A 72,089-nucleotide genomic window follows, 5' to 3' on the forward strand; every position below is an offset into this window, starting at 1 on the left:
TCACCGAGCCTCAGATTGGACTATATGATCTTTACATTGCTGTAAAAAAAGCATGTTGTTTAGCTTTAAGGTTGACCTCATCTGTTCCAGGCAACATGGTGACCCCACAATTCTGTTCTCAGTATTAAGAAAACACATTCAAAGGTGACATTTTAATATTTTAGTGGCTCTTCCACTAATTGAATTTGACTGTCTCATAACTGAAGACTTACTTATGTATTTATTTTAATAATAAGAGATTTAGTAGGTAGCAAGTCTTAAAGATGAGTGTGTTAGACTAAATGGGTAATAGTAAGTAGTTGTTATGTGTGTGGATGTTGCAATAATTCATCTGAATTTAGTTTACTATCCTAGACATCTTACTATCCAACAATATATTTTTTCTTATTTAAAAATTCTGATAAAAAGCAGTATTAAACATCTTAGTCTTTTTAGGTTGCATTCCAGGAACAGTGGTAGGATTAAATAGGTGATACACTGGTATACTTTTAAAATTCATAGAAATATTTTTAATTTTTAAGCTATAAAAGCATTCTGATAGGATTGATGGGGTATATAGTTCCTTTACAATTCATGTTTGGGTATTGAAGTTTTTCAATTCTCACATGGTAAGCTAAAAATCTTATGAGATAAAGAAGCATAAAAATATATTTGGAGATGTTTTGTAGATCTCTGCTTTGAGGTGCCACGTAAGTGTAGTGGAAACTGAGTCCAATTTGAGATGCTACTCATTGATGCTCAGGATCTTGTGTTTGAGGGTAAGAGAGGAATCAATGGAGAAATCAAGACTTTTGAGCTAAGCAACTGTATGTAAGGTAGTCCCAGTGAAGGAGATTAAGAACAAGGTGTGCTAGAAAATGTGGGAAAGTAAAAAATTTCTGTACTAAAGACAACTCAGAATTTTTCATATATTTTATGAGAAAATCTTTATCAATGTTATGAATATAAATATAATGTCAATTACATAATTTTGTATTATACAGTCTGTATGGTTGGGCTGGTAGATGTAACTTGAAAACAATATCAGGGTTGATGTGGTCCATGCCTTAGTACTAATACAAAAAAGACATGGAGAGACATCACTTGAGATTTACAAGAGCAAGTTTTATAAAGACATTCAAAATTGAAGAACCACATATAATTTGATAGGATTTCAGACTGCTGATTTATGCAGGGCAGACATTCAGGGGAAAGTAATTATTTCAGAAAAAAAGTTAGGAATAAGTAAAGCAAAGACAATAATAGTGCTGTTTGATTGGAGCAGGAAGCTCGAGATAAACCCAGAAAAATGAGCAGAGATCATTATGTAAATGACTCCAAATGCCCATAGAAATAACGAAGTCAATCTTTAAAGAATGGTTTTGAAAAGTAAGTGGCAGCATTGAAATATTTATTATATGACATTGCATAAAAATTTAAAAGTTATTTATATGCATATACATGTATGTGAGTGTGTGTCATGATCTCACCTGCATAGACATAAAATAAGTAAATGGAGGGATGGTTTTAGAAATGTTGTGTTAGGATGGTATTACATGCTTGTTTTTCATTTATCTATGTTATATGCATTCTGTGCCATTACCCTCAACTGATAAAATATGATTCAAACATTGGGACTGAAAAAGAAGCCGGGTGCCAGTGGGTTATCCCTGTAATCCTAGATACTAAGAGGCAGAGATCAGGAGAATTGTGGTTTGAAGCAATCTGGGCAAATAGTTTGTGAGACTCTGTCTTGAAAAAAAAAAATCACAGAAAAGGGTTAGTGGAGTGGTTAAAGGTGTAGTTCAAACCCCAGTACCACAAAAAAAAAAAGAAGAAGAAAGAAAGAAAAAGAAAGTTAAGGAAGAATAATTAAGGTTAAGAATGACTAAGCAGAACTTTCTTCAAGTGACTAGTGTGTAGCAGAAATTGTTCTAGATACTCATAATATTAAAATCAATTGCATATCTCGTTAGGTGACTCAGTGTCTAATGAGGGGGACACCCAACTAAACCAATGTTTTATTTTCCCTATGATAACAGATGGTTTTATAGGAAAATCAATTTGCTTTGCAATCACACAGTAATAGTCAGAAAAAAAATAGGTCAGAGTTTTTCAAAATAGATCAATGTCCTCAAATTGTTGGTGAGCATGAGAATCTTCCAGGTGTACTTTTAAAGGCGTATTCTGATTCATTACATGGGAGAGTCTTTTTACATTTCCAGTAAGCTCTTTTTGACGGCATTGCTACCATCTATGGAACACACTTCAGTAGCATTAGGGTAAAGGAAAACATTCTAGAAATTACAACATTTCAGATGAATTTAGAAATTACCAGATGAAGAATAGGGATGAATGGAGTTATCTACTGTAATCAATTCAGAATATAAAATTGTCTATGAAATCTAAACTAGTGAAACACAGACAATGTTTTCTGTAATAGAAACATTTAGATGATGTCAATAAACAGGTGATTGAAGAGTTTATAAGCTTTTAATTTAGAATCAAGACAATTTATGTATAATCCAGGAATCTCAAGAATGGCAGGCAATTTTAATTTGATAGGTGAATTGTAAATAGTGGTGAACATGGGAAGGCAATTATCTCTTGGGCAGACTGTTTTCACTTTCTCTGGGTATACACCCAGTAGTGAAATTGTTGGATTATATGATAGTTCTGTTTTTAATTTTTTGAGGAAGTTCCATACTGTTTTCTATAATGACTGAACTACTATATATCCCCATGAGCACTTTTTAATGGTCTCCTTTGCATCACATCCCTGGCAGCATTTGTTATCTATAGTCTTTTCGATGATGGTCATTTTTACTGTGGTGAGGCCAAATCTCATTGTGATTTTAAATTGCATTTCCCTGATAATTGGTGATGGTTTTTTCATATATCTCTTTGCCATGTATATGTATTCTTTTGAGGAATGCCTATTTATATCTCTTGCCCATTTTTATTTTTATTTTTCATTTTTCTTTTATTATTCATATGTGCATACAAGGCTTGGTTCATTTCTCCCCCCTGCCCCCACCCCCTCCCTTACCACCCATTCCGCCCCCTCCCTCTCCCTCCCTCCAATACCCAGCAGAAACTATTTTGCCCTTATTTCTAATTTTGTTGTAGAGAGAGTATAAGCAATAAGAAGGAACAAGGGTTTTTGCTGGTTGAGATAAGGATAGCTATACAGGGCACTGACTCACATTGATTTCCTGTGCGTGGGTGTTACCTTCTAGGTTAATTCTTTTTGATCTAACCTTTTCTCGAGTACCTGTTCCCCTTTTCCTATTGGCCTCAGTTGCTTTAAGGTATCTGCTTTAGTTTCTCTGCGTTAAGTCTTGCCCATTTTTAAATTGGGTTATTTTTTACTATTGAGTTCTTTGTGTTCCTAATCTGTTCTAGAGATTGACCCTTTGTCAGATGTTTAGTTTGCAAATATTTTCTCCAATTCTCTAAATTTTCTTCTCTTCAGTCTGTGAATTTGTTTCCTTTGCTGTATAGAAGCAACCACATTTGTCCATTTTTTGCTTTTTTTTCTGTGCTTCTGGGTTCTTGTCCAAAAAAACTTTCAGTCATTCATCAGTATTCCTAAACATGCTTTTAAATGAGTCTACCAACATTGAGAAGCATTGTGATAGAGGATAAAAATGAGTAGAGGTTCATTGCATTGAATAAAAACAGTAGTCAAGGGAAGGGGTGGCCTCCACACATGAGCTGCGTGGATCAAGCTCTCAGTGATATAAAAGAAAACAGCAGAGAAATGGGTTAATTTAGCAAGAAAGATCTTTTTGAATCTTTTTGAAAGTGGAAGTTCACTTCCACTGAAACAAAAGCTAGCAAGTTTTTAAGTACCTGAGCAAGTTAGTGAAAAAGCACAGGAAGATTTTAATGGAGGAGATGGTCAGTGCATTAGGGCCTCAGTGCTTGCTGATGCCATTTATTAAAGTTAGGCTCCTACCCTCCATATATGCATATGGATAAATATGCATATTTTCTTCCTTCATGGCTATGTTTCAAAGAGATGGTTCCTAAGTCTCTGAGAGAAATATTCCTAATTGTAGAAGAATTACATCTCAAAAGATCAGAGAAAGAATGTACAATTACAAATTATCTAAAGTAATGCTTCAGAAAAGGAAGGCCAGGAGCTTGCAGGGGAAGATTTCTTTCCTCATTCAACACAAAGTTATGTCTGAGACACCAGTAATGAAAGAAAGACAGATTAACAAGAGAAAAACATATATGTTTATTTAATGTAAATTTTATGTAACACAACAGCCTTTAGAAATTAGGACTCAAAGACTCAAGGAAAATTGTATTTTATAGATATCCATAACAGAATCATGAATATAGCACAAAAGGGAATGAATGACCTAAGGAGAATAAACTGCAGAGAACTTAGCACATTCTGTTTGTTCACATTTTCCTTGACCTTTGAGGAAAGGGAAGATTCTTTTGATTGAAGATTTTCTTACTCATCTTCAGAGCAGGTAGGTCATAGAATTCTTTTCAGGACAAAATTTCTGGGGAAGGTGAGACAGTGGTTTTCTTGCTTTTGCAGTTTTCTCATTTCTTTACAACACTCAGTGTGCGAAAGTGCAATATTTTTGAGATATGATTTGAGCCCCAACAGGCCCATGGTTGGGGAAAAGCCTGGGTAGAGCTTAGTCAAGTTGAGTTGAACATGGTCAACCCGGTCAGCTCTCATACATTAGAATCAGAAATTCTCCCATGCTGTTCCAGTCCTATGATCATCAAACTACTGGAAATTGGGCTTCTTGTGGCCATGTGATGAGTAGAAAAAGACTTTTAGGTCAACTGGACCATGTTAAAATTCCATGCCCCATGTCAATGTTATTTTCTGAATAAACCTGATCATTTTATTTTCCTTAAAAAGACTGTCTAATCTCATGAAGTTCATAGATTGCTCAGTGTCTAGAGCTCTATCAATGCTTCAGCCTATCAGTATGAGATTTTCAGATTCGTATTCTTTCTACTATGAGAGAACACCAGAGTATGATTAAAACATAAGTTACAAACTAGCATGAACTATATTAACTTATATATGAGACTGGACTATTTGCAGACATATGAGACAATAGAGAGATAGGGTTCCAGTAGTGAACACTAGCTATAATTTTCTGTATGTCTATAAGTTTTATTTCAGTCAACATTAAAAAATATTGAGAAATACCTTTATTATCATTTTTATTTGATAAATGAGAAAAATGAGATGAAGTGATATTAAAAAAAAAAAACCTTACCCATAGCATAAGGACTCAGTCGAAGTTAGTTGCTTTAACTCTATTATTTTTAATAGCTTTGAGATTTTGTTTTAGGGAACTTATTCTCTATTTCCATCTGCTTCTCTCCTAGGCAGCTTTAAAATAATTTGTCTTCCAGAACCAGAGAAGCATTTGCATCCAGTTTATCTGTCAAAACTCTTCCTTCTCAATATTATTGCCTGTTTCCAAGTTATAATCCCTCCTTTATTGTGATTTTGCCTTATAATTTTGTTAATTGTGATTCTATCCCACACTTCCTTTTCTGCTTCTCCCTTTGAGTCCTTTCTTTGTTATGTTTTATAGAATAGCTGTCATTTTATCTCTTTATCTGTTACTTCATTTTGAAGCCTGGATTTCCATATGTATCGTGGCTGTCAACTATGGATAACCACATTTATCTCTCCTGGATGAAAATAAAGGAAGGATATTACCTGTAACATAAGGTAGTCCCTGAGTAATGAGTATTAACTCTCCTTAAAATTCTCTTCCTTTAGTGTCCAGCTGCAATTTTTCCATTTTTGCCTTCATTATGAACACATCCCCAACATACTTTGACTGTCAGATAATGTCAGCAACTTATTCAGTATTCTTCTTCAGATTCTCACATTCCTACTTCCAATTCAAAATAGATTTTTGATACGACTGGGGAAAGATTCATCGCAAGAAGTTTATGTCCCCCCTTCCTTCCCAAGTGCTAGACTGTGAACTCTTGGGAAGAAAAGTGGCTCAACTATTAGAAATGAACACATTGAAACAAACTCTAATAGCTAGTCCTTCCTGTTCTTGGTTTGAATTGGGTATTAGGAACAAGGGAGTATATTTACCATTTCTTTAAGAGTAACTTCTAGTTCCTGTTGACATTAGGACTGTTTACAGTGGTTAGACTTCAAGAGGATCCCAATTGCAAAGCCTGCAGTAACAACTGAATGCTGACAGATTCTGTTGCTGTTGGTGTTTGTGGAATGGGTTTATAAGAAAAATTGCTGTCTTTAACATACAGAATAAGTGAAGAAAGGGTGATAAGAAAAATATATTTTAGAGTTAAAGCAAATGAATAAAAGTGACTAGAAATTTATTTGGCAATATTTATTTACAAGTTTAAATGTGGTACCATTTTTATTTCACAGTTATGTGACTGACCTGCCTTGAGCAAGACATGTCATTGGAGATTTCTAGGATTGAGGATGAGTTGGTTAAACTGGTCATGTTTGGACTCAGAGTCTCTTTTAACACATAAGAATCTGCAAGTAGTCATTCCTGTGCCTTGGGCTCTTGTCACTGGATGTGATATGGGCAGCAAACTTATGAATATTTGAAAGGCAAGGAGAACTGTAAATGATAGAGTGAAATATTGGAAGGAATTAGAATGAGGAGGAGACTATTTCACATTAAAAGTGAGTAATTAGGTCAATAGACAACAATAAAAAGTAAGAAGAGTCCTCCCAGTGTATTCAGTGCACATCTTTGTAAATCAACTCCTGTTAAAACATAATGTAGCATCCAGTGAGAAGAGGTCAGGATCATGATCAGTGGATGACCCATGACCATTTTGTTTTATTCACAAAACACAGGAAAGGTTTTTTGTTTGGTATTTTGTTAATTAACACTACAATATACTCTGTAAGTGTTAGGTATCCTATATGTATGCCTTTTTTCAGTGCTAAGTAAAATCTATGCTGGTCTTTGAAATAAGTTGTAACTAGAATTTAAGTGCTAGTATGTCTTATCATTAAGTGTCTTGGTATTGTTATGTATCTTACGAACATTAAATGATATATTGTATGATGAGCCATTCCTGTGACATGTAGCAGAAAAAACCTGAAGACACAAGAAAGAGAATTACACTGTTTTGGACAGTGTTACTGAGTGAGTTAGATTCAGGTAAGAAGAAAGGGTCTAGTCTGAAAGTGATCAGGAGTGATGAGGATTACGAGTGAAGCTACCTGTAGTGTAAGTGAAAATTACTTGATTAGAACACATACTGAATATTTTCTCATAAATGACATGCTGCTTCCAAATTTAAATCTGAATAAGTTTATTTCATTCACTCATTGTGGGTGACCTCTGATAGATATACAAAATTCAAAAGATTTCACCTGTGAATATAACTGTTTGCATAACATGCCAATGTGACTTGGCTGTTAGTAAAATAAACAGAAATAATTTTTAACTTCTTGCAATTGTTTTCTCACAGCAATGCTTTTGGAAGGAAGAGAAAAGGAATTAATCAGAATTTCAAACTGGGAATAGCTGGAAGAGGCAAACTGATCCAAGAATTTGGGCAGCAGGGATTAGAATCAGAGACAGAGCTAAGAGGATCAGAGTGGCCACGTGAACTGCTTCATGGAAGAGCAAAAGCCTGCAACTGCCAGAGGGCAAGACAGCTGGTAACTGGGAGAACATGGGAGGAGAGTCACATGGATAATCAAAGAACAGACATATGAATAATCTTTGGTTTCGGCAAATCTGTATGTAGCTAAAGACTGTGAGGGGTGGAGGTGCACACAACTAGGCTTGTGTGTGTATATGAAAGAGTGTATGCATATATGTACCATAAGCACAAAAGTCAGCAGCATTCCTGTCATTTCCTTTGCTTAACTGTCACACGTCAAGCTAACTAATAAGAAACTAAAAACCTTAAGCTTTACACCAATAGAAGATGCTAGAAAGTGATTCTCCAACAATAGACATTTCTTAGTGGAATTCTAAAAACAAATAAATAAATAAGTCTAGTTGCTAGTCATAGATTTAAAAGACTCAGCTGACTAAGAATAGTTGTCAGACACCTTAAACTGAGCTACACTGAAATTATGCATAGAAACCTAGATCACATCCGAAGTGAGAGCTTTGGCAGAAGCACAGATCTCGGCTAGAGAGAGGAGGAGAGTACACTAGACTGGAGGGGAGTAAGGAGGAGAAAGCAGATACAAGCATGGCTAACACATCATTTTTCTGCATTTGTTTTTTGCTGAATATAGATTTAGAGTGAAGAAAAAGAAAATGATACCAGATTCATTTTTAGCTCAAAAATTTCATTGATAGCTCAATATTAAAACCAGACAATGGACAGTACTATCTTAAAAGTTGGTGACTGTTAAAAACTGCAAAAGAGAGATGGTATGAAAACAAGCAGTATTCTTGGCGGATTGATTCCTTGACATTTTGCTTTTCCTCTCTACTTTCCAAAACCATCTTGATAGTACATGTCTTATCATGTCAAAGAATTTTTAAGTTAGTATTATATAATACAAAGGGCTCTATAGTGTTTTATGAAAGGAAAACTTATGACAAAACTGAAAAATTCAAGCAGAGCTGTGATGACACTGGTATACCATATCTCCAAATTCTCATCTATGAAATAGTGGTAACTCAGATTTCATAGGCAACATGAGAATTAGATGAGGATGTATATATCTGTTTATATATACTACTAATATGCATATATGTATGCATATTTATGAATGTATTTATATCTTTGCACATAGGTATTTGAATAATGTCTACTGTATACATTTTAACAATAAAGAATATGATTATCTCATTAAATAATAAGTTCTGATGAAGGAAACAATACCCATATGGTTGACTATTTTCTTCCAATTGACAAAAAGTACTTAATGTGTAGTGAATTCTCAATAAATATTTGTTAAATAAATGAGTAATATAAAAGAGGACAGGTTGACAATATGTGATAGAATTTACAAACATTTTATTGTATTTAGTTAATGTATTTTAATAAGAAAAATATCAAATATTAAAGTTCTTAGAAATACTCTAATGATCATTTTAAATTTTTTTTTCATTTTTGAACTAGCATACATTACTAATACCAAGAAGTTTCATTGTGATAATTCTATATATGTATACAGTACTCCTTGAACAAGTTCACCCCCTCCATTATATTCCTATTCTCCTTCTTTTCACCTGGTGAGTTTTGTTTTGCTGATTCTCTTTACTCCTTAGTATCATTCCTTCCACCCTTATCCCTCTCACTGATCCCAACCCTGGACTGTTCCCCTTTTACATTGTTTTACCTAATAAAAAAGTCTTACTATTATTAGTATCATCATCATTTTAAATCTAGGCTCCACAAAAGAGCAAAAACATGCAATATTTGTCTTTTTGAGCTTGGCTTTTCTCGCTCAGCATTATGATCTCCAGTTCCGTCCATTGCTGCAAATGACATAATTTCATTTTTTTCTTTTATTACCCATTTTTTGTTAGCATACATTAGTTATACAGGGAGTTTCACTGTGACATTTTCAAACCACCAACAATGCACATTAATCAGGTTAATTCCTACTATCATTCTCCTTCATTTCCTGCACTCTCCTTAGAATGATTTCAACACGTTTCAACGTTCTGTTTTCCTACAGGTATGTAAAGTACATCAACATTCTTTAGCCTCCTTTACCCTCTCCATTACCACCCCAACTACTAGTACTCTCCCCCAACAGGACCTGTTTTGCACTCTTGTCCTTCATTATTTAACTTTGAATTCATTTTTCAAAAGCATTTTACCATGATATTTTACCTGTGAATGTGAAGTACTTTAGTCAGTCTAAGCCCCTCTATTAATCTTCCTTTCCATAGTGATTGTATTAATTTACATTCTCACCAACAGTGTGTAAGGATTCCTTTTTCCCCACATCCTCACCAACATTTAGTGTTGTTTGTGTTCTTATGATAGCAATTCTCATTGGAATGAGATGAAATCTTAATGTGGTTGTGGTTTTCATTTTCTTTATGGCCAGGGATATTGACCATTTCTTTATGTATTTATTGGAGATTTTTATTTCTTCCTTTGAAGAATTTCTGTTCAGTTTATTTGTACCTGTTCTCATTGAGTGATTGATTCTTTGAGAGTTTAATTTTTTTGTATTCTCTGTAAATTCTGGTTATTAATCCCTTGTCAGATGTATAACTGGCAAAGATTTTCTCCCATTCTGTGTACTGTCTCTTCAGTCTGATGACTGTTTCTACATAGAAAAATGTAGAAGTTTTAAATCTGAGGTAGTCCCATTTGTCAAACCTTTCTTTTAATTGCTGAGCTGCTTGAATTCTATTTAGGACATTATTGCCTTTGTCTAAATGTTCCTGTGTTTTCTCAATTCTTTCCTGTACTAGTTTCAAAGTTTGAGGTCTTACATTAAAATCTTTGATCCACTTTGAATTGATATTAGTACAGGGTGAAAAACCTGGGTCTAATTTCATTCTTCTCTATGTAGATATCCAGTTTTACCAGCACAATTTGCTGAAGAGGTTCTCTATTACCCAACATATGTTTTTGACTCCTTTGTCAAAAATGGGATGACTGTAACTGCATAGATTTATGTCCGCATTGTCTGTTTTGTTCCATCAGTCTTTGTTTTGTTTTCATGCCAGTACCCTGCTTTTTATTTTTTTGCTATGAAATTTAGTATTAGTTTTTCTGTAGTTGTGAAGAATGTCTTTGGAATATTGATGAGGATTACATTGAACATAGAGATTGCTTTTGATAGTATAGCAATTTCCACAGTATTAATTCTGCAATCCATGAGCATGGGCAATCTTTCCATTTTTTGATGTCTTCTTTGTGTTCTTTCTTCAGTGACGCATAGTTTTCTTTGTAGAGGTTTTTCTCTTAATTTGTTAAATTTATTCATAGACTATGAAGAAAATGACATCTCATCATTTGCAAGTAAATGGATGGGACTGAAGAACATCATTCTGAGTGAGGTTAGCCAGACTCAGAAGACCAAAAATCATATGTTCTCCCTCATATGCAGTCTTTAGATCTAGGGAAAATACAGCAATGTTGTAAGACTTTGGTTACATGACAAGGAGAGAACATATATGGGAGGGACAGGGTTAGATAGTAAATTCAAAACATGAAAGCATCTGATGTCCCCACTCCAGAGGAATTAATACAGAAACCTTAAAGTAACAGAGGTCAACATGAGAAGGGGATCAGGAATCAATGTAAAGATCAGTTAGAGATTAATCAACCTGGGTTGTAACACATTTGTACATGGAAGCAATGCTAGGAATCTCTCTATATAGCTGTCTTTATCTCAACTAGCAAAAATGCTATGTTTTTCTTATTGCTTATTTCTACTCTTCAATGGAACTGGAGAAAGGCGCAGAACAGGTTCTGCCTGGAAAGGAAAGGGGAAGGAGGGAGAGGGTGGGAGCAGGGGTAGGAGGGAAAAATGACCCAAATAATGTATGCACATGTAAATAAATTAATAATAATAAAATTATTCATAGGTATTTTTGAGGTTATTATGTTTATTGTTGTTGTATAGAAAAGTTACTGATTTTAATATATTGATTTTGTATGCTGTTACTTTGCTGAAAGTGTTTATGTTATCTAGAGTTTATTAGTGGAGTTTTTGGGTCTTTTAGTATAAGATTATAATATCTGCAAATAAGAATATTTTCACTTCTTCTTTCCCTATTTGAATTCCTTTTATTTCTTCCTTCTCTCTTATTGCTCTGGCTAGGAATTAAAAACTACATTGAATAATAGTGGAGAGAGTGGACACTTTTGTTTTGTTGTGACCTTACAGGAAAGTTTAGTTAAGTATGTTTGGTATATTGGTTATAGATTTGTCATATATAACCTTTATTATTTTGAAGTACATTCCTTCTTCAGATCCTTTATCATGAAAGGATGCTGAATTTTTATAGCATTTTTCTGCGTCTTTTGATATGATCATGTGATTTTTTTTCCTCCTTCTGTTTATATAGTGCATTAAATTTATAAATTTGCACATTAAACTACTCCAGCATCCTTGGAATAAAAACATCTTGATTGTACTGTATGATCTTTTTGATGTGAAATGGTTTGCCAGCATTTTATTGTGGATTTTACATCTATGTTCATTAAGGAGATTGACCTATAATTTTCTTTTTTTGCTGTGTCTTTGTCCAGATTTGGAATGAGTGCAATACTGCCTTCATAGAATATGTTTGGTAGTGTTCTATCCCTTTTTATTTCACGAAAAAGTTTGAAGAATGTTGCAATTAGTTATTCTAAGCTCTAATAGATTTCAAACGGGCATCCATCTGGTCTTGAACTTTTCTTTTTTGGGAGATTCTTTAACACTGCTTCAATTTCATTGCGTGTCAAAGATCTATTCAGATAGTTTATGTGTTCTTGGTTTAATTTTGATTGATCTAGATTTTTTGTCTTGAGTAGGCTATCACAGTATTCCTTAATGATTCTCTGGAGTTCATTGGCATTTGTCCCCTTTTTCATCTCTACTTTTATTAATTTGGGTTTTTTTCCTCTTCTTTTAGCCCTCAATTTTATTATTCCTCTCCTGGTAATTTTGGATTTAGCTTGTTCTTCTTTTTCTAGGAGCTTGAAGTGCAGCAATTGGTTATTTATTTGTGATCTCTCTGTGTTTATAATGTAGGCACTCATAGCTATATGATTTCCCCTTAGCATTTCGTTTGCTGTATTTCATAGACTCTCATAGGTTTTGTCTTCATTTTAATTAGATTCCAGGAACTTTTTGATTTCTCCCCTTATTTCTTTAATGATGCACTGATCATTCAATGTGTTGTTCATTCTCCATGTGTTTGAGTATTTTTTGTAGTTTCTTTTGCTTATGGGTTCCAGTCTTATTCCATTGTGTCTGATAGGATATGGGCAATTATTTTTTATATATTTATTAAAACTTTCATTGTTTCCTAAAATATGATCTATTTTGGAGAAAGTCTCATGGGCTGATAAGAGGAGCTACTAGATACTAGATAGAATACTTTGTAGATTTCTATTAAATCTGCTTGGTCATGGTGTCGTCTAATTCTGAGGTTTCTTTGTTGTTTCTGTCTGAATGACCTTTCTATTGGTGAGAGTAAAGTATTAAAGTCTCCCATTATCATTGTGTTGGAGTTTGCCTGTGCTTCTAAGTCCAGTAGTGTTTGTTTAATGGTTTTGTGGGCACCAATATTAAGCATATGTAAGTTAACAATTGCTATTTCCTCTTGATATGTTAGTGTGGAGTGACCTTCCTTGTTTTATCTGACTAGTGGAGATTTGAAGTCTACATTATCATAGCACATTTTCAAGTTAAATGACTGATCAAAAATCCAATGTATTACCAATTTACAGTAACATTTTGAATTATTTTAGTTTTGCATTCTTAGTTTGGACATAGAAATACTTTTTAATGATCATTGAAAATCTTCACCAGTTACTCTATGGATAAACAGTTAATATCCAGAATATACAATAAGCTAAAATATCTGGACAGCAAAATATCAAATAACCCAATTAATAAATGGACAAACAAATCAAATATTTCTCAGAATAAGAAAAAAAGGCAATGGCTAATAAATATATGAAGAAATGTTCAAAATCCTCAGCCATGAAGGAAAAGCAAAATAAACTACACTGAAATTCTATCTCACCCCAGTGACATTGGCAATCATCATGAAAACAACAATAAGTACTGGTGAGGATGTGAGGATAAAAGAGCCCTCATACACTGACAGGGAATGTAAGCTAGTACAAACATTATGAAATCAGTATGAGACTTCTCAAAAAACTAAAAATGGACCTGCCTTATGATTCCAGTGCTTTACCATACCACTTGTGGCTATGTATTTGAAGAAAGGTTAATCAACTGGCATTTATTGCAGCTCTGTTCACAACAGGCGAACTGTTGAAAAAACTATGGTACCCAACAATCCTGAGGGTACTGCATAGACCAGCTGAGCTATGGGAAATAAGAATCCAAACCCTGAGAAAACTGGTGGCTAAGGAGGCTGAATCTGACTACTTCTCTTGCCCCACTGGAGAAAAACTTTGGCTAAGCTTTGAATGCTCCTAGACCAGCTCAGTGGGGGCAGATTGAAGCCACCCAACCCAGCTTCTCTATGTTTTAAGAAGTTAAATATTTAATGTAAGCTTCATCTATCAGACATTATGTTGTAACTGATATAGGACAAGTCATCCCATCAAAAATCAAATCAAAACAAAATACAGCTTGATAAAGTAACTAGTCAGGAAAATTGATCCATAAGCAACTTAAGACTGTGATCCTTGGAAAGAGTAAAGTCACAAGAGAACCACACAATCTGTATCTTGGTACACTTTAAAGTTTGTCCTTGATAGCCTGCTGCAAGACAAGTACCATCATTCCTCTGAGCTGAGGAAGCAGAGACTACAGCCCACATCACCTGATACAACTGCAATATAAAACACATGATGCCAAGGGACCAGACAAAGGGAGCTGAGCAAATTAGACCATGATAAATTTATTTTCAAGTATTTAAGCGAAATGTGGTCTGCACATGTTGTGGTAAAGACTCAATTATTATAGGGTTGAGAACAGAAGATAAATGGTATGTCTGAGCAATGCTTAGAGATATAAACTGAGAACTACGAGATTTCCTACCAAGTGAGAGTAGAGAATTGATACTGTAGGCATTCAGCTAAGACAATAGGAAGAGTGTGCATTAGGAGAAAGGGTTGTTTCTTAGGGTAAAGTTTACTTTACAGTGAACATAAAACATTATTTAAAAAATGAGCCCAAAAAGATTCACAGGAAAGACAGGTTTGGAAAATGCATTCTATAAAGTTGGAGGATCTTCATGAACACCTTGTATTTTGCATGCATCCACTTTAACAATATGTTAAAAATAAGACTAAGTAAGTTTAAGATGATAAAACAATTATATAGTTGCTGCTGTAGAGGGACAGCCAGCACTCATAAAGAACACATAATTTGTGGCCTTTAGAGTCTCAACATTATTAGTAATGTTCAGTATATGACCAAAAATTATTAGATATCCACAAAACAAAACAAAACAAAATGTGACTTGTGCACAAGAAAAAAAAAGAAATTGACTCTGAAAGCAGATCTATATTGGAATACTTAGCTTTTAAGTGTGAATACCAAAATATATTGAAAGGAAAACATGTTGGAAAAACTCAAAGAAAAATGTTGAGTTAATGAGAAAACAGAGCAATTCAGTAGGGGAATAGAATTTATAAGGAAGAGCTACATGGGAATTGCAAATTTACAAGGTATGATGGAAATGAAGGACTCCATGGACTGATTTAAAAGCAGTATGGCAAGGTAGAAGGAAAGGTCAAAGAACTTGAAGGCAGTCTTGTAGAAAGAATTCAGTTTGAAAGAGAGAGAGAAAATTATGGAATAGGAAGATAATGATACTGACAGACCTGTGAGACAATATTAAAAGGTAAAACACCATGTAGTTAACATCTTGCAAGGGGAATGTAACAAAGGGGCAGGAAAACATGAATGGAAAAAAATGACCAAACTTTTTCTAAATCTGATGAACAGAATCAATTTACTGATTAAAGATATACAATAAAACTTGATCAGGTTAAATTCCAAGAGTTTATATTATAAGCACCATATTCAACTATTAAAAAAAGTAAAACTCAGAAAAGAAATTTAAAAGCAGCTAAGAAACCAAAAAGAATATACCAAGGAAAATAAATATATAAATGTAAACACCATGTAGTAGTAATCAGTAAAGCAAGGTATTTTCTGTCTGATAAATGAAGGTAGAAAGAATTCATTATTATTAGGCCTCTTCTGCTACAAATGGTAAAGTATTTTCTTTAGATTGACAAAAAGTATTAGGGATAATAGCAGTTCTCTCTGATCAGAAATGGGAAATAAGTTGGAAAATATAAAAGTGTCTATTTCTTTTCTCAATTCCTTAAAAGACAGCTAGCATTTTAAAGAAAATATAGATCCTTTAATTGTGGTTGTGGTATATGTGTATGATAAAATACATAGTAACAATAGCATAACTACACTGAGTAATCAGGGTTATCCATCGGTCACCCTATTGCTCTTACTGTACAACACTATCAGTTAACTTGCTCTAATCTACACTGAGCACTATTATACCAGACAATTGAACAATAAGCCTTTAGAAAGTCTCCATGGAAAGTTCATCAAGACAGACTATGATCCAGGCCATATAAATTTTAATGAATGTACCAAGTACCAAGTAATAAATCACAAAGGGAAATTTAAAAATATTTGAACTGAAGGAAAGTAAAAACACAAAATACCCAACTTGTAAAATATAACTAAAGTGGTGCTATCATTGTAATTTATGAGATTATCCATATCTATTAGAAAATCGAAAGGCTTACATAAAAATGTTCTAAGTTTATACACTAATAAGCTTCCTAAAAGGAAGAAGTTAAATTCAAAATGCATCATCCATCTAAATCTAAAATCTAGAGAGAAAAGCAAAACTATGCAATCTTGAGGAAGGCACAGAATTTTAGATAATACTCAGAATGCAAGGACTATAAAAAAATTGATAACTGGTCTTAAAAATATTTGAACCTTATGTTCAGTACAAATTTCTTATAAATTGAAAGGTAAAACACAGGCTAAGAAAAATATTCCCTATATATTTATCTATCAAGAACTAGATGTCCAAAATTTTAAAAAATTATGAATCCATAATTAGAAGACAAATAAGAAAAGTAGACAAGGTAGGTATGTGCCTCATGACTGTAACTAGCACTCAGGAGGCTGAGGCAAGGAGAATGATGCAGGAGGTTTGAAAGTCTGAGGCCAGTTTGGGGTACAGAGTGACTCTGGGACCAATATGTGATATATAAAGAAACCACGTCTCAAAAAAAAAAAAAGACAGCCAGCCACTGGTGGCTTATGCCTATAATCTTAGCTAGTCAGGAGGCAGAAGGCAGGAAGATCACAGTTTAAAGTCAGCACTGGGCAAATAGTCACAAGACCCAATCTCAAAAATACCCGACACAAGAAACAAGGCTGGGGGAGTAGTTCAAGTGGTAGAGCACTTGTCTAGCAAGCATGAGACCCAGAGTTCAAATGGCAGTGCCACTAAAAGAAGGAAGACAAAATAGTTAAAAAATAACTTCCCTAAAGAAGATATTTGTTGCACAATAATGAAATAAAAAGATTAATATTTAGAGAAATACAGACTTTAACCACAATATGATACAAAACAGCATCTCATATATACACAATAACACTTCCAATTAAAAAGATTGGCAATACTAATTGTTTCTGTGTACCCAGGAATTGATATTGTTGTATCTGGTCCGTGGAGATATAAAATGCTAAAAGTCAATTTGAACAACAGTTTGGCATTTTCTTTTAGAACTTAGTCCACTTTAAAAGGATATATACATATGTGTGTGTGTGTTTTAAAAGGATATGTACATATATGTATGTGTGTGTGTGTGTGTGTTTTAAAAGGATATATACATATATATTTTAAAGCAATTGAAACATTGTCAGCAAATGACAACATATTCTGTTATGTTCATATGATGGATTATTACTCAGTAATGAAAAGGAACAAAGTACCAATATAGGCAATACTATTAGTCACAAAAATGTCTTGTAAAGAAAAGATTGACTTTTAGAGAATACATAATAGATGATTATACTTACATAAAAGTTTATTCAAAATGCCATGAAACAATAGAATCAGATCATCAATGTTCATAAATTCAAGGAATGTGGAGAGAGTGATTGCAAAGGAACATAATGATGCTTTTGGGATTAATAGAAACCTTGTATCTTGGATGCAGCAATGATTTTATGGTTTTATGCTTTTATCAAACTTTATCAAATTTAACACATGAGATGTATTTACATATAACTTCATTATATGTAAATGAAGTTTGTTCACATAGTAACATACACATTTGCGTGTGTACAATGTGTGTCATATACCTCCCCCACACGCACATTGCACATTTGGCTTTGCTTTTAAAAATCATGTATCTAATTTTACTCAAGTTCTAGGTAAACTCAGATTCATTTTAACACCTGCTAATTAAGAACTATTATGCACTAAGACTCTTTACCTCTTTTCTGCTTGAAGCCAAAAAGGAAAAATGATCTATCCCCTACATTTTTCAGGAAATATGCACTATACACATATAAAATAAAAGATGATAAAGATCAGACAAAAAATAATGAGCAAAAACTAAATCAAGGTAAAGGACTAGATAGATGAGTGTGCATTTTTTGCCAAGATCATCAGGAAAAGGCTGTCTAAAGAGGAGACAAATACTCAGAGACAGGTCTAGTTGAAAGCAAAGCAAAGCAAGAGATTGTTTACGGTAAGAGCATTCCAGCAGGGAAGAGCAAGGACAAAGTCCTCACACTCAGACGGCTCTGATGGCATGTGATGTTACCACTATGTTAAAACAAACAATCTTCATGTTAGTTTTCAGGATCAGTTAATTAACTCTGGGATAAATTAATTATTTCAATATTAAGATTTTGAAAGGTAAGGATTGCATCAATACTACAATAACTTTCTTCTGATTCACATGGTTTCTAATGTTGCAGATCTTGCTGATTTTCTCATGTGATTGCATTTGTTAAGATCAATGTCATATCCATGAAAACCACAGCATTACAGAAAAAAATGTAAAAAAGTCTTATTTCCTGTTAGAAAAATGCCTTCATAGAAAAGATGCAATTTTTCCCCTTTATGCTATGTGTGAAGACTTTTTATCCATTCCTGGTTGCTTCTTTATTCATCAATAAGAATTTATTAAGTGTGTAATATTTGTTATTTTCTATTCTATACATTTTACCAGTAACAATATTACATGCAGTGTGTGTGCACTGTACACATATTCACACTCATATATATTTTAAGTAAATAAAGGCATGCTTTGATGTGAAAAAATTTTACATATGTAGTTAAGCTTCATGAATTGTTATCAAATATGTGTATATATTATGTTATACATATATATGAATTATGTATATTTTATAGGTAAGAAAGTAAAAACTCAGAGATGATAACTAGTTTCCCAAAGACTAGAAACATGCTAGTTTCAGAGTTTAACTCTAAAATTTAGATTTCCTATATACTAACCAATGTAGAATCTGTTTTGAATCCTCAAAACTTATGAAAAAAGTAGATAAAACATAGGTTACAATATAAATAGAGAGATTTCATCACCACTTGCCACATCTTTTTTCTTTAACGGATCAAAGTACCTAGTTTTATTTTATTTTATTTTATTTTTTATTATTCATTTATTCACATGTGCATACAAAGTTTGGGTCATTTCTCCCTCCTGCCCACCTCCCCCCTTTCCCCGCCCCCTCCTTTCCAGGCAGAACCTGTTCTGTGCTTTTCTCTGGTTCCATTGAAGAGTAGAAATAAATAATAAGAAAGACATGGCATTTTTGCTAGTTGAGATAAGGACAGATATACAGAGAGATTCCTAGCATTTCTTCCATGTACAAATGTGTTACAACCCAGGTTGATTCATCTCTAACTGATCTTTACACTGGTTCCTGATCCCCTTTTCGTGTTGACCTCTGTCACTTTAAGATTTCTGTATTAATTCCTCTGGAGTGGGGACATCAAATGCTTTCATATTTTGGGTTTCCTACCTAACTCTGTATATGTTCTCCCCTTGTCATGTAACCCAAGTCCTACAAAATTGCTGTATTTGCCCAAGATCTAAAGATAGCATATAAGGGAGAACATAGGACTTTTGCTCTTTTGAGTCTGGCTAACCTTGCTCAGACACATACCACATCTTTATCCTATATATAAAATGCCAAGTGTCTGGGTAGAATTCTGAAGAGTTTCATATTTTATGTAATAGTATTTGATATATATGCCAAATATACATACACAATATATACAATAGCTATACTATATAGTATATATATACAATATATACAATAGTACATATTGTCTTCCATGTGAAAGAATGTATTTATGAAAATGGGAAAATGACATAGTGACAAGTCATTTTAGAAAAATTGAGTAGATAATTCTTGAGTCTTTGACCATGAACTCAAACTCTGTAAAACTAAGATGGATAAATGTCCAGAACATACTTTTACATATAAATAATTTTTAACAGTATTTCTGAAAAAAATACCAGGGAAATATTTTTATTATTGTTACATACTCAAATTCTGACAAATAAGCTAGCAGCTGTTGGCATTTCAGTGCTACATTAAGAATGAAATATTTGAGATGATAAATGAAGTGCCTCAAAAACTCAATAAATAAATAAATACAATTTCATTTTCTTTAAATTGCATATAGTTTGCTACTTAGAATTAGGAAAGTTTGACTAATGGCAGAACTGACTCCTGAGCCTGGGTTTACAAATAATGTGCTATAGAAAATGACTGCATTTCCCATGTAAAAGAAAGTTATGCTGATCAAACTCTGTGGCCACTGCAAATAATGCCTAAACTCTCAAATGTCTGAAGATAAATGAAGTAGAAAAATTTTGATGTCATTATAACAATTTTACCAAATAGGAATTACATCAATAATGTATTTGGTAATAATTTTTCACAAATCCAAGGATTTGTTGTAGGGACAGTTGCTACAAGAAAAAAGAAGTGGAGATGTTAGGGATGATGTGCCTTTTGTGAGATCGAGAAAAATTATTATTCATGAAGCCACTGATGGACAAAAGCAGTAACTGTGTGCTCCAAATTTCCACAAAGTCCCATGACTTTTGTTTCTGACTCTGAAATGTCTATGAAATTGCCTGTTGTGCATTTGAATATATGCCTGTTTATAATACTTTTTCAATTTACATGAAGAAGAAAATAAAATACTGAATTTAGTCCTGCCTCTTCCAATAGCTTGCTGAAGATGCAAGATATTATTTAATCATATGGACCTTCATTTCATCCATGTAATTTCCGCTTTATTTGTATCATAGAAATGTTTTGATTAACAAAATAGTGCAACTAGTACTTTGGAATTTAAATGTTCTTTAGACAGTAGTATGGATAGCAAAAAAAAAATTGCTTATATGCTGTTATAACTTTGCAGGCAAGAATGGAAGATTTGGTCCAGGATGGCAGATAGGAGAGGGAATCAGAATTCCTGAGCTCCACAATTTCGGAAACCACCTGGAGTCGTAGTAGCTAGATTTGGGTAATTCTGATTCTTTTTAGCCAACTAAATAACTACTAACACATTGGGTGCACAAAAAATTCAAGGACTGACCCTTAAAACAGCATTTTATTGCACCTAACAACCAGGGAAATCCTGACGTGGCACAGCCTGTAGGGAGTGTCTGCCTTGGGAAAAGCCTCTGCTTATTTCGCCCCTTTATTTTTTTCTTTCCTTGCAAAAAATAGAAAACAGAAAATCAAATAGAACTGAACTCTGCGATGTACTGGAACCCTAACCCATGGAGAGACAAATATGCCCCATTGGCCTGGACCAAGTCCAAATCAGCCATAGCCTTGGTTAAAGCGGTCCACCATGTCTCCCTACTTGCGTGGATCCTAACCTGCCTGTGTGAATCTGCAAACCTAACAGGTGAGTGCCACACACCAAACGCCCTCATGGGAACATTATCCAGCACAGCTGTGGGCAGATTGCACGCCCCCCTCCCAACAAAACAGTGAATATAATTCACCATTGTCAGTGGGGGCGGGGTGGAACACTAATCAACCTCAGAGAGTGGAGGTGGGGCAAGAAGCAGAACTCTGAGTACCTGGGTGAGGAACCAAAGCTGAGAGCTAGGTGGGGAAAGAAGCCAACTTCCCAGAGACTGTGGGTGAATTGCCACACCTGGTTGGGGGAGGAGCTGACCAGCCAGAGTTGGCTATGGAGCTACTCAGCTGCTTCCTGGCAAAAACAGCAAAGTATCTGACCACTTTGGACAATCTGGTAGTGAGCTATCACAGACCTCAATTGCAACCTACTTTGTGGGCAGAAGGAACCAACTTCTGCTCACAAGTCAGCCTTCTGGTGGAGATCACATCAGAAATCACACCTCCATCACATGGCCTATCAGACCAAGGAAAACAGGACTAAAAAACCCCCAGCTGACTCCCTGTTAAGCTGTCCCACACAGAGGGACACAGCCCAGAATACCAATCTTGAGAAGAGACAGGGAAACCAAGAAAGTCCCAGTAATAAGCTCCAGTACATGGATTTAAAGCCAAAGGAATAAGTACAGAACTTTTGCTGAACTGATTTTATTTTTTTTGTTCTTGTTTATTGCTTTTATTTTACTTTATTCCATTTTTCATTTTTATTCTTTTTTATTTCTTTTTCTTTTTTCCCCCTTTCTAAATTTTTAATTACATTACTATTTTCTTATCTCTGTTCTTACTTCCTTACTTTCCCACCTTTTCTGTGCTACAATCCATTTTTCTCCCCCACCCCAACTATTTTTTCTACCCTTTTTCACCCATTCTCTCCCCCGACTTCATCTCCCCCTCCTTGCCTTCTGCTACTGAACAGAGCCATTTCAAAGGAAGAAGTCCAAATGCCTAAAAAACACATGAAAAAATGTTCATCATCCCTGGCCATAACGGAAACGCAAATCAAAAACACATTAAGCTTCTACCTTACTCCTGTTAGAATAGCTACCATAGAGAACACAAAGAACAAAAAATGTTGGCAAGGATTCAGGAAAAAGGAACCCTCATACACTGCTGTTGGGAATGTAAGCTAGTACAACCAACCACTATAGAAAATATTATGGAGGCTCCTTAAAAAACTAAACATAGACTTGCCATAAGATCCAGCAATACCACTCCTAGGGTTACACATAAAGGATTATGAGTCAGCACACAACAAAAGCCCCTGTACACCCATGTTTATTATAGCACTATTTACAGTAGCTAAGCTATGGAAACAGCCTAGATGCCTCCTTACTGAGGAATGGATTCAGAAAATATGGTATTTATATACAATGGAATTTTACTCAGACACGAAGAAGAATGAAATTTTGTCATTCTCAGGGAAATGGACGAAAACTGAAGAATATCATCTTCAGCAAAGTAAGACAAGCTCAGAAGGCCAAAAGTCACATGTTCTCTCTCATTTGTGGCATATAGACATAACACAAATGTAGCAATATTATGAAACACTGGTCACACTAAGGGGAGGTCCTGCATGAGAGAGGTAAGGAAGTAAGAACTTGAATAGGGTTGATATACTCACTATACAAGAATGAATATAGAAATATTAAACTGATTGAAACTACCATAAGAGAGGGATTAAGGTAAAATGCAGATTAGATAAACCAAGTGGATTATAATATATACATATATGGAAATATCACAAGGAAACTCCCTGTGTAGCTACCTTTATCTCAAACAAGCTAAAATGCCATGTTTTTCATTTTTCTCCTACAAAACCAGAGAACAGGAGGGCAGAACAAGTTCTTCCAGAGGGGAGGACTGGCACCAGTGGGAGGGAGGTGGTATTGGGGAAGGAGGGTAAGGAGGGTGAATACAGTGCAAAAAATGTGTACACATGTGAGTAAATGCAAAAATGACACCTGTTGAAACTACTCCAGGAATCAGGGCAGGAAGAGGATGAAGCAGAATGTTGAGAAGGTGAATTCATGTATGATATATTTGATACATTGTAAGAACCTGTGTAAATGCCACAATGACCCCCCATCACAACAATAAAGGAAAAAATAAAGATTTGTGAAACTAGTCTTGTGGCCCATGTTGACTCTTTGTTTCTTGAAGGGAAGAGTGAAAAAATGTTGATCAATGAGTACTAATTATAGTTAGGTAGGAACAAAAACTCTGGCTATAGATAGTAGCATACTGTGCATTTCAAAAAGCTAGAAGAAAAGATTTTGAATATTTCTACAGTAATGAAATGATGAAGTCTTAGGTATGATTAACCTAATCAAACCATAATACAATGAAAGATCATATAGTGTCACATAAATATATATAATCTTGTATTTTTTATTAAAATAAATTTAATTTCAATTAGAAATATGCAACCAGAATGTGTAAAGGGAGAAAAATTAAGGTTTGCCCAGAAGTATTCATTGGAGAGAATAGGGGTATGAAGGTTTGTCCTATAACAAATAAAGAAATAAATACAGTGATTTTCACAGATTTTGTTGAAACTTCAAAAAGCATTTCTATATAATAAATTATTAAATATATTCACCCAAGAAGGAGTGGTTTTCAAATTTTAAAAAATGTAATCACAAGTCATGACATTGGTTTCCTCCTAATGATAATTCTTGTTCTGTACTTTCACATGTTTTGTCACAATAGCTATATTTAATTGTGTCCTATTTCCTGAAACAGGGTTTTAGATATATGAAAAGATTTTGTAAGGAACAATATGATAATATTACAGAAAAATTTTGTGTAGAAATATATGAATTTCAAAATTATTCCATCTCTATTGAGTGATCAGGATATCCCTATATCTTTTGATAGGATCTCTTCTTATAGTTTTTATTTGGTTACCTTGTCATAACAATTTCAATTATTTTAATGCTGTGTAAGTTATAGCTATATCTTTCATACTTCACTTACCACTTAAGTTACTAGAAATGTGACCAACTTATTCCAGTTGATCAAGGCCACTCTCCTTATAACACAGCATGTAGTTTTGATTTTAGAATCTACTTTCAGTTAGGCACGTTAACCAAATTCTTTTAATATAAGCTTTCAGTCTTACAGACATACTAGCATTTCACATGCCGGGAATAAAGTGATATCTGCTAAACTGAGTAACTTCTGGGGAGCAGGACGAACTATGTGGGAAAGAATTTATAGACTTGAGTTCATTTTCTGTGTAAGATGTACTGTCAAATAAGTGTACCACTGAACTCAACCATCATCACAGGTAGTACATCTGCTCAGCCACCCTAAGCAATCTGTGGCTATGGAAGCTGAACGTGCCTAACACACTGTTCTGTGTTGAGCATGGACACCAGGCTTCTCAGGTGTTGAAAAGGAAAGCACTGTAATGAGTGGAGCCATTACTTCCCTTTGCCTGCGGGTGGAACCAAAACATTTGTTTTGAATCACTGATTGTCCATTGCAAGTGTGGGCATTAGTATCTAGTGTTTTGCTGGTTTGTTTCCACTCACTTTTACAAGTTTAGATTGAAATGCCATGTATCATTATACTGACTTATGTCCTCTTACATATTTTGAATGACTCCACTTGAGCATGAAATATTCACAAAAACATGTTAATTAAGCTAAAAGGTGTATTTACTTTTATGTTTCACACACTAGAAATAGATATGGGTCTTCTTTTGCAGACCTTAAAACTCCGTGTTTGAGGTCAGGCACAAGCCTACAACTCCAACTAGTTTGGAGAAGGATGTAGGAGGATTACAGTCCAAGGTTGGCTAGAGAAGAAAACATGTAGAAAATAAACTAAAGCAAAAAGGACTGGGAGTGAAGTTCAAGTGTTAGAGTGCTTGTCTACAAGGCCCTGAGCTCAAAACCTCCTTACCAACAAACAAACAAAAAAAGAAAAAGTCAACATTTGATATTATCTTTTTTCCACTTCCCCAATCATTATCTGTTGTGTTGGTATCTAGTGGTGTTTATGGAGTGGTCTAGACTTCTCAAAACTAGAAACCACCAAAAAGCTATTTTTGCTAATATGCTGAGGAGTAAAATGATCACAATAGATTCTTCATCTTTAAAATATTACAAATATCCTACTTTATTAAGGAGGAAATACTAAAACTACAGTTTTCCCAAGCCACTGTTTCATTCAGAAGGAAATACTTTAAATCTTTAATCATAGAAAAAAACAAGAACAAAATCACAGAAGAAAATGTGACTGCATAAATTTGGGGAAAGACTTCCAGGCACCACTCAGAATAAAATGGAAGCAGTGCATTTCATATAGTATTCACTCAATAAATATTTAGTGAATAGTAAGGCTATAAAAACTTTCAACTACATAGAAAAAATCCTATATAATTGGGAAACATTTTGTAAAAGCTATTTCCAAGAAGGCCTAAGGAAAGTTTATTTGTATCAAATGATGAACATGTTTTGAAAATTTTAGCGTTTGCACAGGTTTAAGCAATAACATTGAGAAATCACTGGAGCAGGGGTAATAGTGTTAGGGGTGCAGTGTGTCTGAAGCATAAAATTTGTATAATTTAAAGAGTGAATTCTGAATGAGTACAAGCAGATTCTGAGGACACAATTTATAAATGAGCAAAGGACAAAAACATGCTTTGTGTGACATAACAAATTTAGGGCAGTATGGAATCTGAATTTGTAGAACTAGAAGAGAGCACTGGCCACCCGGAAGTAGTTGTATTCTGATCCCACTTTTGTCTATATCAGCAACTAAGATACAGGGTGATTACACCACACTCTTTTTATGGCTACCAGGATTGGGGCTCTGTACCTGTCTTTTCTTTCACACTGAGCCACTCACACAAAGCTGGAAAATCAACATTGGCTTCTGAGTCAAAGCCATGCATCCATCTCCAGCTCCTCTTCAAGGATAAGAATGGATCTGAAGGGTGTAGGAAAACACATTTTAATTCTTTTTGCATTCTTTGTGATCACTTGTTCAGTGAGAGAAAGTATATCTTTCTTCTTCTGTCTCTCTTTCTCTCTTTCTCTCTCTCTCATTTGGGGACTGATCTTGAAGAAATGAAGTGGCTTTCGAACCATGTGGAGAAGCCTGAAAGTTGAAGGTACTTCATGGACTCCCTTCCCATTTATGATTATGAAAGGAGCTGTGTAAAAAGTTGGGCATGGCCTCCTCAAAGCACTCTTATTGAAAGAATATGATGATCTGGACCAGACTATGACTGTTGTATCTTCAGCCTCAGGGGATATAAAAGTGTTCAGAAGTTCTCATGCTCTGAAAGATGCATAGAGAAGGAAGTCAAAGAGAATAGTAAGGAGCTTTTCAGAGTCACAACCTCAGCAGAGAGCATAAGTGATTGGAGAGCTGACATCTACCAGGAGGGTTGTATGGATCCTGAGATCAAACAGACCTGGTGTCAGGATCACCCAGACAGCAAGACAGAAAGTGGCCAATGTTCAGAGTGTTTTTTTGAGTTTTAAGAACATAATTTTCTTTCAGTTTTTTCTTAGCTGATTCATGTATCATAACTCCAAATATATGTCATATACTTATTTAATAACAAATGACAGATTTTACAGTTGAGATAAAACTCCAATACAAAAATAAAAAGAAGAAATGATCACTTGCAAAACCGGAAAATTTTTTTGATAAAGTGTAGCAAAATATCTTAGCAAGCACAGAACAGGTAATGTTTAAGTACTATATTATGGTCATTATCAATTAAAATATCAGTGTTAGGATTTTGTTCTTCTTTGATGAAATTTTACAAAATTAGAAAAAGGTTTTCTGCACTTTTAGAAATTCATTTTTAGCTGATGTACAAAATCATAAAAGTTCTACATATTAATGAGGTAGCATTTAATATTTCAATAAATACATACATTGTGTAATGTTTGAATCCAATTAAACATCTAATTATTCTCTAACATTTGGTTTTCATTTATGGTGAAAATTTTCAGCCTCTCTCCCTGTGGCTTTTTTTTTTCAAATGCACAATAGAATACTGTGGTCAATAGTCAACCTGCTGTGTAATAGAACACCAGAGCTTCACACTTCTCTCTGTCTGTAAACGCCATTGGTTAAATTTTCCCCAGCCCACATGATACAGTCCTTTTTTAAGGACATTCTAAGAACAATGTAGTTAACTCTGAGAAATTTCAGAAGGGAAACACATGTATGAATGAATTTAATATCAGACCTAGAAGATCACTTTGTAATCCAGTTATCAAAAATGAATAAGCTGTGGAAGACAACATGTGGAACAATAGCTCACCATCATTCTGAGTAAGAATAGCACAAGAAAATTAATTTTCAAATTTAAGAATAGTTTATTGAATAAGAAGTTAACTTAGGTAAAAAATATCCTGCAATGTCTAGATGTCTTTAGAATGTGATTTTACATTTGTGCATAGCTAAAGATATGTAACTCTGTAGTTATTCTAAAGTAATTTCTTCCACGACTTTTTCATTTTGTGGGATTACCCTGTACACATTTATTGGATTATTTTTTCCACATTCTATCTGATTTATTCCAGCACGCACACAAATTCATATATATATAAATATTCTGAATATGACTGATGCTTAGAGTAAAAATACTCATCATTATTTATGTAATTAAGAATTTCTATAAATTTTTGTCCAACAAATGTTCAGTCTTAAGGTTGTTACATAATTACTTTTGATACAGAGGATGATAGTTGAGAGGAATTAATAAATATACTGACTCCAAATACATAGTACTAAGTAAAATTTGATACTAGTTTTTAATACATGTCTTTTTTAAAACAAAACAGCATTTTTTATACATGTTTGTATAGAAAAAAACTCCATTTTACAAATGTACCTGTCTTTGTTACACTAGATAATAATCATTTCTCTTAAGTTTTTGAAACAATTAACTCAGCGTCTTAGCTGAATAGCTTATTCCTTCAACTACTTTTGTTTATTATTTATGGAGAACCACAAAGCAATATTCAGTCCTTTGCAAGTCAGCTTTCCAACATTCTAAACAAACTCCTTTGTGACTGAGAAGAGCATGGAGAAGAATTTATTTCATGAAAGGATGTAATATGGCATAGATATGAAGATAATGAAAGCTAATGAAAGAAAATATAAGTATACATAGCTCACAATTAGACATTGATAGTGTGAAGAAACCTGATTATCTGCTTCTTTAAGCATAAACCAATGCTTTCACAACAAGCAAACTCAATTTGGGATAAATCAGGAACAAGACTCTTCAGTCTAAAACTCATGGCTTGGGATGTAAAATGTTCTATAGGAAAGGGCACATAAATCTTCAAATTACTTAATGTAGTTCAACTGCAATAATTGAGGTGAGTTATTTTTAACTTTAGAGTTAAAAAATGGACGTCTGATTTCACTTCATTATTTTGACATGCAAAAATTATGGAGATACTCTCTTCCAGGAAGACTTCAAGACTATGCTGTTTTAAAAATAATAATTCTCAGTCCCACTCTTCTTTGAAATGAGACTGTCTTGACAGTTTGAGTGGGTGGAGTGGGGAAAAATAATGCTTCATGTAGCTTTGGAAGACTTCAGGTAAAGATAGGGCTTACAAAAAATATTCTGTTCAGGAGAAAAGTAAATATACACAAAGGAACTGCCATTTTTCAAATCTAACATTTCGCAAATCTCCTTTGTTTTCCTACTTACTCTCCTGAAGTGATGTCTGAGCTTTGCTTTGCCAGAGGCTAAATTGGGGTGAGGGAAAGTGGAAAAAGGATCAGCTTCTCTGGAGGTCTTGAACTTGTGCCAGTTTGCTTGCATGCCCATGCGTGAGAGGTAGCAGGGTTCTGTCAGCAAAGGTGACATTATTGTCATGGTCTCAGTCTGGTTGCATTCCTTTTCCTTTGGTGTGGGTAAGGGTAACTAAAAACAATGACAGGCAAGAGTAGGGATCAATTTTTAAATGCATACACCCAAATAGTTTTTAAAATGTTGTGACTAGTTCAGCTCCCTTAAAAACATTAGGGTCTAGACTAAATGACATAAAATTTTGTGACACAGGATACTGCCTCAATAATATATGGGGAAAAGGGATTAAATGCTTAAAAGTTGCATTTATACAGTGAATTTTACCTTTATGAAAATGTACTGTTTTCACAATATAATCATTTATTTTCTTGGTCCATGTTAACACTCATATTATCTGCCACCTTTTCCTTTATAAAAGATCAAACAAATCTAAAACATTTATTTTCTTAGAAAAATGTGCTCTTATAGTCTCTGTTTCACAGATGAGGAAATCAAAGGTTAGAGAGGTTAAGTGTCTTCCCAAGGACGCACAGTTAATAAATGTTGGAGTCAGATTTCATACCCAGGCAGACTTGCCAGAAGTCTATACAATTAACTACTCTCTGCAGAGGTTAATAATTGAGAATTCCAGGAGTCACATGAAGTCAAAAGAAAACTGATACACAAAGAGGTAAAGTTCTTTATGTAGTTGAAGCTTATGGGTTTGGGGAGGAAAAAGTAAGCTTGCAAAGTTATGGTAGAGAGTGGCGATTAGAGTTTGCATTTGAAATCCCAGACTCACTACGTTATGGTGAGACCCTACCTGTGCCTGTGGAAAGGGATGCTATAGAGAAGATGACTACTGAGCATTAAGTCTGAAGTTTTGATTTATTTTCAGTACTAGGATTTGAACTCAGGGCTTTGTGCTTAAAAGGCAGGCACTCTACCACTTGAGCCATGACTCCAATCCATTTTTTTTCTCGTTATCAGGAGAATGGGTTTTGCTTTTTGCCCAAGTTGACCTGGACCATGATCTTTTTATTTTATGATTCCCACAGTTGCAGGGCTTTGTGCTTAAAAGGCAGGCACTCTACCACTTGAGCCATGACTCCAATCCATTTTTTTCTGGTTATTAGGAGAACGGGTTTTGCTTTTTGCCCAAGCTGACCTGGACATGATCTTTTTACTTTATGATTCCCACAGTTGCTGGAAGGACAGGTGTGAAACACCATGCCCACTATTGGTTGAGATAGGGTCTCCTGAAGGTTTTGCTTGGGTTGGCCTTGAACAGCAGCCCTGTAGATCATAGCCCCCCAAGTAGCTAGGATTAGAGGTGTGGTCTGGTGGTGCCTAGCAAGTCTGAAGATTTTGTATGCATGTCTCACATGAACATTGAGTTTACCCTGAAAAAAAAAACTGGATAATAATGTATTCAAAAGGAGGAAGCTTGGAAAGTGCAAGACACTATGGTATGGCCCTACACAGAGGTTATTCAACAAAAGGGAACTCATAATAGTTTGCAAGTAACTAAAGAAGATTCAGCTTTTCTTGTGGAATATGGGATGCAGCCATCAGAAACAGCTTTCAGAAGATTTATAATCAAAGACAATTTATATGTACATGTATAAATGTCTGTTAATCTGGAAATGGCCTAGGACTTGTGGTATAAACCCAAACTGAATTCTTTTTGAAGAAAAAAAATCCATGAAAACCAACATGTACACTAAAACAGAAAAATGAAGGAATAAGATCCACCTTCCCTACTTTTTAACATCTCCCCAAATGCATGTCCTTATGGTATAGCTGTAAAGAGATAATGAAAGTATGTTAACTCTACTAACAACATGCACACAGGCCTGTCCTTAAATTAATGTTGTTTTCCACAAGATACACTTATGGAATTGATTGAAATAAACAGTCACGCTCTGAAATGTGTCCCCAAATTATCGTAAATGGTAAATGTAACAACAAAGCAGCAAGGAAATTGCCTTGCTTAAGAACTATATGGTATTTACAGATAAACCTGTGACATACAAAAGATCTTGTGAGTTCTAATTAGCTTCTTTTCTTTCCAATATTGTATTCTTAAAATGGAGAAAAATGCATGTGTATTTTTTTGTCTGCTTCAGGGAACTCTCATCATTTTATTATCTATATTTTTATCTGCGCTCCCTGACTGCTCACACTGCTGGAGTGGCTGGCATTGGGGACAGAAGAGCAATGTACTGTGGTCAAGAGTAACTATCACAGCGGTTTCACTTTGAGCAGGCTCTTTGCCCAAAGTCCTAATTCAAGTGATACTAAAGAGCTCTCTAGAGGTTGTAACGGAAGGCAATTGCAAATGTGTAGCCCACAAAATCACTTTTACTTGGTTTGAAGGATACTTACTAAAGGTTTTTCATTCTGCTGCTCTTTTTTGTTAGATGTCCATGCTCTATAAAGGCAAGGCAAAATGCTGCAGTGTTTGGCCAAGAGGCCAGTTGCAAGAATGACTGATAATTATATTATATACTGAAGAACTATTCTCCAAGGGCATTTAAAACCATACAGTACTCAGACATCAAAATATGGTTCAATTCTAAGAAATAAAATGTACATGTTGTATAAATTAAGCTAACTATGCTTGGATTTCTATATGAGAAGTGCTTAGCACAGTGTAGGTGATGCTAGTTTTGTTCTCACTTTGTACATAATTTGCTGCTTACTTCTTTAGAAGTATCTGCTTTTAAGGTTTTTAATTATATTAACAAAGTGCTTCAAGGCAAACTTGTCCAAATTCTCCTCTTGATTCTTGATGATATGTTCTAGATCTGAAGGATGATGAGAATGCTCAGGGTTTTCACATGTGTAATGTGTAGTAGTATTACAGCTAGAATTTCACATTTTACCTATTTGTTCCCCCATTCTCCTATCTTTCCCACTTATGCAATCATCATCTAGTAGGAAAGCCTTTGCTTCCTTATCATCTTGAAATATTACATCACTTTGTAAGTTTCTATATATACCTATCCAGGTCTATTTATGGACTTGCAATTTCATTTACAGACTAATATGGTTTTTAAATTTATTTTAAATACAATTGCATAGTGTTTTAGAATCAGTGTCACTACAGTAACTCTTAATTTTGCTTTATGCTCTTTATCATTACTTTGAAGTATTTCTCATAGACACAAAATTAGAACAATAAAACAAAAACAGGAATCCATATCTCAGATGCATTTTCTCACATTTAGTTTCTATGCAGATTTTTCTCATTCTACTGTTTAGTTGATTAGTCATATTATCACTACCATTTTTCAACTTACTTGCAATTTATTATAAGATTTTCACTTGCATATTTATTTGAAAGCTGAAGTTCATTAAACTTACCATACTTCTTCCCAAACAACTCAAGAAAGTTAGCACCCTTCAACTCTGATCTCATTCTCCCCAAATTTCTGTGATTTCATTGTAGTATTGCAGCTCCATCTGGTTTTAGTTCTGTACCCTAAGTTAACCTTCTGTCAATATTATTTTAACCTAAAATACTTATTTAAAGTTTACCAACATGTTTTCCTGTCTTCTGGGTCTTTCTTCCTTCTCATTGAAGTAATACATAGGAATTCTGATAAAGAACCACTAGTCTTTATCTAAAAACATACCTTTCATTATTAGTCTTGCAAATAATGTGAATAAACATCAAGCTTTCTGCTTACTGTTTTATCACCTCAGAGCTTTGAGGATAGCACTATGGTCGGACTTAGTTGTGATGCAGAGCCTTTTCTTCATTATCCACTCTGCCTTCTCCACTCCTTCCTCAAGTGTGCTCCTGGTTTTGTTCCCTCATTGTATTCCAGGTTTGCTATACTCTATCCATCTGAGAGAGGCTTTCTCTGGTTCACCTGCCTTCACTTGTCCTCATGTTATTTGGATGAATTATCTTTTACCCTTATTTGACATTATAGGCATATAGCCTGCCTCTCCTATTATTTGGTGTTCAAAGTCTTGAGAACAAGCTTTTTATTTCATTTGGTGCTCTATCAGCAGTGCACAGAACAGAGTACCTGCATATGGTAGGTACTCAAAGTATGTTGAAAGAATTTATAAAATTTAGGTAATTTATAGTGGATGTTATACTATAATTTCTTGTACAACACTGTTAATTGGTCCTGGTTACAAATTAGAGTAACCTCTGAAGCTTTGAAAACATGCCTATTCTCAAATCCCACTGTTAGGTTTTAGCCTCACTTGTTCAGGTAAGAGGGCAGAACACCAGAGTTTCTACAAAGCTACCTAGGAAATTTTCTAATGTGAAGTTAAGGCTAAGGACTCTTATTTCTCTTTCTGTCTGCTTCTCTAACTGGTATGATACAATAATTAGATTTCAGTTTATAAAATTGAAAGCATTTTATCTTATAGTCTTTCTAATTTGTAACAAAGGAGATTAACTGTGGATTTAAAATAAGAGAAATATTTTCAACATCATGACTGTACATGTTGCCTCTCCCCACTTGACCACACACAAATAGACATGTGGAGAGTTTTACAATGTTAGTGCATTTGCTTTTAACTCTCCACATACTCCCCATGTTTTGCACTTTTTTGTGCTACTTTCAATTTTGCATTATAGATAACAGTGTATTAGGGAAACACTTGATTTACTTAACAAAATACCTAGCAGCTCTTCCTTGTTACTAGAACTCCACGAGTTTTTGAGGGGCAAAATGTCCACTGGTAATGGATAAATCTGTGTAGCCTAAGACAGTTATGATCTTATTTTAACTGTGGATTGTGTTATAGGTGGACATATAGAATTTTGACTAATGAGCAATTTCAGGAAGGCTTATATTGTTCTTCTGATAAAAATGTTTTTCTCAGATAAAAAACAAAGTGCATTAGGAAAATACTTCTTAACTTTTTATTTTTCTGCTTCTTCTTAGTTCTGTGAGACTGTCATGCCTCTTTGTATGATAGCCATCTTGTGACCATGAGATGATAACGTAATTAAAATGACAAGAAGAAAGATAGGAAGGGCTAGCAAAACTGAAAACAGCAATCGTAGTAATAATCACTACAGCAAAAGAACTGTGGGAAACTTCCTTCTTGAGAGTTCTTTTTTTTTCTTTCTTTTTTTGGGGGGCAGTACTAGGAATTAGAACCAGGGCCTTGTACATACCTGGCAAGTACCCTACCATTTGAACTATACTCCCTGTCCTTTTGTTGTATAGTTTGCCTTTGAGGTAGGGTCTCTAACTTTGCCTGGGATGGCCTGAACTTGTGATCTCCTTTTGCCTTCCAAATAACTTGGATTACAGGTTTGTACTACCAACTCAAGACCCCACTTTTAAAGTTCTGGTACATAAAAAAACAAATATTCTATCACTCAGAATTTCTGTTGCTTACAATTTAAAATACTTAAATTTTGACATTTTTAACAGTGATCATCTTATTTGACAAAATATCCTAAAAATCATCTTTTTAAGGTTAATATTTAATATTTAATATTTATAGTAGATGTTATCCATTTATAGTGGATGTTTAGTGATCTACTTGAAATCTTTTTATTACAATTGTTTTCAGTAGGGCTTTTGCCTTGTTCTGAATTCACTTAGGTTTCAATGAAGTCACCCATTCTGGGTAAAAGCTTGATTTTCATTTTTTCTTATTGAGTTTCTTCTGCTTATTTATTTTTATGTTTATCTGTCTCTGACTACATGTCTTTCTTACAAGTGATTTGAGTGTTCCAGATGCTCTTCTGTTCTTGGATACAATGGCTATGTTTAGGACACTGCCCTAAGGGCATCAAAAAATCCATGAAGTGAAGGAAGAGAGTAAATGAATAGTAATGAGCAAAGAGGACTTATACATAGAGGGATGAGGAGGGAGGAATGAGGGTAACAGTTTAGATAAGGATCAATTGCCTAGAAATTTTCAGGGCTTAGTGTTTTATTCAATAGGGTAGGTTTTCTCTGTGCTGTAAAATCAGAGCCCTCCTCTTTTGGCTCTATCCAAAAGGTTTGGCCACTCTGCAGAGGCTACCTGAATGTGGGAAGTACACACATTTACCCTTTTTGCTCTTCCCATTTAATCCTCTTAGCTTTTTTTTTTTTAAATTTGATGTGGGGAGTGGACTCCCTAAAGATATAGGGCCATTATCTTTATCATTGTTACAGATTGTGGGCCATCTGGGGTTTTAAAATGAATTCTGGTAGCCTGGGGACATTTTCTTGCTCCTGTTCATGTCCACCTTATTGGTGGACATCCTCAACCAGGTCAAGCTGCCATATCATTGAATATCTAGTAGTACAAAATGAGAGTGGTTGATGCCTTGGGTGTCAGTGGTATTAATTCAACAAAGCATTTTATTCTCCACTGAGAAAGAAGTAGAAGGTCTTTCTGCTCCCAGATTTCAGTGGAAATAAACAGTTCTTTCCCAATCTCAGGGTTCACAAAGAACAATCACAGCCAGCAAAGATTCATCACCACTCTAGAGATCAAATTATCCAAAGAGAATTCATAGATCTCCACAGGCAGAATAAATTTTATGGAGCCTTAATTTGATTAATTAGTCCATGGTTTGTTGCTTATGGTTTTTAGACTCCCCTTCTATCCCAAATAAACATATTTTCCAACTTTGTTATTCCCTCAGGAAACAAGGCCTAAAGTCACTGGTCAGGATGAAGACCCCAAGCATTTCTCATTTCCTGGCAAAGCACAATAGACATTCACATATTATTTGCTCTTCTTTTGATTTAATTTTTGGTTTTAACTTTTTAAGGACAAAGAAGCAGTGTGGCTCCCCTGTTTTCCCTTCTTCTCCAGGTTTCATATAGGAAATGAACAAGAGTGGGTTCCTTTATTATATTGTAAATGTTCAGCCTTGAAGACCCGAAGCAATGTTCTTCACTGACAAAGATGCACCACAAAAACACTCTCGCCTCTACCCCATGACAGTCTGATGAGTGATCTGTAGACTGGATAAAAGCAAAGTAGCTGCTGTGTGGCATTTGCTTTTATTACTGTAAATGATATCATGTGTTTGCATTTGCTTTAAAGTTGATCAAATGTAACAGGAGACAGTGTTGACAGATGCTGAAAAAGTGTTAACCTTTCCTTTTATCTTTCTTGCTTACGTGTATCTTGTACCATAAGGCTTCTTAGATAGTTTTATTAGCTGACAGATGAAATGTTGTACAAAATATCCACACAAAGAATTCCATTGTTAGAATTTTGTGTAACTCCACAAGTGATATACTCAAACTGCTTGGTTCATGTATAGTAACACCAGACACATTAGCTAAATAAAATGGGTTTGTATAAAAGTGTACTGTTAAAAAATTAATTGTGTTGAATGCGTATTGCCTTTATATTAACTAATTGATTCCAGCCATACAGACAATTGGTTTATGTTATATGTGAAAACTATTTTAAGGAAATGTAACTAAGCTGGTTTATGTGACTAGAAATTGCAGTATGTTTTTAACCTAACACTAAAGTTATTTAAAAAATATTGTGTTACCATTTTGTTTCCTATATATTTATTAAACTAAATGGGCTTCACATAGAACAAGTATTTGTAGGCTTTCCTTCAAAGAGATCAAAGAATTCTGTTTTATCCTACAAAGCTAGTGTAGAGGGATCTTTTTAGTGTTTTAATACCATCTGTGTTAGCACACAAACTCCATTTTTTATTGAATGAAATGGGACAAGCTTTGGAAACTATTAAATAAATAGGTACCTGTTAATTTTTCTCATATCACTGGTATCTTGCAATTCCATTTCTGAAGCCACATATAGTTAATATAGGAGAGGTTAATTTACCTGCATGTTCTAATAAGACAAAAACAAAGGAAATTCCTACTAACCTACGAGTATGTAGTTTTTTTATTCTTTTGTCTCCTCCTTAGTGTTAGGAAGTCTGGTGGATCTGTCACCAGTCTTCATTATTGAAGATGATGATTCACTCTACCAGAAGTTGAAGAGAACTGTGTAAATCAGTGAAAGATAGTGAATAGGGAAGGCACAAGAGAAATCTGTAGCAACATAAAGAATTGAGGGAATTTGGGTCAATCACTAAGGGTTACTGGCCATGGCCAAACCAACCCAAAAACATTAAAAAACAAAAAAATAAATCAGATAAACAAAACTATTCCAAGTGTTAAGCTTACAAGAAAATTTATCAAGGGAAACCAAAGGTATTTCATATCAGAGGAGACAGAGGGTATTTTGGGACTCTACTATGTCAAGGACCTTTGATTTTTCTGTTTAAGTTCCTCATGGCTCTATTTTTAAAGAAAAGAATAAAAGGAAGGAAGGAAAGAAGGAAGGAAGAAAGAAAGATGGATAACAGAATAAGAACACACTAAGCAATTATCCTAAAAGGTTTTATGAAAGTTGACTAAGGATTAAACCAGATTTATCTTAGCTCCCTGTCTACTTAGGAAAGAATCTTGGCTAATTAATATAGTGTGACCATATATTCTGGTATAGGGAATTCGGTGTGTAAATCAGGCTTATAGCTGTTGTCTTACTCTCAGGTTTGAATTTTCAATTGTCTCATTTAAAACTTCTCCTGATGAATATTCATAGTTGCATCCAAAAAAACATGGGGGATCTACTGTTGTATCATTTAGTAGTATTTGAAAAGCATGTACAGTGAATGGCATTCCTACTTCAACACACAGTTAAATCTTAACAACCTGACTCTCTTCTCTCAGCCATTTCTAGAGATCTTACAAATAAAATTTCCTTTCAAGGAGGACAGAACTGCACAGACATTGTTAATAAAATGGAGTTCTGAGAGTTTGTCCTTCTGGTGTTGGTAATGAAGGAACAAGAATTTGACATTTTTTCCCCGAGTGGTACGTAACATACTTGTGACTTGTGCCTTGGCTCTTGTGACAACCTGAGAGATTCACAGATCTGTAAGTGTATTAGTAATAAAATCAATGGAAAACATGTGGTGCCATAGGTCTTGGAGTATTTTAAGGAGATATCATCTGATCTTTGACTTCTTATTTAGCTGTTTTTTTTTTCAAAATATGCAATAACCACTTTGGAACACCACTGTGAAAAAAGAGCAAGTTTGATTTATAATTAATTTCCATGCCTCAAAAAAAGTTAACAAGGAACATGTAATCATAAACATAGAGCCTATAATCGTTACCATCACTAGACCTGATGGATCTCATTGGGCACTTTAAAAGTAGAAGAAACAAATCATCTGAAGAAGCTTCAATATATATTTGAAAAATTGGCTGCTATGCTGGGCGCTGGTAACTCAACTCTAATTCTAGCTACTTCGGAAGCTGAGATCAGGAAGATTGTGGTTTAAGGAAAGCCCAGGCAAAAATTTAGAGAAACCACTCCATCCCGTCTCAATCAATAAGTGGGCATGGTGGTCCTTGCCTGTCATCCCAAGGTTCCCAGAGGCTGAGATCAGATGGATCATGAACTTGGGCAAAAAAAGTTCACAAGAGTTCATCTCAACAGTAAAAAGCTGGGTGTGGTAATACATGCCTGTCATCACAGTGACCATGACCACCTTAAAATAGGATCATGATACATGTGGCCCTGGGCAAAAAGCAAGATCCTATCTCCAAATAATAAAAGCAGAAAGGGCTGGAGACATGGCTCAAGTGGTAAAGTGCTGCATAGCAAGCACAAAGTCCTACATTCAAGTCCCAGTACAGTGCAAAAATAAATAAATAGATGAATTAGTTTTTATGAAAAGAAAACTGCATAAGTTGCATTTAAATATAATTCTGATAGCAAAGACTTTTCATTTGTGTTAAATGACTATTTTAATCTAAATACATTTCACCAATTGATTTCAAATTTTACTTTGCATTTATAAACAAAACAATTGCTGTTCATGTTCTATTAGCAGAAGCAAAAATGTCTCAAATACTTAAATGACATCAGTTTTACATCAGTGTCATCTGCTTTTAATAGTAGAGATTTAAAAATAATGATTTACTTTTTCCCATTCATTTCATAGAATTAAAGTAAAACATGTTGGAATTTAATTTTTTCAAAACGAAACATCTAGCGTGCTAGCTACTTGGGAGACAGAGATCAGGAGGATCACAGCCCAAGTCTGCTCAGCCAATAAAAGCAAGACCTTGTCTCATAAAACCCAATACACACACAAAAAAGGCCTGATGGAGTGGCTCAAGTGATAGAGTGTCTACCTACCAAGCACAAGACTTTGAGTTCAAACCCCAGTAGAAAAAAAGAGAGACATCTGATCTTATTGTGCATATCACTGTGCATTGAATTGAATATTTCAACATTGAAGATTTTTGGGGTTTTGGTGATAATATGAATGAAGCTATTAGAGCTTACAGTATCATAGGAAAATAATATACATGTTAAATGAAAAATATAAGTGAAACTTTATTGTAAATGACCTTGATTGTAGTGCACATATAACTCATGTTTCTTTTTCAGTACTAGGATTTGAACTAAGAGGCTCATGCTTGCTAGTCAGGTTCTCCATCACTTGAGCCAGTCAGCTCCCAAGCCATTTTTACCTTAGTTATTTTTGGGACAAGATCTCCCTTTTTTGTTCTAGCTGGTCCAGATTGCCATCCTTCTATTTATGCTTCCAACATAGCTGAGAAGACAGTTGCTCACCATCACGCCCAGCTTATTATTTTATTAATTATTATTTTATTATTATTATTAATCAGTAAAATTTTGCCCTGGCTGGACTTTACCTGAGATGTTCCTGATTGTAACTGTCTGAGTATTTAGGATTACAGGTGTAAGGTTACCTGACATAACTCATGTTCATATTACAACAGATGAAGTGTTATGTAAGTTGAAGTGTATAATCTATAATTATTCAAGATTGAATAATTTCTTTTGTAATTATTTTTTTTTGGCATACTAGGAATTGATGCTATTGCTAGGCATGTGCCATGCCCCCATTCCTTTTGTCTTCTTTAGTTTGATCTTCTGATAGGGTCTCATGCTTTTGTCTGGGCCAGCCTCAGACTGCAGTCCTCCTATCTCTACATCCCAAGTAGCTGAGTACAGTGTCTGCCACCATACCCAGCTAGATTTAAAGATTAAGTCTTGCACGAACTTTTTCCTAGGCTAGTCATCAACCATGACCCTCGTATCTCCACCTCCAGAGTATCAGGATTACAGGCATGAATCTCCACATCCAGCACAAAATTTTTTAAGTTGGCAATGAGCACTTTTTGTTGGTATTGGTACCATTCACTGGTAAATTTTATTATTAGATTTGTAGGTGCTAGATGAATACAGTATTTTAACTAGAAATTATTGTGCAATAAGTTTTTTTCCTTAGGAAGTAAAAATTACCCAAAATGAAAAGAATAATTAACAATGGAAGAAGTAGAGGAGAGAAGTTTATTCACCTTCTATTTGAAATTCTGAAATCTGATATTCAGGCATTTAGGACTTAAGTATAATACTTGGAAACATATTTTGAGATTCTTGGGTTTTGAAGAAAGTCCAGCTAGAAAGAGAGCTTATGTCTAATGTTTGGGAAGCCTGAGGCAGCCTTTGCTCACTCTTGGAAACCAGAGTATGGAACCATCCTGATCTCCTAAATTTAAGTGACCCAAAGTACAGCCACATACATGTATATCCACATCACAATGACATTCTGAAAAAAAAAAAGTCTCTCTCTTTTCCAGTCTTTAATATTCTTGTGTAAGATCAAACATTCTTACATAATCAGAGCTAAAATGAGATTCCTTTCTTTTAGAATTAGAAGGAGTGATGAAAACACAGTATCATGTAATTTCTGAGGACCATCATTTACAAATCTGAAAGTATGGCAGGATAGTCAGATCTTACAAATCAATGTCTTGAAGAAACAATCCAAAAACCCACAGAAATTCTGGTACTGACTTTGTTCTTAAGTGTTGGCCACACAGTTCTAATACCTTTCTGCTTTCTCATCATGAGTGTTGATGAATATGCTTGCGGTTTTCATTGTCAATACATAGATGAGTAATAAACTGCATGTAGCTGTCAGCCAAGATTTTATTATACATAATATTATTGACCTTTCAATTTGCTAACCATAGAGGATTTTGATTCATAAGATGTATAGGAAGATAAAACTCTCTCAAGATTCTGCAAGGCCTATGCATACCATATTAAGTAGAAATGAAAACAAAGAGTACTGAAAACAAAATGTAATTTGAAATCCTTTCTAAATTTTCTCCAAGCACAGATTCCATCTATTTATTCACCTAAACCTTTTTATGTGGAACTGCTTTATATAGAGAACTATTTCAGTTGTAAAGCAAACCTCAGGTCAAATAATCACATCTCTACCAGTATACAGAGAAGAAAACAGATACATGAGGCTTGTTTACATAAGATTACATTTTGCTATAGTAATGACAATTCCGGACCAGCCTCTGTCTCTTCTGAGTTCCTATTTAGTTTTTCTTTTTTATCATTTAATGTATACTTTTATAATTACATTTAGTGACTGTTGAGGGTGAGCATATCTATTGTTTATAAAGTTATTCAATGTCAAGTAAACAAAAATTATTTACTATAGTTATTGAGAAATAGTATCTAGTTAACTTATTTTTATTGTTTTTTTTCAGCTATTTAACATTTACTTAATTACAATTAGAGAATAGCTTCCTTCTATCTAGAATTGAATGAAAATGATGAACCAACTGTATCAACACAAGCTTTAATCATATTATTTACAAAATATATATGGTGGGCTATAGTGATGGGCAGACTTTATAAGTCAAATTTTGGGGAGAAAAAAATGGATTAAAGACTAAATTGTACAATAGAAAACAACATCCAGTCACTCTGCCCTTTCCTTTGAACCACTATCTCTTGTATCATTGTCCCTCAAGTAACTCCTCCCATAATATTCCATTAATGACTTCCTCACAGTACTTTTACATATTTCTCTTTACATTTTACTCTGTGGTGCTCATGATATGATACTTATTCAACTATTATCTTTCAATATCTCATTCCCTTCTCTGGTACGGTCTGTTGTTTTTCCTTTCTCTGGCTATTTCAAGTACTAGATCACTCTTAGCCTTCTAGAGAACATTCCGGTTTGATGCAGCTCTAAGCGAATAAGGTAACCTTTTGTGTGTGAACTCAAAGTGGTACATTAAGATTCAAATTTAGGATAATTGTCTTACAGTAATAAATAATTCCCAAGAATTCAGCAGCTTCACACAATACAGGTTTTATACTCATACTGAATTTTTAATGCTGGTAGGAAGAAAGGTCTAAACATATAATCACTTAAGGTTGAGGCTGACAGAGGCTTCATCTCAACACAGGATTTCATAATCACTGAGGTAGAAACAAAAGAATGTGGAGGATTCTGTGTTGGTTTTAACATCTTCCTTATAGAAATGACACCTGGATTTCTACAGTTATTTCTTTACCAAGATTAAAACTTCAAAGAGGGATGAGCAGGGTAATGGAAATCAACCTGGATAGTAAAGTAGAATACTTCAGATGGCAGGTCATGTTCAGAATCAATAGAAATAAAGAGATATCACTATCCTGATTAGACTACATTAAATGATAAAGATAAAGGAATTTTATAGATGTAAATAAAATTCCAAAACAAGTTGACTTAGAAGCTACCAAAAGGGAGATTATCTTGAGTGGATTTGACTTAATCAATTGAATGTTCTTAAAATAGGTACAGGATACTTCCTGGAGAGAATGACTCCAGCTATGAAGAAGTAAGCTGCCATGTTGTGAAAAGCCCTGCCGGAGGGATTGAAGGACTTGTGGTTAGGAACTTTGTGTATGTAGGAGGGAGGTACAGAAGTGTCCAGCTAGCACAATCCAGTTAAGGCCAGATCTAAACTTTGGAACCATGAAATGTATGAAATAGTAATGAATGCTGAAAAGGCCAGTAAGTGTGTGTCAATTTGTTATAGAAAAGTAATGCATTCAATTTGTTATAAAAAGTAACACATCTTTGTAGAGTAATGTTTTATATGTTTTTAGGTATGAATTTACTTTTTAATAGATATATATTGATTGCCTATTCCTTTATTTCCTAAACACTAATGTATGCTTACTATGATCCAGAAATAGATTATAGACTGTTAATATTATTGGTTTTATAGAGCAAATAAAAGATTAAAAGTTTTTGTAGTGGAAATGGATAAAATAATGCATGATTAATAAAAATCCCTACATTAATAGAAGTATTTTATAAATTTACTCTTTCATAATGTACTAATTCATTCAGTCATTTTTCCATAATACACAAAAAGTATCTACTATGTTCAGGATATGAGGAACATATAAAGCTTTATAGAATAGTGACATATGATCTATTCTTTAAAAATGACTTTGATCTGCCATGTATTAATACAAAAATGAAAAGAACATGACCCGATGTGTGTACAAATATCATGAATCTTTTATGAGAAGAAGAAAATGTAAATTCTGTATGTTCTGAGACTGGAAACGTATGTGGCAAAAGACACTGACCATGTAGTAGAGGCCCTTTTAAATCTAGATGCAGCAGTGTATTTGACCTGGATCTGAGAACAGCAAGGAAATTAGTTGAAGGAACAATTAAAAAATTTCTTTCCAGGATTTAGTAGGTATTCATTCTTCAAAGGATTTTTAAATTTTAAGAAGACTCCCTGAGGATGGCCCAGATCCACCAGCAGGAATTTGGTCTGAAATCCTCTGGAGAATTCTACTCTTGTCCCTAAGGTTCAGAGTATGGCAGATAAAGAACAGCTGAACTGAAAAAATAGCAAAAATCTTATCTTAATTTTCTTGGAGTTGTTTCTGGCTTTTTAAATACTTTTTTAAGGAATTTAATATGGACAATGGTACTAGTAATGAGAACAACATACCACTGTTTTTTTCTCTTCCATCATCAGTCAATCAAGAGAAAACATGTTGTCAACAGCCTTCACCTTTGATATCTAGTCATGCAGGCTCAGCTAGAGATTGATCCACAACTGAACTATGTCTTCACGTTATTAATCTGCTCTTTCACACCTAAGCCACATGGTAACTGTGGAAGGGAGGGGACTTTCATTTTTGCAATCTATGCATTGTCACTCTTGTAAGCAAAGAACTCGTAATAATATCTCCAATCTATTGCAATTTATAAATAGGGAATTAACTTTAGAGATAAAAAAGGTGCTAGCTATTACTTAATATTAAGTTTTATAAACTTATTTTCATCTTTAAATGCACATTAGCTTCAAATTATATCTTTAATTTTCACAACTGAGAAAACAATTTATGCATCTCAGATTCAGGAACAATTTAAATTTCACAAATGAGAAAGTGATTTGAAATACATTGAATCTAGAATTTCTCTTATTGTCATTTTATCATTTTTATAGAGAATATGCAATATGTGGTATTCTGAATGATTACTCTTAATGTACTCAATTACTAATCTCATAGAAAAATGCTTAAAATACTACAAAACTTTTGACTAAATGTTTCTTATCTGTTACTCAAAGTTTTGAAAATTTGAATTTAGTTTCTCATTTAGAGTCATTCACTGCTTTTGAGCTAAGTAAAATTGGCTAAATTGAAGATATTATACTTAAATTAAAATTGCAAACATATTATAAGAGTCGGCTGAAGCATAATCATTTCACTTAGTTTTATTATAGCTAAAAATGCAATAGATGTTTCTGTTAAGAGAGAGCATGAATTGGAAGTAATTTGTGGATATAATAGCTATATTCTGTTTTAGTTTTTCCAAAGATGTTCTAATCTCTATATCATTGTTTGAAAATGTAGTCCTGAAGTATGGCAACACAGTTTATAAAGCATTTCCCAAATGGAGGATAAAATAATCTCCCAAAGAAGTGCATTTAATTTTCAGAGACTGCGTAGTTCATAATGTCTCGGAAAAAAGATATCAACTTTGGTGTTAGCTATAGCCCTTGGTAGAGTTTGTCTCAGTAGTTTTCTTGAAGTAGCCAATTCCAAACCAACCGTCAATGAGTACATTTTCTACTATAGGAGTGAATCTCCAATTTTTCACTTTTCACTATTATTTCCAAAATGTGACAACATAAAGCAGTATTGGAGTCAAATAGGAATGTTGGGTTATTTTTGTTTTGTTTTGTTTTGTTTTTTGGCGGCACTGGGATTTGAACACAGGGCTTCATGCTTGTTATGCAAGTGTTCTTACTGCTTGAGCCACTCTGCCAGCCCAGGAATACTGTTTGATGTTCAAAATTTTCACAAATATTGTTTCATTAAGTGGCTAGTGTTTTCCAGTTTATAAAAACTTATGCCATATAGACAGTGATGATACTTTAAGGTTAAAATAACAAAATGCACAACATAGTGACAGGGAAATTGTGCTAACATGTTTTAGCAGGTGTGAGTTGACATAATTTTACAATGGAGTATTGTCATACTTGAAGAACATCTTGGACAGCAGTTAATATGAATAGGTTCATTACTAGTCAAGGTATAATATTAGCATACTCGAATTCTATTACACATTCTATGCTTTCATTTCATCCAGGTTCTTTATACGTATTTTTTCTTTCTCTAATAGTGATTGCTCAAGTTAAGGTGCACATTTCCTAGCTTATAAACACTGTATCTTAGCATAATTAAACATATTTGTGTGCATTGATTTATTTACTCATGCATACTTAGCTCATTTATTTATTCATTATTTAAAAAATGAAATGATACATAATACTTGTACACATTTCTGGTGTACAGAAAGATATTTTGATACATGTATACATGTAAGACTAATTAGCATATTCATCACTTCAAATATTTATCATTTCTTTTTGTCATGGACATTGGAAATTTTTGACTCTTTGATTACTTAAGTGTATACAACGAAAGCAGCCAGGTGCTAAAGAATCCTGACAATGTTCTAAATCTGGAAAACAATAGTACAAAGACTATGAACAGAGAAACACTGCCTCAGAGCACTGATGCCAAAACACTTTTATATGTTATGAAGAATGAGTTAAGTTGAAGTTTAAATTTAAAATAAATGTGATTAAATCACAGCAATGTTTGAAACCTAAGAAGAATCTCAGTAGTTTACATATCACTTTGATGAAACAACTCAAAGTTTATATGCTAATGAGTGAAGTGCATCATTGTATTCTTTGCTCTTTGGATCCTTTTATCTTGCTGTTATAGGTTAAAGTGTTTGGGGACTGAGTTAAGTCCAGTACGAGCTTTCTTTATGAATGATCAGGAAAGAGTTTCTCTTATTTTCTTTGACACATGATTATACCCGTAGCAGCACTGAGTGATTGGGATACAGAAATAGGTTTGAAGGATTCACTAAAATGCAGAGACAGTTTGACTACAACATGATATCTTCTAAATCAACGTAAATGGGACATTCTTGTGTGGCATTACAGGCCTATCAATAAATTTTCAAGGATTTTATATTAAAATCAAATAAATCTTGCAGTAGAAGAGGCAATTTCTGTAAGCATGATAGCTAAATTAAGTCTTATTTCCCAGTTTGAAGAATTCTGACAAATAACTGCAATGTTGTGATAATGTGCTTGACAGATAATAATACCGTGAAATGAAGCAAGTCATATATTTTTAAGTATCATAATAACTAATGTTTTAATATAATACAGATTTTAATGCATCATAAAAGAAATGATGTGATAATATATTTTACTAAAGAGTTTAGCAGTGGGAGTAAAACTCAATTAAGGCCAGAATCATTAACATTTAATTTCATTTGGGTCTTTATTACTTGTAATTGTGTAGTTTCTTAACTTTATCCTTCATTTTCACCCATAATTCTAGTGAGCCTTACATCTTCCATGGATGATAGTACTTTCTATGAAAATCCCACTTAATGAAGAGACAGGTTTTTTTTTGAGAGTTGGTGTCCACTAATTTAAGAGAACATGAATGAGCTGGTAGGGAAGATAGGGAAGAGATACTTTTGATTGCGAAGTTTCAAGATGAGATAGTAGAAGGAAAATACAATTTTGACATGACAAAAATTTAGTACACTTCGCACAAATAACACCTGTAATTTTGAAGTGGGAAAAACAACAGTGGACGTAAGCCTCATCTAAGATTTTTGGTCAGTCATGTGTAAGTAATCTGAAATTCCTTTGGAGTAATTTATTTTAAAGTTGGTGGTACAAAAATATTTGAGAAATAAAGTAATGTTACAATAATTGTATGGGTATTCTTAGAAGCATTATTACTGTGTTACTATAGTACTTTGCCAAAGAAAGCTTAATCTTTTAGTGTTCTATAGATAAAATTTAACATTACAAAAGCAGATATAACCACTGTCAAAATTTAATAAATGCTTAAATTTTACTCTGCTAACTAAAAATTACTTCACTAGATTTTATAGATAAAGTTGTTGAGGTGATATTCCCTTTGTGTCTGTGCTCAATCCCATTCACCAACTGTTTCTATGAGATTTATAGTTATCCATGGTGAAATACTTTTATTAGTATTGTTTGTATGCATGGAGAATAGATTTGACTTTTGTGTATGTGTATTGTGGATAGCGGAGACTCTAGATAGTACAGGGTCTCTTTTGAAGTTTCTTATAATACAGGTCATGACATGCTTATCATTCTATAGCTTATTTATTTATCTTAGTAATTTTTAGATTTATCAGTTCCGATGTGTGAAGATGAAAAAAAAGACCATTCTATTCACATTCCTCTATTTCTTTTTTCTGATATATTGTTTAGTAATTTACTATTTTGCATAAATGTAGGTCAAATACATTATTTTAATCTTTGGATTTTTCTATATGCTATGATTTTCTTTGAGTTTTTTACTTTTAACTGATCTTCCATTGGACTGGAGATTTTTAATCTCATTTTTTATTGATTTCTTAGATTATAAAGATACTCCAAGACAACTATTTTAGTATTTACATTCAAATTGATCTCAAGATGTTGATACAGACACAATATATTTATTGATTATGCTTAGAAATTTTTATGTACACATTTCAAAACTACAACAAAGGCCCTCTTAGTTTCTTCTTCTCATTTTTCAAGTAATTATTATCAATTTCATTCAGTTGGTTAAAGGTCCATAAAATTTGCTTTTTCATCTGCCTTTTTCTGGTTGTTAATACTGTTGGGATTTACTAAAATGTTTTAACCATTGATTTGTTCACTACTGTTTCATTCATGTATACTTTAGTTTCTATTTAGTTTTCTTTTTTTCTTGCCATAGTATTTTCATTGGTCATTTTTTTCATAAAAGACTATGAAATATAAGCTTTCTGTGTTTTTATTCTGAATATCTGAATGGACATCCAGCCCCCACAGGTAAGTGGTACTCATGGTGGTATGGATTTCTTGACTGACAGCTCAACATTTTGAGGATGTCATAGCTTTGTACAATAGCTTCAAATACTTTGCTGAAAACTCTCCAATAAAGTTGATTATCATTCCTTTGAAAATAATCAGCCTTTCTTTTTTCTTTGGTACTATATAAGTTTCTTTAATTGGCTCATATTCTTTACTGCAAAATAAATGGGTTCTTTATAGTTATTTCTATCTCTATTAACCACCATTCGGTTTTGTGTGTGCTCTTACATTCTGAGAACTGTGGTTTTGTGTTTGTTTTATTGCCTTTAATTTATATCTTTCAGACATAATTTCTTGAAAAATATACTCCTGTCCTTCATTTCTGCTTACTATTTCTGGAACTCATATTAGTCTTATGGTGAAACTTCTTTATCTTTAATGTTTAAGAGATTCTATGTATTTTCCAAGATCTTTTTGTTTGTGATGTATCTTTACTTTTCCTTGAATCTAACTCTCCTTTATTTAATTCTTTCTTCAATTCTGTCTGTTCTACATAGAGTATCTATCAATACAGTTTTCATTAATATCAATGAGTTTATTGTTCAATCTGAAAGTTGAGTTTGTTTTCCCAAACTGAACTAATTTTCTGATTATAGTTATTCCTTCCTTTTTGCAGGTACTTGAAGTTGCTTTTCCTGTATATTCTATGAGGTAACAAGATTTTTACACTCCATCTTCACAGAAGATTCAACTTGAACTCACAGCTTCTCCTGGATGTTTCCATTTTCCTCCCATAAAATTAAAATTAAATAAACATATTTCTTATAAAATCCCTCTGGGACATGGGAAAACGTTCTTAAAATTGTTTCATAATGAGGTAGTTCTGATATGTCATGTCACCTTCCATGTGATATTAGGTGATTTAGAATTCCAACAACTTATATATGATCAATTCAGTTTAGTTCTTAGTGAAATTTCCAGCTTTGACTTCTCTCTATGATCACCATTAAGTGTATTCTTTCTTCTTTTTTACATTTAACTGTATATTATTTGAGAATCATTTGAAAATTGAGGCAATTTCTATTACCTTGGTAGACCAGAGTGACCAGGAGTCACTCTGAACCCTAAGATTTTCAGGGGACAGATGCATGTTCAATATTCTATTTTGAACTGCTCGATCCTATTCCTTAATTGAAAATACATCTTTAAAAATTTATATTGGTGTTTTTAACATTCCCCTTATATCTTCAGAAATAACTAACAGTCACAGGAAAATGAAAATTTCAAAAAATCATGAAGTGTTATTCAGTTATGGGTTGTCAAATTCACAATATTGGAAAACAAAAATAATAACAATCTAATAATTTATCACTTTAAACACAATCATTTAAACTTATTATTAAAACAAAATCATGACATATTTAAGCAAAAATAAATGAATAAATAGATAAAGAGATAAAGACTCTCGCATTTAACTATGTCTAAATTCATAATGTTGGCAGGTTCAGACCTAGTCTTTGATCCATTTCAAAGATCTAATTCAATTTTTTTAGTATTTTTGACATATTTAAAAGTAAAGTTTGAATAAAATACTTGATTGTGAAACATGAAATTCTCTGGTTTTTATTATCTATTTTTTTTCTTTTGGTGGTACTGGAGTTTGAACTCAAGTCTTCATGATTGTAAAGCAGACAATCTACCATGAGTCATAGCACTAGTCCATTTTGCTGTGGTTATTTTGGAGATGAGGGTCCCACAAACTATTTGCCTCAGTTGTCCTTGAACTGCAATTCTCCTGATCTCAACCTCCTAATTAGCTAGGATTACAGGCATGAGTTATCAGAGTTCCCAGCTGAATTTTTGTTTTAGTTATTTTTTTAAGTGTGATACCATTCCTTCCCAGGAAACAAAGTGAATATTTATTCATTGAATGTGAAATTTTGATACCAAACTAGACACAATTTTTGTGTGAGCTCATTTTTTATTTTGTTGATTATATTGTAGAAAATCTTATTATAGATATTCTGATTAATTGCTTACTCAGCTGGTAGCTGTTCTTGTGTAATTGCATCTTTGGCTTTGTCAAAATTCAGTCATATTGGTTAATTTATTTTTTCTTAAAGCTTACTGGCCAATGTGAACTATAAGATAAGCCTTCTATTTTGTGACATTTGGAAAGAGGCATTAATGTAAAGGGAAAAACCAAATATATAGTCACAAGTCCAAATTAGGTAGTTCCTCATATGAGTAGCAAATGTTTAGAATGTTTTGTAAACAGTCTGAGAAGAAGCAGGGAACAGTGGCACAAGACTGCATATAGCTTCTTGAGAGGCTGAGATCTGGAGGATAGTGGGTAGAGGACAACCTATGGAAGGGCGTTCATAAGACAACATCTAAACCAATTAAAGCTGGGCATGGTGGCACATGTCTGCTGTTCCAGCTATTCTGGGAAGCACAAATAGGCTTGTCCGAACATAAAGCAAAACCCTTGCTCAAAAATAACCAAAACAAAAAGGTCTGGAGGGTGTGGCTCAAGCACACTCTGAGCAAGGCCCTGAGTTTAACCCCCAGTATTGACTAAATAAATAAATAAATATAGGAAAGAAAAAGAGTCTAAGAAATATAAACATAATTAAATAGCATATTTAAGTCTTTTTATATTTTCAACTAAATAAGTTTGCCGAGTTCCCACCTTTTGTCCCAGATCATAATAATTAATTTGAATGTAATAGTCATTTTCACAAATCAAAATAAAATTTAAAATTATGTAGACTCTCAAAAGAAGTAATTAATGAGATAGTTGAAATATCAGTTGGTTTTGTTTCAGTATGCTAACCATTAATTAAATTTTTCATCAGTAATTATTGAATACTTACTGCATTAGGCAGTGTTAGGCACTGAGTGTCCTGAGATGAACAGACTTGGGATTTGTCTTCAGACATCTGCAATATGTTTCAGAGTAGGACCAGAGAATGACTTGCCTGAGTCCATTCTGTGTATTTATTACAAATGCAGATTCCTAGATAGATATCACCTTAAACCTATGAAACAATTTGTGGGAAATAAGACCTAAGAATCTTTCTGGTTAGGTGTTCATTGTAGTATTCTTGTTATTTGTATCCGGAATAAAAAATGGTTAGGTTTTTGGAAATCATAATGTTAAGAAGTAAGTAAACCAGACTGAGAAAGACAAATGTCACATGTTCACTTCATAGGCAGAATCTAGCTCTAAGGAAATAAAAAATGAATGAATGCGAGGGTGAAGTAAAAGGGAGTGTTTGGGGAGGGAACCAGAAAGACAGGAGGGTGAACAAAGAGGTAAAGTGGGGGGTAAGTATGATGCAAGTACTTTGTGCTCATGAATAAAAATAGAATAAAGAAAACCACTAAAATTGTTTTAAAAACAGGGAAAAGGGAAGAGAGAAACAAAAAGAGCAATCAAGGAGTGAATTTGATCAAAATACATTACATGCATGGATGGAAATATCACAATAAAAACCCTTTGTATAATTAATATACACTAGTAAAAAATAGAGAAAAAATTTTTAGAAGTTTAAAAACTGATTAAGTTAAAATCAATTTGTGTTAACTGTCCTCCAAAAGTCAGTATATTGTTTTTCTGACCCATCTTGGCATTTTACTTTTTCAAGTGGAGTAATCTCAAATAAAGTGAAAATTCCACTAACTGTGATTGCCCTATATTAATAACCTTATTTCCCTTAGTGCTAAAACCAGAGGATAGTAAGCTTACTTATAAAAGTATTAAAGTTATACTGAGTATGCATTTAAGATATAGTGTGCACTAAGATCTGTATATATGTTGCCTCATTTAATTCTCAACAACTCTGAGAGTCGAAATTATTACTTTTATAGATGATGACACTAACTAAGCTTTGGAAATAAGACTCAATGTTGCTTCTTGGGCTTCATAATACCAAAGCTTTTTTCTTCACTACTCAGCTGTATTAGACATTCGCATGTTTCTGTGCACCGCTTGGGTAGATCACATGCCTAAATATACTTTGAACGCTAGTAGAGCCATCAGTATAAACTTGCCGTTTTCAGCTACAGCATGTCTGTCTCAAGATAAAGGAAAACTTATTCATACAAAATCATCCTAGAAATCTTATAAAAAATGAACTTGAACAAATAACTTGGAATGTTATTTCATCTAAGCAACTATTATGTGTGAATATAGATTTATAAATGAACCACTTTACTATATTTTATCAATCCCCAGTTTTCTCAACAGAAAAAAAGTATTTTTGATCATTTAGCAAATTATTGTTCCCTAAGAAAAATGGAAGTTCAAGTGGATACAAATAAGTAGGAATGAAACATGAATTATAATTCTGAACCCTAACAATTATACATGAAGTTTTGTTAATTTTAGATGTTTTTGCTCCTATGTTTGGTGAAGTTCATTAAAATCACTTGTAGACATGAGAATGTTCACACAATCAAATGAAAGTGTGATATTTTAATTATCCACACCTGCAAACATTTCAAGAAAAACACCCTAGTGATTTTTTTCAAGTAACAGAAATAAATATACAGCTGTATTTAGTCTAAAATTTAATGATTTCTTCTAAATTTTATTCTTCTATGAAATATGAAAACAAATTATTTCCCAACAATATTTCCTCTTATTTCCCTAATTTTTTGCTTTTTTCTCTGTCTTTCTTCCATGCTTTTTATTTATCATTTTATTATCATGGTTATCTTTCTACAACTGTTTTTCAAAAGCCACCCCATTTCCTGTATGGTAATCTGAAAACTTTTAACATATTATGTACAGTTTTTGATTTAATTTAAAATGGGCCTGTGCCTAATTTTAAAACTCATTGGTAGTCATTTATCTTCATTATTCTACAAATTCAATTCTAGATATTCCAGAGAAGAGAAAACCAGAAGCAAGAATGCCTTAGAGCTTGATAAATACTCAGAAAATCAGCATCATCCCAAACCTACTTCATTTTAACAGCTCCACAGGTAATCTGGTAAAGATACACTGACAGGGTACAGGTCTAAAAATGCTGTCCTGGGGTATCCTAATCACCTGGAGAACTTTCTTAAGAATCACCTTGTTTGAACTAAAAAATACTCATTACAACAGTGGACAATAGTGGACAATTACTGAGTGCATATAGGATTTTCACAAGACCAAAGACTAAGATGCAGCAGTGTTTCACAAAAGGCTGAATCTCTTGGTGTTTATGAACCCAGAAGATAGGGTTGATTGGGCTCTCATTTCTATGGCTTTTTGCATCATCCTTTTTTCTTTCTAACACATATCTCTTTAGCTTATAGAAAATATTCTTCATAGTTATGGATATATGCTTTTCTTCATGCTTAAACCTTACTGCAGGTACACATTCTCTCCTATACCCTAATTCTAAGGAGAAAGAATCAATTGTATCCATCTGAGAACCAACATCCAGATGGATCTAAACAGTTATGGCTATCTGGATAGAATATGCAGAGGGTACACCCTTCATATCAGGTTAAAAATAAACAGAAAACTGTAGGCAATAATCAATTTTTATAAAAGTTAGTGCGATCCAGACATACCCATTGCTCCAGTGTCAAAGCCCAAATGTGTATTTTATATGCATGTTTTATAAATATCATGATGCCAGCTTCAGGTGCATCTTCTTGTGCACTACCATCAATATCTCTGAGATATAATGGTGAAGACTTGAGTAAATTGGTCCATCAATATTAGGTAGCCAACCCCCCAGAGCTGCTGTTAATTCCAGCAAGTGGACGTTTTTCCCATCAATAACTTTCCGTTGACTTCAAAAATATCATCTACATGTTCCAGTTAGTATCACCCATAGAAAGCTCAATGGATCAGTCAGAACTGGGAATGAGAATCTGGAGACCAATGGAATACCCACCCATTTGTACCTTGCAGAAACAAAGTCCTATCAGCATCTATTGGGGTGGTCCTGATACTGAATAAATTGTTCAGTCCTCTGACATAGTCAGTATCCTGGAAAAGGTTGGAGCTTAATTGAAGTATGCTGCAAAAAAGGTCATCATCTCTGCCTCTTCCTACAATACTCCCATGTTTGTGGTGTGTGTGAACAATGGAAAGTCTGACAGCTCTTTCAATATCTTCAGCAATGCTTCTTGTACCACAAACTGTTTTGCCCTCCACAGCAAAGTCATGCATGATACCTTTGGCATTGTGGACAGATGCAGTCTATACCATCTCTGCCAACCTAAAGTCTATGGATGGCCTCCCTGTGAAATTATGTCATAATGGCCAAGTGGTTGTCAAGAGCATCATCCTTGCATCTGTGACACTGTGAAGATTACTGGCAAGGCCATCTTTGTGCTGACTAGGAAGTTTTCTGATATGGCTTCTTTTGTCCCCGTTGTCAACATGTTGGTAGTAAATGTGACTTACTAATTAGATAAAGCTGGAAAACACAATGACATCAAAAAGTTAGTAAAGCAAACACTGTAGAACTCCCCAAAAGGTATCCTTGACTGCAATGAGGTTGACATTGTCTCTTGTGACTGGGAGTATGATACCAATTCTTCCACTGTTAATGCCAAAGCTGACATTCCCTTCAATAACCAATCAATCAAACTTATGTCTTGGTATAACAATGAATTTAGTTATGAAAATTGGATCATGGATCTTATGGTCCAGACAGCATCCAAGGAATAAGAACTATCTGGACCACCAGATCTAGAAGGCAATAAAAGGTTTTCAGCTTCTTGGCAGTCCTTGCCCCACCTTATAACCCAACATACTGGGACTCTCCTATAACACAGTTTCCATAGTAGACTCTATGAAGGGGAGGAGAGCCTTATGGAACACTACCTTTGCATGTATCCTTAATAATATATGATGAATCTAGTCAAAAATCAAAAACAAAAATGAAAACAAAACAAAAATACCTTAAGAAGATCCCATGATACTTTTATAAACATAGCCAGGCACGTATGTGAAGTATCTGTCCAGGAAAATGTGCCTGATTCATGGGAACTGGGGCTTTTCTATAAGACTAATAATGTAGCATGGTAAACAAAATTCAGGATCCCAGCAATGAAGTCCAGTAGATCATTAATATGGATGTTTGTATAAGACAATCCTGGTAAGTATTAACAAACTGGTGAAACATACCCCATTGCTTTGCATGTATTCAACATCATCAATCAGTAACAAAGAACATTTTGCAAGTCACATTCCCAGTGACCAAATATGGTTTCAGATTTTCTGGGAGTGATTCAAGGATTAACCAATCAGACCTGCTATGTCAACTCTTTCTTCACAGTCACATTATTAATAAGGTCTTCTTATGTACTCCTAATACTCCCTAAATTCATTTTTTTCATGACACTTACCAACTGATTTTGTTTCTTGATTCCATTTATTTCCTCCAATAAAGATGTAAAAGGGCAGATTTTTGTTTTTGAATATCTATTATCTATCTGTCTATTTATCTATCTATCATCTATATCTTATATCTCCAGGGTCCTAGAAGAGTGCAGTAAATATGCTCAGTAAATATTTGTTGAAGGTGTAGAAAAACATAGCTTCTTATGTTATCTGATTGTGATCATTTGCATAATTACTAATTTATCCACCTATCATCCCAGAAAGACTGGACATTTGAAAGTTAGAAGTACACATTCATTGTCTTTATTTCTAGTATCTAAATGAATGTCAGAAACATTGTATGTTCTCTTCATAGATTTGTTGGAACATTGATGAACAAATGAGTCAATAAATTCTTTATTATAAAAATGGAATAAAAGCTATTTTGTAATTGTAGGAGAAATATATTTCTTATCAGAAGGGAAAAATAAAATAAAGTGAAACAATATAGATGACCCCCCCCCAAACTGAGGCCAAGTGGGAGGAATGGAAGCCATAAATTGCCCAAACCACCCATGCAGATATGACATCTATTCAATTCAGTGAATTTGCATGCATTGTTATAAATAGAGATTAGGTACTTCAATTTGACTAAAGTAAAGGAGTCCTAAAAAAATTTTGTGGAACTAAATCTCAAACCTAGGGGCTTGTGCATGCTAAGCAAACACTCTACAACTGATCTATATCCCCACCCCTTTGGAAAAGTAATCTTAACAGTTATTTAGTAATATTGAACACTGACAAAAAGTACATAAATTTTGTTCAAATAATAGGAGATTAATTTTCAAAAACATGAGTAGCTTCCACTCAAATGCTTAATTGATCCTTTAAAGGAAATCAAATTTCATACTGGATGAAATCTATTCATGCCTACATACAGAATGACATAAAAAATATCACATTTTTTTCCATTTTTTAAGAAACAGACATCAATATCTGACCTTGCATGTAAGAGAATTTTCTAAAAATTCAATCTTTCCAATATTAATTGTTTTCTTACTAGCCTAAAGGAAGTTTCTAGATGTTTAGATCTATTTAGGAGTAAGATTTCAGACTAGAATCCTTTTTGCTTGAGTTGAAAGCATATCTGTACCACTTAGCTGCTTATTTGACTTTGAGCAAAGAACTTAGTGTTTCTTTTCCTTCGTTCCTTCAGTTTTGAAATGAAGTTAAAGCTAATATTTGTGAGATTAAATGCATGTAAGTTATGTAGTAAATATCAATATATATTAGGCCTTTTTTTCAGTTCGCAAAATACTAACAGGAGTACAGTCTCTTAATTCAATTTGTGTGTTTATAACTTGGAAGCTTGGCTACCTCTCTCTCACTGTCTCTCTTTCTCTCTCTCTCTCTTTTTCTCTTTGTGTGTGCTAGATCAAATGTAGGGCCTTGTATATGCTAGGCAATCACTCCACTGCTAAGTTGTCCGCAGAGCTACTTCATCATTCTTGATTTGTGTTTGTGTATCACTGAAAACCCAGTGCCAAATATTTTGTCTTTCTTGATGAACATCAAACTTTCAAAGCTCTGAGGACTGCTCACTAAGTGATATGTGGATCTCTGCTATTCTGGAACTTTGCAACTTCTGTCTCTGCTGAGTTCATAACCAATTCCCTTTCTCTCACTTCGCCCCAAATGCACAAATGATTCCTGCCATTAACAGTTCTGAGTCTCCAGGTTTTTAAAGACTTCTGACTCTCTGAGATTCCTCCAGTAAAACATCCTGAGGCATGGAATTTCAAAGTATTTGTTAGAATATCCCTGCTTTGAACAGGGATGAAGGAAAAATACAGAGGAAAGCTCAAATTGATTTCTCAAAAAATGATCCTGTTACACTGCAATGTTTATTTTGTTTTTATCTACTTTTTTTGTAGTTTTAGCAATTTCTAGCTGAGTTATATTCACATTTGAGTGTTATACTTTAATTCATCTCACACTATTTTCAGACAACTTTCCAGTTCTGACTATATTGATGTTTAAAAAATAAACAAAGTCAATGAGGCTCTTTACGGTTATTTAATTAATGTGGAAAATGACTCTTAGAGGAGATGGATACATAGATTAGTTAGAAGTAAGAATTCCAGATTCAGATGTCTTGGAATGGAATGCAGGTTCTGCCACATACTAGTTGCTAACTTCTGACCTTTCAAATGAGATAAAGACATACATTAGAATAATAGTTGCAAAGGATTTTTGAGTAGAAAAAATTGACCACAAAGGAGAACAAGAGGACTCTTGGTATTATTAGAAATATTCTATATCTTAATTGTAGCAATTTGACAAGGTTCATTAAGATCTATGTATAAGAAGATATGAATGTTTCAATCTGAAAATTTTTAACAAAATAATCCTCAGTTAAAATACATGATACAATTTTAGAGAAATATCTAATCAACAGTGAAAACTCAGTAGATAATGATTTTTATCATTATTTCATATAACACCCTAAAGAAATAATAGTTACCTAAGAAATGTATGTGTAAACTTGAGTTACAGCATTACTAAGATGCCAATTATGGGGAATTGGGAAGGAAAAACATTGAAAGTACTTCCCATAATCTTGCAAATCAATGAATATGGAGAACTGATTAGAATGACATGGTGTTGGGAAAAAAAATGGCAGTTAAGGTAGGGAATTAGATCCCCTAAGTTCCATGACTTCAGAAACCTCCTTGAAGCCACACGTGGCAAATTCTTATTGCTCCTAGCCAAAATAATAACCACCACCACATTAGGTGTAGATGAACTTCAAAGACTGACTCTTAAATCAGCCTTTAATTGCAACTAACAGCCTTGAAAATCCTGCCCGCCACAGCCAGCAAGGCATGTCTGATGTCTGACTCTGGCCCTGAGAAAAAAAGCCCCCAACCACTTCTTTTCACTTTTCTTTCTTTTTAGTTATTTTGCTTTTCTTTTCATTTTCCTCCCAATAAGCAGAAGACAGAGCTTCATTCAGAATCACACCCTGAATCCTGGACCTCTAGACTGTGGAAAGCCTCCCTTCACCACATTGAACAACACTATTTCTCCCTGACAGCTAGCTCTAAACCTGCTTACGGGAAACTGCAGAAGTGACAGGAAAGCATCACACACCACGTGTGGCTCCTTCACCCATGCTGGGAAAATAATCCAGCACAGCCCTTGGGTGGACTGAAACCACCCTAAGCAAAACTGAAAGCATAAACAGTGAACTGTAATTTAACACCAACATTGGAGGAGGGGTGGAATGCTGAACCTACCCTGGAGAACAGGAGAAGGGCAAAGAGCCATCTCTCACTGCTGAACTGAACTGTCAGGGGCATGGCAAAGAGCTGAGCTCCCAACATTGAACTCTCAGTGATGCGCCACAGAGCAGCAAAGACTAACAGCAGAGGTGGACTGACAAGCCAACTACCTAGAGGAGGTGCTGGCACCCAGCAGAGATCAGGGGAATCCTAAAGGCTAAGAGAGGGAAACAAACCTCCCAAAGCAGAGCAGGAGATAGATCCCAGAGCTGATATGCAGGACAGAGGGTAGCACTCAAAACTGAATTGCCCTACCTTGCTGGGGGAGGAGCTGACCAATCACACCTGCAGGTGAAGAACACCCCAGCTGCCACCTGCTGAAAACATCTATGACCACCCTGCATGAGATGGCTATCTTACCTAACCTCACAATGCCAGCTAACCTGTGGACAAAGATCCAAATTACACTCACATCCAGTCACCTGGTGAAACCACATTAAAGCTTCTGCTTGAATATCAGTACCAGGATTGGACACCTAAGGAATAACTCCAGGACTTTTGTTAATAGACTGAACTACTGAACCAGGTTCCTGAACCTGTTTTTCACTATTATTATTATTGCGTATCTTTCTTCTTCTTTTATTCTTTCTTTATTTTTGTTTTTGTATTCCTGTATTTTTATCTTATCCCCACTCTCAGCCTCTTCACACTCCCTCCTTCTCCAGAACTGCAATCTATTGTTCTCCCTCCCAGCTAGTCTTTCTGCCCCTTCTCATCCACTCTATCACCAGTCTTTATATTCCCCCCATACTCTCCCAACCTGTCACCACTCTACCCTTACCTCCTACATACTCACCATCTGATGACTAGCCTACTGTACCAACTGTACACAACCCCAGCCCCCTGCAATCCCTGACATAAAAACTCTCCACTATATATAACAGGAATACAGCCAAACACACACAAGGGCCACAAAACCCAGCAACCCCCATAACTCCAACCACTCCTTTTCCAGCCCCCCCTTTTTTTAGTTCCACCCTTATCAAATACCCATGATCTATCACTAGCCTAATAACCATTACTCATCTAGCTCAAACATTGTATAGATATTATCATGAAAGGGTTTTCTATAGAATATATGAATACCTGGTCTGGCATTGAACCTGTGAACTTGTTAATGCTAACCCAGACCCAGACCAGGGTCAGATCAAGCAGTTCAACCTAGCTAACATCCAAGTCATCCACAAAACAAAAATTAAATCAGGGGAAGAAATCAGGCGATCAAATCCACCAACTAGTATACAAAAAATATAGTGGCACATCACCAAGTGGAGCAATGGGAAGAAGAAAGAAGGATGGAAATCACTCTCCTCAAAAAAATAATTCTATACAGAATTCAGTGGGAAATGAAGAAAATGGAAATTAGTTCCTGACCTTAACAAAACAATGATAAATGTAACTAAGGAACTCAGAATACCCACCAAAAAACTCTCAAAGAAGACATCTGGGAAGAAATCTCTGAGAAATTCATGGAGAAAATATTAGACATGGTCAACTATAATGTATAAGATGCACTCAAAAAATTTCAAGACACCAAAATCAAAGAACATGAAGTGACATAGAAACAAATAAGGGAACTTAAAGAGGACCTGGACAAACACAAAAGCGAAACAAAGGACACTATAAAAAGAGAGATACATGAATAGAAGACAAACACAAAAATTATAAAAGAAGAGTTGATCACAGATTTGGAAAACCACAGAAGAAAGAATCAAACAGAAATCCGGGAAATTAAAAGTCCCTATAGACAAACAAAAAACAGTGAAAGGCCACCCCAGCAGACTAGAACAAATGGAAGACAGAATCTCAGAGCTGGAAGTTAAAACAGAAATTAAAGAAAAAAATAGAAGAAATCTTAGTCAAATACTCAAGAGCTGTGAAAAGAATATGCAACTCAACGACTCCATCAAAAGACCAAATTCGAGAATCATGAGCACTGAAGAAGGAGAAGAAGTGCAAACCAAAGTAATATATAACATATTCAATAAAATAACAAAAGAAAATTTCCCAAATCTTGAGAAAGTCTTGCCCATTTAGGTATAGGAAGCCTCCGGGACACCAAATAGACGTGACCAAAACAGAACTTCCCTATGGCATATTATCATTAAAACAACAAGCACAGAGAGCAGAGAAAGAATATTGAAGGCTGTAAGAGAGAAAAAGCAAATAATATATAAAGGTTAGCCCATCAAAATAACAGCAGAGTTCTCAACGGATACCTTAAAAGCAAGAGGGCACGGAGTAACATATTTCAGGCACTGAATGAAAATAACTTCAACCCTAGGAAACTCTATTCAGCAAAGCTATCATTCGAAGTTGACAGAGCAATAAAAATCTTTCATGATAAACAGAAACTAAAACAGCATATGACAACCATACCTACCGAAAATTCTATAAGGAAGTTTGTTCACAGAAGATGAAAGCAAACAAAACCATGAGAGAACAAGAAGTATCAAACCATAGGAGGAGAAAAGACAAGTAATCATAGTGTAGCATTCATTCAGCTGCACACAATCAAATCTTTAAACAACAAAAACAACCAAATGGTAGGAATCACCACATACCTATCAATATTAACACTGAATATTAATGGGTTCAACTCCCACATCAAAAGACACCATTTGGCAAACTGGGTTAAAAAGGAAGATCCAACAATCTGTTGTTTACAAAAGATCTATCTTATTGACAGAAATAAACACTGGCTTAGGGTGAAAGTCTAGAAGAAGACTTCCCAAGCCAATGGCCCCTGAAAACAGGCAGGAGTAGCAATACTTAATATTAGACAAAGTAGACTTCAAACTTACATTAGTCAAATGAGATAAAGAAAGACACTTCATACTAATAAAAGGTGCAATACATCAAAAGGAAACAACAATTATCAACCTATATGCACCCAACATCAGTGCACCCAATTTCATCAAACATACACTAAATGACTTAGAAACACATATAGACTCCAACACAGTGGTAGTGGAAGACTTTAATACTCCCTATCACCAACAGATAGGTCAACCAAACAAAAAATCAACAAAGAAATCCTAGAACTAAATGACACCATAAATCAAATGCACCGAACTGATGTCTATAGAAATTTTCATCCAACAACAACACAACATTCATTCTTCACAGCAGCCCATGAAACTTTCTCCAAAATAGATCATCTCATAGGACACAGAGCAAGCCTCAGTAAATATAAGAAAATAGAAATAACTCCCTGCATTCTATCTGATCACAATGCATTAAAGCTAGAACTGCACAACAAAAATAAAAATCAGCAGAAAGTGTGCAAATAATTGGAGGCAGAATAATACATTGTTCAATTATCAGTGGGTCATACCAGAAATAAAAGAGGAAATAAAAAGGTTCCTGGAAGCTAATGAAAAACAAAACACAACCTATCAGAACATATGGGACACAGGAAAGGCAGTACTAAGAGGAAACTTTATAACTATGAGTGCATATACTAAAAGGAGAGAAAAATCTCAAATAAATGACCTAATGCAACATCTCAAACTCCTAGAAGATCAAGAACAAGCAAAACCCAAAACAAGCAGAAGGAGAGAAATAATAAAAACAAGGTCTGAAATAAAAGAAATAGAAAGCAAAAAAAAAAAAAACAAAACAAAGAATCAACAACAACAAAAAAAGCTGGCTCTTTGAAAAAATAAGCAAGATTGACAAGACTCTGGCAAATGTGATTAAAATGAGGAGCAAAAAAATCCAAATTAGACAACCAGAAATAAAAAAGGGGAGATAACAGTTAACACCACAGAAATCCAGGGAATCATTAGAGATTACTTTGAGAAACTATATTCCAGTAAATTGGAAAACCTTGAAGAAATGGACAAATTTCTAGATACAAATTTCTAGATAAAAATTACTAGATACAAATTTCTAGATACCATCCAAATTGAACCAAGAAGATATTAATGACCTAAACAGATCTAAAACATGTAATGAAATTGAAGTAGCAGTAGCGTCTCCCAAAAAAAGAAAAGTCCAGGACCTGATGGATTCTCAGATGAATTATATCAGACCTTTAAAGAAGTACTAATACCAACACTCCTTAAGTGTTTCCATGAAGTAAAAAGAGAAGGAACACTGCCCAACTCATTCTATGAAGCAAGTATTACACTCCTCCCAAAACCAGACAAGGACACATCCAAAAAGGAGAACTACAGGCCAATCTCTTTAATGATAAGATTCAACACCACTTCATGATAAAAGCTCTAAGAACATTAGGAATAGAAGGAAGGTACCTCAACATTATAAAGGCTATATATGACAAACCTATAGCCAATATAATACTAAATGAGGAAAAACTGAAACCATTCCCTCTAAACTCAGGAATGAGACAAGGGTGCCCACTTTCCCCATGCCTATTCAACATAGTCCTGGAGTACCTAGCCAGAGAAATAAGGCAATAAGAAGAAACAAAAGGAATACAAATAGGTAAAGAAACAGTCCCTATTGGCAGATGACATAATCCTACACCTCAAAGACCCAAAAAACTCCACCCAAAAACTTCTAGACACTATAAAGTGCTTCGGCAAAGATCAACATACAAAATTCAGTAGCCTTTCTATATACCAACAATGAACATATTGAGAAAGAATACAGGAAATCAATTTCATTTACAATAACCTCAAAAAAAAATTAAATACCAAGGAGTAAATTTAGCAAAGAATGTAAATGACCTCTTCAAGGAGAACTACAAACCACTGAAGAAAGAGATTGAGGAAGACTACAGACGATGGAAAGATCTCCCATGCTCATGTATTGGTAGAATCAACATAGCAAAAATGGCTATAATATCAAAAGCAATCTACATGTTCAACACAATTCCCATCAAAATTCCAATGACATTCATCACAGCAATTGAAAAGTCTATACTAAATTTCATTTGGAAACACAGAAGACTGCAAATAAACAATGCAATACTGAGCAAAAAGAGCAGTGCTGAAGGTATCACAATACCCAATTTCAAACTATACTTCAGAGCTACAGCAATAAAAACAGCATGGCAGTAGCACAAAAACAGATATGAAGATCAATAGAACAGAATAGAGGACCTGGATATGAATTCAGCTATGCCCACTTTTTTTTGATCCAGTCACCAAAAACATATGATGGTGAAAACACAGCCTCTTTAAGAAATGTTGCTGGGAAAAGTATCTATCTACTTGCCAAAAACAAACTAGATCCATGCCTATCATCCTATGCTAGTGTCAACTCAAAGTGGTTTAAGGACCTCAATATCAGACCCAAAACCTTGCAGTTAGTATAGGAAAGAGCAGGGAATACCCTGGAAGGAATACATATAGGCAAGGACTTCCTCAGTAGAACTCCAGCAGCTCAGCAACTAAGAGAAAGAATGGGTAAATGGGACAACATGAAATTAAAAAGCTTCTGAACAACAAAAGAAATGGTCTCTAAATTGAAGAGATCATCTACAGAGTGGGAGAAAATATTTGCTAGCTGTACATCAGACAAGGGACTGATAACCAGAATGTACAGAGAGCTCAAAAATCTAAACTTCCCTAAAATCAATGAACCAATAAAGAAGTGGGCAGCTGAACTACACAGAACTTTTTCTAAGGAAGAAATCCAAACTGCCAAATACACATTAAAAATGCTCACCATCCCTGGTCATAAAGGAAATGCAAATCAAAACCACACGAAGATTCCACCTCACCCCTGTTAGAATGGCCTATCATCAAGAACCCCAGTAGCAATAAACGCTGGTGAGGATGCTGGGAAAAAGGAACCCTCATACACTGAAAGTGAGAATGTAAGCTAGTACAACCAAGATGAAAAACATTATGGAGGATCCTTAGAAAACTAAACACAGATGCACCATATGATCCAGCAATGTCACTCCTAGGGATTTCCCTGAAAGAATGAAACTCAAGTTATAACATAAGCACCTGCACACCCATGTTTACTGGAGCACTATTCACAATAGCCAAGCTATGGAAACATCCAAGATGCCTCACTACTGAAAATGGATCAAGAAAATGTGGTATTTATACCCAATGGAATTTTACTTAGCCACAAAGAAATGTTATTGTTCACAGGTAGAGCTATGTGAAAGAAGCCTGGAAAAAAGAAAAAGAATGGTGTTAGTTAGTGGCTCAGAGAAGTCAGAAGTGAAAAACAGGAGCAGAAAGTTTGATCATTAAACACTTCCTCTCCTTAGCTTTATAATTGATTTGTGATTTCTCTGTCACCTTGTAAATGGGAAGTGGACCTGTGAGCCACCTATTCTTGTATAATCATTTACTTTGAATGACCCAGTTAAGCTGCCTCTTAGCTTAAAAACCAGAATTGCAACTTCTTTCTAGAGTGATTATAAAGGGCAAAAAAGGAATGAAATGCTAATAGTATACACAGATACTTATTTAGAATTTGACCGAAGTAGTAATTGCAGTGTTGTGCAATATAGTTTCAATGATTGTGGAATTTTCGAGGCTTTTGATGACTTTATATAAAATTAGTATGTTTATTTGGGGATTCCTTGAGTTTACTAGAAGCAGTAGAAAAATTTATAACTCCCTTTAGTAGGAATTGAGTCATTTTTTTCACAGCTTGAGGCTTCTTACTTGCCAAAAATCAAATATAAGGATGATTTATGGGAGACAAGCAGGCTAAAGATACATTCATAAGCTCATCCAAACAATTCATCAATTTCATCTACGTGGATATTGGGAATTTGGTTATGCATCACTACTTGGAAGCTGGAAATCTTTGGATATTATTTCAACATATATACTGAGGAGTATAGAATATTAGATATTTGGATTTCAGTCCTGGTGATTTACTAGTTCTGTAATCTTGGGCAGATTACTTAACTTTGAACTCCTAAACACAAAATGGCTCAAAGATTCTTTGCTTCTAGAAATAGATTTCATAAAAGGAAAGTTAGATTATGGAGTGTGTGTGTTGTGGGGAGGGACTGTATGCATGTGTTGTGTAGTTACTTATTTTATCACTTTTTATATTCCATTCTCCTTTTTCTTCCTCTAATACTCTTTTATCTACTATTTTGCATGGCTTGCTTGTGATATTACACAGATAGTACTAGACAATTACAATATTGTTATATCTTTGATGTATACGAGGGAACTATATCAGAATTCCCTCTTATTAGTTTCCTAATACTAAACCAAAAGTCTGAACTTGCCTGTGCTTATTAAGAGAAAATGTGAGTACTCATACCTCTGCCTGTTTGTACACACTGCTGAAATGTTAATGAATTATGTGCCAGAAATGCTTTCTGAATATTTTCCTTACATGAAAATATGGTTATCAGACTGGTAACAATTATAATAATTGCTATAAATCTTATGCTTAATAATATGATTTTTTTTTCTCAAATTGCACCACTGGAGAAGTACAGTTTTATGTCTCAGCCCATCTCTCGGCATAGTGTTGCCTATTTCTATATGTGACTTTACCTTCCTTTTTTATTACATTAGATTCAAATATTGCTAAAGGAATATCACCTCCCAGAGGCTTATTATTTTCCTTTCTCAATGCCCTCAAGGGTGCTGCAGACCACTTCTGCCACATCATTACCAGTACAGCCCAGATACCTTTCAGAGCCACCTCACGTCTGTATCCACCACATGCACACATAAAGGATATGTGTACATTTGCCATTCTTAGTTTTCAACTTGACAAGATAACAGAATTTTTACTTCTAAAAGTGTCTTTATATTTCACTTTTATCATGTAAAATGAAAACAGAAATATCTGATAAAATCACTTCTTTGTCCATTGAATTTTATCAGTCACTTCTCCATGACCTGAATTCTATAATCCTTTACCACTTGAGTCCTCTCTGTTGATGTGCTCTCTGGTAGATAATTACTCAAATGTGTTAAAAATATTTAATATTTTAACACATTATAAAAATGTGCTGAAAACATCTAATGTCTGGTGTTCTATTTTCTTTTTCTTATTGAGGGAAACAAAAACCATTCGTATCTAGTACCAGATTTTGTGGCTGACATTGTTTAATTTGAAGTTATCATCAAATTTAGTTTTTATTTAGAATCTTTAGTTCTTAGCTTAATAAGTCATAAAATATATACTAAACTGTTTTTTTCTTATCAATTGCATTTAAATAATATTAGAGGACTTTCTGTTCTGTAATATTAAAATGAAATAATATATTTTCTCTTTCCTTTTTACCTGATTGACTTTCTTAAGCTTGAAATTATATTATTTAATTAGTCTTTAATATTTTAGTTTTTAAAAATATAATTTCATTGTCTTTAGTATGCTTGAATCACCTCATACTTATATAAAATATTTATAAGAAACCTACAAAATTTACACTATGAATGACATAGACCATTCATAAAAATATCATTACCTTAATATTTGTTTGCATGTTACGTTCTACAACCTACTTTTGTTTGGTGGCTGTCCTGTTTGTGGTCAGTAGAGTTTGCTGGCTTAGAGGTATTTTTCTATTAAGGGCCTAAATTGCAATGTGATTTTTATTGTTGTTGTTGTCTCCTCAGCCCAATTGTTCACAGGTCAGGTGAACAACTTATTCTAATTCTCCTTTAGCAATTCTCATTCGCTTTATGCTCCTGTAGATGGCTGCAAAATCTACTAGGTACACATGTTTATTTTTCTTCCTACCTCTCCAGGACTATGTGGTTTCAGTAAAAAGTGGAAGGGGTAGACAATTACAGTGGTTTTTAATATTAAAAATATCAGTGAAGTTGCTGTTATTCCAGAACAGTAAAGCAGAAAATCCTTAAGCAGAGAGACACTAATTAGTGCAATGTTGTTGGCACAAATATTTAAAACTTATCTATAAAATGTTAATTTGAGCAAATTATAAACTGACAGTGCCTTGGGCTTGTGATTATTAATTTGAAGTATTAAAAAAGGCAAATAAAGGGAAGGTAGATAGAATATTTTATTGTTATTACAATCTAAGCACAGAACATACTGGGTTAGGAGGATTAGCTTCTATGTTTGGAATTTTCACATAATGAATGCTCAATGAAATTTGACTTTAATTTTTATCAGTATAGAGAAGGACAATTGTGCTGCAATGCAAGATATGATGATAGTGGACAATATACATAACTTCAAATTGTCATAATTTAACTGGATACCATTTTAATGTGTTTATTTATTTACCAAAGGAAGAACAGGAATCTTCTAAGTATTACAAAGTGAAAAAGAAATTATGCATTTACACAAATGAAATAGTTTAAATAAGTTAACGACCTCTCTTTCCATTATAGATAGAAGGCTAGACAAAGTGATGCTTCAGCCCAATCTATCAAGTTATTGCTTTCAAAACTTACCATTCTGCCATGTATATATATCAGAAGTTTTGCAAGTATCTGCCATAGGGAAATTGAGTTGGTGTAAGTCAATAGAAACTAGCAATAGTGTATCATCACAAAAGTCACAGAGGTATTTGCTATTTCTATCATACCTGCATAATGTTTCAGTGCCAGTGTTTTCACTGAAGGGTAAATGGAAGACAGTTGAAATTTACACAAGAGCTCTTTTTTTTTTTTTTTTAGGGTTTGAACTCTCCCTTTATTGCTTTGTTTTTATATATATTTTTTATTCATTTATTCTTATGTGCATACATTGTTTGAGCCATTTCTCTACCCTGCATACCCCCGCCCCTCTCTCTGCTCCCCACCCCCCCTTGCTTCCAGGCAGAACCTGTTCTGCCCACTTCTCCAATTTACACAAGAGCTTTAATGTTACTAAAGTAAAGACTCACCTTTCATCCACTTCATACAACATAGTAGGACACCTTTTAGCGTAGGAAGCTAAAGATTATTGAGAATTTCTGAATTTTCCTTTTCTGTAAAATATAATTAATGCACTTCCCTAATATTTATCAGGCATTGATACCTATGATTTGCTTTCTTAAACTGAGTATGAATTAGCAGGGCTTCTCTTTAACATTCATTACACATTTAATATAGGCTCTTATGTTTGTATACGCTAATGAGTATTTTCTGTGCTGGGTGAAGTAGTAAAAGTAGGTAGATAAGAAAATGCCTTTATGGTCAGCAAAGATCTTTTGCTTTATTTACAAACAACAGGATAAAAGAAAAATATAAGTGATTGCCTTTATACTGATGTATTTCTTAGCCTGGATATAGACAAAAGTAATAAGTTCCTCTAGCTATATTTTCATTTCTTAAGATATATGTAATATGATTCTTTGAAGCAAAATTTAGAATCTGGTAAAGTTAAAATGCTTCAATAATTCCCTATATACATTTCTCCTTAAAAGTCAGCAAAAATATTTAAAAAGAAGAAATTCTAAATACTCTACTTGTATTAAATATAACAATTTTAAATGTAATTTAAAAAAATAATTAGGTATTGTCCAGAAAATAGTCTAATATTAGATATAGCCAAGGGCTAAAGATTAATGCCATAGAATAGATTTTTTTTCAAGTAAGAAAAGTAGGCCAGAGAGAACATGTGGGAAACATGAACAAGAAAACCAAAACTTAAATATTTGACATATTTGGGACAAGATATTTTTGATGGATCATTGTCTTAGCTTGTTTGCTGACCCACATAGTACCAAGTATCAATCAGAGAGGAAGTTATCTGATGAAAGCACCCAGTTATAAGCATTTCTGCTCAGAATTCTGTCAATGTACGGAATACTTTGATTTATTCTCTGGTCGTTATTGGCTAGCCTATCATTAGTTTTCCCATTCAAAAATTTATTTGGTGTTTCTACAAATACAAATTTAAGATAGCAAATAGGTATTTGAATGTAGTGACTTCTCTATGGATATACTTTCTCTACAGATAGCTGTTTTCTATTGGCAAAAGTTAATTTTGCCAGTAGAATTCATAGAAATTCAGCACATAGGTACTATAAATATAAATCACTGTTAGGGAATTCTGATGTAAGATAGATATGGTATCACATTACACCTGATCTCAATCAATTGATCCAGGTAATGAAGAAATATCTGAAACAACAGAACATTTGCATATTAAACATTTTGTTTGGCCAGATAATGAGAAAAATTCTCCTATACATGGGTGTTTTGATGTCATGTGAATATAATTGCTAAATGTTAAGTTCAGGATCATTATGTGTAATACAAGAGTTCAGATAAAAACTATAGAATGTCAGTAAATTACTAGGTACTTTGTTTAAATAATATAAGCATGCAAATATTTATAAATATTCAGCTGATAGGGTTATTTTCAAAATTTTAGCTACATGTTTAATTATTGAAATTCATATGAGTCAAATTCCTATCATGGATATTTTGAAACAAAATTGAATAAAAATTAGGTAATTAAATTATTTTCATGAAAGCGCTTATTTCTTTATTTTAAATTACATTGACTCTCATTTAAAATACTATAAATAAAGAACAAGTATTTTACCTTGAAATATTTCCCTTTCTGCAGATAAGATTTTATGTAACAATATCACCAGCAAAGAAAATCCTGAAGGATGAGTCTTCTGTTTGCTGCATCATAGTTTCCCTTTAATTTCAATGCGAAAGGCCAGAATTGCATCTATTATACATGACCTGACAAGAAGAGAAAACATCTGTAATGATTTTATTTGTGATTCCATTTCCTGCCTGGCATTAAATGCAACATAAACCCTTTTACAGAAAACATCAAAAGTGCTTTATTTTCACAATTAAATTTTAAAAGAAATAAAGCACTCCCAAGCCTGAAAACTGATCAGTTTTCCATTGAGCAGTCTCTGTTTATTTTATCTACCTGAAATATTTGCATCTCCAGATTAAGTAGTTTTGCTAATCAGTTTACATCTCCAAGCAGGCTGTAGTTTCTTAAATATTTATACAGTCTTAATGTACATCATGCTGGTTTTATTAATTTTAACCCCAAAGCCTCTTCTACCAATTACTACTTAATGACTATATTGCTTTTTCTCTTGATCGCCTTTGTTCTTTGCTACAATATTAAAAAAAGGGGGGGGAGGGGTAAATGTGAGGTTTAAAATCAAATCGCTGAATACAGTGCCGCTCGGAATGGTTCACTATGAAGGATCTCCTTCCTCTGACTCACCTGTCTATCGATGGCAAACCTTCCTGTTGTGATTTTTTTTCTTTCTTTCTTAATCCAAATTCATGCTTTCTTCTTATCCTAAGAAAAAAAAATAACGAAAAATCTTTTCATTTGATGAAGTTGATTTTAGGCTTGGCATCATTTGATAAAAGCACATCAAAGTCACTGAATCATCTTATATCTGTTGACTGATCTCCAAAAGAAAACATTCCTCCTAGGAACTTACTAAGATCACTCACCAAAAAATTTAAAATATTATTTTCATTAAACATTTCATATTTTATTTTGTAAAATATGTTTACAAAAGAGATTAATCTCAAGATCTATTTTTTATTTCTAACATCAGTCTAAAATAACTCTTTTAAATGTTAAATTAGACATGTAAAATATGAAAACTAAGAAAAACATAGATGAATATATATTTATGATTAGAAATACACTTCATTTCAAAACATCTAACGTTATCTCTTTATCTAAAATCATGTGTTTAGCTACAATGAGCATGTTTGATTACATAATCACAAAGAAATATTTCTCACAGCTAATATGAATCCATTTATATATCTACTCAGCACACATATAAACTTGTATTTTAGATATAGAGAACTGAAAGAATTATGGTTATCAAATAATATATATTAAAATATATTTTATTCATGTTTTGAGCATTTTTATGTGATGTATTACATATCTATTT

This window comes from Castor canadensis, chromosome 1 (genome assembly GCF_047511655.1).
Source record: "Castor canadensis chromosome 1, mCasCan1.hap1v2, whole genome shotgun sequence".
Lineage (NCBI taxonomy): Eukaryota > Metazoa > Chordata > Mammalia > Rodentia > Castoridae > Castor > Castor canadensis.